The sequence below is a fragment of the Gadus morhua genome, chromosome 18 (genome assembly GCF_902167405.1).
Source record: "Gadus morhua chromosome 18, gadMor3.0, whole genome shotgun sequence".
Taxonomy (NCBI): domain Eukaryota; kingdom Metazoa; phylum Chordata; class Actinopteri; order Gadiformes; family Gadidae; genus Gadus; species Gadus morhua.
Window position 1 is genome coordinate 635,520 of NC_044065.1, and position 69,138 is coordinate 704,657.

Here is a 69,138-nt window from a genome sequence, read left to right on the forward strand (position 1 = left end):
TAGCATCTCCCGCTTCCCGCTGGCGTCTCTCTGCTCCTCCTGCGCCTCCTCATCCTCCTCCTCAGCCACTAACTCCTCCGAGCTTCTTCTAACCTCCTAACCCGCGAATCGATCACCCATCCCCTGTGGGCAGAAGACCTCCTCCCCTCCCTTCATCCGCTAACTCAGGCTAACCTCTTTATGCTAGCTCAGGCGCTCGCGCGCGCGGCTACCTCCCACAGTCATGTGCAGCCTCCTGGGAGCAGCCTGAAGACGCTCCCAGCTACCGCCCACCTCTCTGACTGCGGCTAACGCGCGGGGCTACAGGTTAATTATCGGGAGCTCTGATTGGGTCCAGCTGTTGTTTCCCTTTAGCAGAGAAACAAAGAGTCAGCGCTGCTGAACGCTCCAGGCCCGTCCAGGCCGGCTGTCCCTGTAGTGCGCTAAGCTAACCCTAAGCTAACCCTAAGCTAGCCCCAAGCTAACCCAAAGCTAGTCCTAAGCTAACTCTTTGCTCTCTGCAGTCCCTGATTCTGTTCCGCCTCCATCTTTAACCATCTCACCGTGCCTCCATCTGTCCGTTGGTAGCGTCTGTCCCTCTGTCCACATCTTGTCTGAGAGTGGCTGTTCATCTGTCCTGTTTGTATCTCATGACCTGTGCTGGTTGTGCGCTCCAACACCCCCCCCCCCCCCCCCTCCTGGTGTCCTCCCGGAGCCCCCCCCCCACCCATGCGGTCTCAGATGCATGCTGGTTAAGATAGCTCTCCTGGGCTTCTGGTTTCCGAGCTTAACACGTTTAACAAACCTGGAACTGGCTTCGTTTAGCTCAACCTCACGCAGCACGGGCCCCCCCAGAAACATGAACCATGGTCTATGTTCAGACTCAGCTATGGGGGCCGTTATCCAAACCTATTTTGCATATTTCCGTGACGCTTTTATCCAAAGCAACTTCCAATAATCACAGAAGAACAGTAGACCGCTCGGATGAGATGCCACACAATGCAATGTACTCGCGTTGTACACATATATGCGCTTGCCACTTAATATATATATACTATTAAATACATATATATATATATGTAGCATATGCTATGCTGGAAAGCTTCACACATAGGGAGCTTCATGCTACATGCTCAGAGAGGTTCTCCGTTCCTCCTCCTGCAGACTCCTCCGTCACATCCTCGCTGTTTCCCCTTCCTCTGTCTCCATCTGGTGGTCGTAGCCTGCTTGTACCCAGTGTGTATCCAGTGTGTAACCTGTGTGTACCCAGTGTGTATCCAGTGTGTAACCTGTGTGTACCCAGTGTGTATCCAGTGTGTATCCAGTGTGTATCCTGTGTGTGTGTGCATCCTGTGTGTCCAGTGTGAGTCCAGTGTGTACCCAGTGTTTATCCAGTTTGTACCCAGTGTGTATCCAGTGTGTACCCAGTGTGTATCCAGTGTGTACCCAGTGTGTATGCAGTGTGTGTATCCAGTGTGTATCCTGTGTGTGTATCCAGTGTGTGTACCCAGTGTGTATCCAGTGTGTATCCTGTGTGTGTATCCAGTGTGTATCCAGTGTGTGTATCCAGTGTGTATCCAGTGTGTATCCAGTGTGTATCCTGTGTGTATCCTGTGTGTACCCAGTGTGTATCCAGTGTGTATCCTGTGTGTATTCTGTGTGTGTGTGTGCATCCTGTGTGTCCATTGTGAGTCCAGTGTGTACCCTGTGTGTATCCTGTGTGTCCAGCAGCACTTCAGTCACCCTGGGACCCAAACCCCGGTCTCACACCTCGCCACACACTGCCATTCAGCCAGGGACCTCTGGGCCCTCCCCGCCGGCCTGGCAGCACCTGTGTGTCTGTGTCTGTGTCTGTGTGTTCTCGGTGTCTGGCCAAGGGTCTCATCTCATCCACCTGGACCCTCTGCCCCCCCCCCCCCCTCCATCCTCATCCAGGTTATCAGAGCGTAGATCAGGAGCTGCAGACTCCCGCGGCGTTGAGCTACCAGCCCCCCACCCCGCTGACCAACGACTACTTCTTCGGCGAGGGCGACCCTAGCGTAGACTCGGAGCCCGGCTGGTTCGCCCCCGCCCGGCCCAGCGACCTCTCCCTCCCCGAGACCACCCGGGACCCCCCCGCCGCGGGCCCCCCCCCCACCGTGCTCCCCGAGGACACCTCCCTCAGCAGGGGGAGTCAGGGGGAGGGCCCGGGGGTCCGCTGCGAGGGGCCGGATAACGAGAGGCGGGGCTTTAGGGAGGAGCCCCCCCAGGTCTTCCAGGAGACCCCCGAGTCGGCCCCAGCCCCCCTAGAGGAGCAGGCAGGGGGGGCCCGGCCCGGGGGCGCGGCCGTAGACACCGGCGCTGACAGGAGAGAGGAGCTGGCTAGCGGAGGGAGGGTGGAGGAGGAGGAGGAGGAGGAGGAGGAGGAGGAGGGGGAGATGACCCAGGAGAAGATCAGGAGTCTGCTGGAGGACATCAGGCTGGAGGGGGGGGGCTCGGGGGACGAGGAGATGACGGAGGAGAGGGTGAACGCCATCCTGGACCAAGTGCGCCAGGCAGAGACAGACGTGTGTTCAGTTCCAGGCTGGCAGAGCGACGCCCCGGCCGCGCCCGCCCCCGTGGCCACGCCCGGCCCTGAGGCCACGCCCCCAGCAAAGGACGGAAGGTAGGGACCCCCTGAGGGGCTGCATCGGGGTACCCCCCCATAGAAATACTGATAACACTGCAGTTTGAAACGAGAGATAAACGTAATGATTGAATAGCTGTTATTTCCGGCGTTGCTGCTGAACTGCGGATCAATACGGCGATCCCACTGCCATCAATATACTGCAGATAGAAACACGTCATATCACACAATGCCACACCGTCACTGGTTATATAACCCCCCCTCCCCCCCTCTCTCCTCCCCCCTCCCTCCCTCCCTCCCCCCTCCCTCCCTCTCTCCTCCCTCCCTCCTCTCTCCTCCCCCCTCCCTCCCTCCCCTCTCCTCCCCCCTCCCCCCCTCCCCCCCCTCTCTCCTCCCCCCTCCCTCCCTCCCTCCTCTCTCCTCCCCCCTCCCTCCCTCCCCCCCCTCTCGCCTCCCCCCTCCCTCCCTCCCTCCCTCTCTCCTCCCCCCTCCTCTCTCCTCCCCCCTCCCTCCCTCCCCCCCCTCCCTCCATCCCCAGCAGTCCTGAGTGTGGGCCCGCCTCCTCGGGGTCCAAGGCTCAGAGGAAGGGCCGTGATGAAGAGGAGGAGAGCAGGAAGAAGAGCGCGCCCTCTCAGCACACCCCCCAGGTAAGCTGCTCTGCTCAGCCAATCACAGCCAGCTCCCTCAGAACCTACCCGATCTGACACGCCCCCTTTCTGACAGTAAAGGTTGAAGGAAAACCGAAGCGAGAAGCCACTGGTTAGGATCAGAGTCCAATGAGGGGGGGGGGGTCCTGTGTTCCTGATGTCCCGGGGGTTGGGGGGGGGTTCTGGTCCAGGGATGTGTTCCTGGTGTCCCGGGGGGATGGGGGGGGGGGTTCTGGTCCAGGGATGTGTTCCTGACCGAGGGGGGGGGGGGTTCTGGTCCAGGGATGTGTTCCTGACCGAGGGGGGGGGGTTCTGGTCCAGGGATGTGTTCCTGACCGAGGGGGGGGGGGTTGCCTTCAGGGAGGAGCTAGCGCGTCCAGCTCTGAGGAGGAGACCATCACCACCAGGGTGTACCGCAGGAGGGTGGTCCTCAAGGTACCAACACCAGGGGCCCGGGGGGGGGGGGGGGGGCAGAGTGTGTGTGGGGGGGGAAACGGCCCCCTCTACGTGTGTGTGTTTGTTTGAGGGGGGCGTTTGTTTGGGTTCATATGTCCGCCTCTTGGGTTGGTGTGTGAACGCAGCCTTGCTGTAGCTAACGTGGAGCTAACGCTGCGCAGTGTGATTAGCGTGAGCTATGCTAAACCTCTGCTCCGCTCTGTTGCTTGTTGTGAGCCAGAATGGCTAGCTGCTGCTCAGCTAACTGGCTAACCTGTGTTGTTTCGTCATCGATTAAAAAGGCTTTGTTATCACAGATATTAAAACAGGGATATCATATCCTTAAATAGTTATGCAATGTCTGTATGTGTGTGTTTGTAGATAGTTTAAAAACATTCCAGGCATGAAAATCCAAGGTTATGTGTTCCTGCAGGGAAGTGGTTCATCGTTCTTTGTGTGAGTTTGCGTTGCCTCCTTCCCGTCCTGAATGCACAGAGAGACGGGGCGTTGGTTCAAGGCTTGTTTGGTGCAGGGGGGGGGTCTAGGAGGAGGGTCTAGGGGGGGGGTCTAGGAGGAGGGTCTAGGGGGGGGGTCTAGGAGGAGGGTCTAGGGGGGGGGTCTAGGAGGAGGGTCTAGGGGGGGGGTCTAGGAGGAGGGTCTAGGAGGAGGGTCTAGGGGGAGGGTCTAGGGGGAGGGTCTAGGGGGAGGAGGGTCTAGGAGGAGGGTCTAGGGGAGGGTCTAGGAGGAGGGTCTAGGAGGAGGGTCTAGGGGGAGGGTCTGGGGGAGGGTCTAGGAGGAGGGTCTAGGGGGAGGGTCTAGGGGGAGGGTCTGGGGGAGGGTCTGGGGGAGGGTCTAGGAGGAGGGTCTGGGGGAGGGTCTAGGAGGAGGGTCTGGGGGGAGGGTCTGGGGGAGGGTCTGGGGGAGGGTCTAGGAGGAGGGTCTGGGGGAGGGTCTGGGGGAGGGTCTGGGGGAGGGTCTGGGGGGAGGGTCTAGGGGGAGGGGTTTAGCACCAATGCTCACATTCTAGTATCAGTTGGGCATCGCCGTAGCAACCCCATCCTGGTCCCGTCACGCAGGCCGCCCCCACATCACCGATTATGATTTGGTTTGATTTGGTTTGATTTGGTTTGTTTTATTTGATCTGGTTTGATCTGGTTTGATTTGGTTTGGTTTGATTTGGTTCCATCCCTCCCCTGCTGACCAGGGGGAACAGGCCCGCAACGTTCCTGGGGAGAGTGTGACCGAGGAACAGTTCATAGACGAGGACGGGACCCTGGTCACCAGAAAAGTAACCTCCCCCCCTCCTCCCCCCCCCCCCCTCCCCTTCCTCCTCCCCCCTCCCCTCCCCTTCCTCCCCCTCCCCCTCCTCCCCCTCCTCCCCCTCCTCCCCTTCCTCCTCCCCCCCTGCTCACCCTCCTCCCCTTCCTCCCTCCCCTTCCTCCCCTTCCCCCCCTCCCCCCCTGCTCCCCCTTCCTCCCCTTCCCCCTCTCCTCCCCCTCCTCCCCCTCCTCCCCCTCCCCTCACCCTCCTCCCCTTCCCCCTCCCCTCCCCCTCCTCCCCCTCCTCCCCCTCCTCCTCCCCCTCCTTGTGTTTTCATTTGAGCCATTCTGTCCGTTAACCCGTCCTTACCCCCCTCCCCCGCTGACACCGCCTCCAGGTGATCAGGAAGGTGGTGCGGCGCCAGGAGAGGACGGGGGAGGGCGGAGCTGCTGGGGACGGTGACGGGGCTGCTGCTAGTGGTGCTGGTGGTGGTGCTGGTGGAGGAGGAGGTGGAGGAGGAGGTGGAGGAGGAGGGAAGGGCAGGAAGAGAGGCAAGCGGTCCCGGGGGGGGCCCCGGGCAGACGGCCCCGAGGAGGAGCCCGGCAGAGACGGCCCTGCAGGCAGCGAGGGCCAGAGGGCCCCCAAGGGAAAGGTTGGCGAGAGCCCCCGCCAATAGAGCCCGTCCGGCCCCCGCGCTCCGGGAGGGACGCTGGAGACAGCTCCCCTAGTGGCCGGGGGCTGAAGCTCACCTGAGCCTGCTCCCCTGAAATGAAATCCTGACTAGAGCAACCATGAGACCCCCCACAGAGTCACCATGACCCCCCCACAGAGTCACCATGAGACCCCCCGCAGAGTCACCATGAGACCCCCCACAGAGTCACCATGACCCCCCCACAGAGTCACCATGAGACCCCCCGCAGAGTCACCATGACCCCCCCACAGAGTCACCATGAGACCCCCCGCAGAGTCACCATGACCCCCCCACAGAGTCACCATGACCCCCCCACAGAGTCACCATGAGACCCCCCACAGAGTCACCATGAGACCCCCCACAGAGTCACCATGACCCCCCCACAGAGTCACCATGACCCCCCCCACTGAGTCACCATGACCCCCCCACAGAGTCACCATGACCCCCCACAGAGTCACCATGAGACCCCCCACAGAGTCACCATGACCCCCCCACTGAGTCACCATGACCCCCCCACAGAGTCACCATGAGAGCCCACAGAGTCACCATGACCCCCCCCCACTGAGTCACCATGTCCCCCCCACAGAGTCACCATGACCCCCCCACTGAGTCACTATCACCACTGAGTCACCATGACCCCCCCACAGAGTCACCATGACCCCCCACAGAGTCACCATGACCCCCCACAGAGACTAGAGTCACCATGAGGTCCCCTAGCGACGGACCCCTAGCGACGGACCCCTAGAGACGGACCCCTAGCGACGGACCCCTAGCGACGGACCCCTAGAGACGGACCCCTAGCGACGGACCCCTAGAGACGGACCCCTGTCGAGGGTCGGTTCCTGATCTTACATTAAGATTGAGATTTCATTTTGGGGCAGCAGGTGTGGGTCTGTTGGATCGGCCGATAGAGAGACAGTGTGTGTGGACTGCTGGGGCGTGCGCTGGGCTCACAGTGAGGTTCTGTCCTTAGTGTTACTGCCTGTTCTGTCTTCAGTGTTACTGCCTGTTCTTTAGTGTTACTGCCTGTTCTCGCCGACGGTCCAGCTCTACACTGGGCTGACCTCTTGCACTGCCATGGATAACGTAGAGAACCCAGTACCTAACCTTCCTCCTCTTCACTAACTCTTCTTCTCTCCAGCATGTCTTTACTGGTTTGCAACAGCAAAATGAAATACTTAAAAAAATCACTCCACTGTTTTCTGCATGTATCCGGTTGATTCCTGGAGCAGCGGAAAATGTATCGTTTAATTTCTATATATATATTTTTTCAAAAACAAGTAGACCTATGTTAACTGTATTCCATCCTTTCCATCTTTTCCTCCCACCCCCTCTCTCTCTCTCTCTCTCTCTCTCTCTCTCTCTCTCTCTCTCTCTCTCTCTCTCTCTCTCTCTCTCTCTCTCTCTCTAGCAGGGGCGTAGGAAGGAGAAGGCTCAGTCCTAATGGTGGCGGCGGATCCTCCCGGTACGTAGAGTCAGACGGTGAGATGCTGGTGAGGTCACGTCTCAGGATGGACTCGTGTTGATACTGAACCCCACCTCTACCTTCCAGGTCCACGGACCCCTGGACGGCCCAGACCCCTGAACCCCTGAACCCCTGAACCCCTGAACCCAGAGAACCAGGGAAAATTTGACTTAATACGCATGGTGTTCAGCGAGACTAAAACACACACAAGAATGAAAACAAGAGAAAGAATCCATTTTCTGAGTTCGCATGAGCATGTCACCAAACTCACTTCCTGTCCAAACTGTTAATGAAACAAGATGGAGGCGACCCGCACCGGGCCTCACACACACACACACACACACACACACACACACACACACACACACACACACACACACACACACACACACGCACACACACACACACACACACACACACACACACACACACACACACACACGCACACACACACACAAACACACACACACACACACACGCACACACACACACACACACACACAAACTCACACGCGCGCGCGCACACACACGCACACGCACTGACACACACACACACACACACACACATACACACACACACACACACACAAACATGCACACACACAAGCACACACACACGCACAAAACACACACACACACACACATACAAAACATTGAGGAAGGAGAGCGTCCCCGGCCAACGAAGCTCCAAGAGGCTCCTGGAGACTCCTGGGGTCCCTGGGTGGCCCCTCCTTGGAGGTTCTGCCTGGAGGCTCCTGGAGGGTCCTGGAGGCCCCTGGAGGCCCCTGGAGGCTCCTGGAGGCTCCTGCAACCAAAGACAGCACAAAGAGGGGACTGTACATTGTTGACAGATTAAAGAGGAGCCTCTCTCAGACACTCGCCTTATATATTTTTTCTCGGGCCCCCGGTTCTCGGCCCTCCAGCGTGTGGATCTTTCTAGAAAAAAAAAGAAAAAGAAAATAGAAGATGAAAGGGGTGTTTTGTTGTAAATATAAATGACACTGTTAAAGAAAAGAATAGTGGGGAGAATAACGTCTGTACGACTCAGATGGTTTATGCACTGGTCCCCAGGAGCTCTGCTCCGGAGACCAACACTGTGTTCAGCTCTGGCAAGGAGCTCACGTGCACTAGCACCACGAGGCCTCCTTAAGGAGGCCTCCTCAAGGAGACCTCCTTAAGGAGTCTCCTTGAGAAGGCCTCCTAGGAGGAGGGCAGGAGGCATGGCCGCGTGCAGGTGAGATCAGGCATAAAAAAAAACAGCTTGAATTTAAGCGAGGACTTGATTTCTGTTCCTCGCTACTCTTTAAACTATTTGTGAAACATTCTGTTTCTTCACAGTACTAACAGTTTGCTGCATGGCATTTCACCCTTTCTGTTGGTTCTCTTCTGATGCAAAGCACTCAACTACGCCCCCTGGTGGTACCTTGTACTACACGCAGACCTGGTGGTACTGCAGTGTTGAGCGCTCAGAACTCGAAGCATTTGTCTTTATGACTCGTTTTTATCTTTGGTTTAATAAAATTGTACCACAACAAAACACACCGCACACACACTTGCTCAACGATTGAGTGGCCAGTTTCCAAGCTTCAATGTTCTGCTTTAGAGAGGAACCTTCAGGTCATCGGCTCTCCCACTAAGAAACTAAGAAAAGGAAATGTTTTACTGCGTTTTGTAGCTCAGCTGGTGGTTAGCAACGGCTACCCTCCCCATGCGTGTAACTGGCCGTTTAAGAAGTCAACCATCACGTGTACTAGGATGTAAGTTTAGGCTTATATGGGTATGCTGTGGTTTTACAATGGGACTGTTTTAGGTGACTTACTTTACATTTTTATTTAATCAGCTGCTGTTTGCACAAGAAATGAGAATCGGTTGATTAGTTGTTTTATTTTCACCCCTGGCCAAGCTCGCATATGTTTTATTGACAGATTAAAATGGCTAAAGTTGATCTTGGTCACCAAGTGGGATTCTCTGGTCCTGTGTAAATCAGTGTCTGTTTTCATATAAAGTCACTCTAACAAGGACCAATTGTTGATGACTGGTTCCACCGTGTATGAAGAACCAACATAACCTACACTGGATGACCCAAGTAATTATTTAAACAGAAAATAAATTGTGTTTACTTGAATACAAGTCCATGTCTCTTTTGTTTGCACAAACATGATGCATTACAAGTGTGAAGGTGTGAAATACACAAAACAATGACCTCATCACTTAAACATATACATATTACTCTTAAGAACTCCAGGCTGTTGGATTGTATTCTTGGTGGCGGAAGGAGAATTGGTGTGTTGTGATTGCGCCGCATTAGCGACATCAGGTGGCCTGGCTGGGTTGTGAACAGGTCACAGGTTACGTGCTGTACCGTTTTAGGAGGCGACGTCGTATGGGATTATCATAACACACATTTCTAAGAATCGGCCACCTGGAGAGAATGGATAAAGGTTCCCGAGAGAGGGCAGCGTTAAGGTATGTTCTAATATGGTTAATGCAGAGGTACAACTATTCACTTATCCCATAATATATGCATACTTCAGCTCTCTGTAGGGCTATTTGGCAGCTCGCAATTAGATTTCGGAGTAGCTTGTTCTATGTGCGCGTTCTTTCCAAGGTTGCGTTCACAATGCAGAACAACTCCAGTCAAACGTTACCTGAGTGAAGCTGGGACAGCGTTCGAAACATGCAGATTTCATGAATCTAAACATGCGGACGTCATGTGTGCCTTGAATCTAAACATGCAGCTGAGCTGTCATGAATCTAAACCTGCGGACGACATGAATCTAAACATTCAGCTGTCATTTGGGCCGTGAATCTACGTCCTCATTGTATGCGATGCGAATGCGAAAGGCTGCAGCTCTGAGTTAATCATTAGTTTTCGTCCACAGTATATGCTTATCTTGAAAAACATCAGTTCTCTTCATGTTAATGTCTGTTGTTGTGTGGGTTCATCTCTATGATCGGAGATGAGGATGCTGATGACAATACAGTGAGTGGCTAGCATGACCACGACATTTTAAAGATGTTTATTTAAAAAAAAATCAAAGTTAAAAAGTTACTTCGGATGAAACAAACAATACTTAAAAACACGACAATGAATCGGAGATAAATCATAAAAGTCAAACGGATTTCCCTGACGGCTCTTAGTACAACGTGCTCCAAGAATAGTGCCACGTTATTCACATCCTCTTGCAGAGCTCCTGAACCCTCCATCCCGACGTCGTTTCCCCAGTGTGTGTGCTCACAGCTGCCCCTGGGTTCTGAGTATCTGAGCTTTCACTTGCCACCGCGTTTGAGCTTTAAAAGAAACCCCATTTCTGCAAGCCCTCTGTCCACGGCTGGCATTCCCAGACCGGGCAGACGGCAGCGGCGCCCTGAGTCATGAATCACCGGGCAGCGAGTGTGTGGTGCTGCGTCCTGGGGCAGCTGTCCCCCCCCCCGCCCCTTAGTCTCCTGTGGGAGCCGGCTCACAAGCCCTTCTTGCCCTGCAGGCTGAGAGCGCTGTTGACGCAGTACGGGACGATGCTGCCGGCCACCAGCGGCACGGTGGCGCTCTTACAGAAGGAGAGCAGGTAGTAGAGCGCGGCGGTGTGCGTGGGTGGCTTGAAGGAGTCGAAGAGGTGCAGCAGCAGCAGCGAGCTGACGATGCAGCCCGCCTTGGCCACGGCGCCGGAGCTCCGCTTGCTCTCGGTGTAGAGGGGCGAGTGCAGCGCCAGGCCCAGCCCGAACAGGGTGCCCATGTTCCTCAGCAGGCTGGCGAAGGGCGTGGAGTCCATGTGGACCCACTCGGCCTTCACGCACCACCGCTGGGCCTTCTCCAGGGTCCACAGCAGGTCCACGCCCAGGGCCCGGAGCAGCAGGTAGAAGCCCACGGCGAAGGAGGTGAGGAACAGCGTGGTGAGCAGGTAGCTCCTCATGCTCGCGCTGTAGATCCACTGGACCCGGTCGAAGATCTCCGCCACGATCATGCCTGAAGGACGGAGGGTACACGTTACGGTTCTGGATGAGGCGATTCACACAATAAGGCAAACGAGATGTTCAGTTGTGTGGTCCAACCTGAGATGACTCCAGCGATGACCTGGTGGGGGAAGTGTGCAGCGATGAAGACCCTGGAGAGACAGACGCACACCTGGACGGCCCAGAAGCCCGTCCACAGCAGGGCCCTCACATACCTGTCAGGAGGAAGGGGTTCAGGTCCCGCACGTCGTTGAACCTGTTCAATATGTTTCTTCTAAAGTTATACGTAATAATGTTAAAGCTCAAAGGTGGACACAGGACGGAGCTCATGGAGGATCCCAATCCGTCTGACCTTTGCATTCAGTAACCAGAAGGACCAAGAAAAACAAAAAACAAAATAACGGTATGCCGACTTGTTTTTCTCGTCGTATCAATTGACGTCAACACAAGTCGTACCTCAACCCCTCGCACCGACCCCCTCAAAGGGCAGCGCTTCAGTCGTCAATCATCAACCAGACAGAGATACGCTCACGCTGATAAGCAATGGAGAGTGAAATGGAAAATCAACAGAATACGGAGAACTGGGAGTAGGAGAACTGGGAGTAGGAGAACTGGGATTAGGAGAACTGGGATTAGGAGAACTGGGAGTAGGAGAACTGGGAGTAGGAGAACTGGGAGTAGGAGAACTGGGAGAGGGAGAACTGGGAGTAGGAGAACTGGGAGTAGGAGAACTGGGAGTGGGAGAACTGGGAGTAGGAGAACTGGGAGTAGGAGAACTGGGAGAGGGAGAACTAGGAGTGGGAGAACTGGGAGAGGGAGAACTGGGAGAGGGAGAACTGGGAGCATGAACTGGGAGAAGGAGAACTGGGAGTATGAACTGGGAGTATGAACTGGGAGTCCTCACCAGCCGGGTTGGGGGGGCTTCCTGCCGCCCCTCCTCCTGCGGGCCAGGACGCTGAGGATGGAGGTGACCAGGGTGTAGTAGATCCCGGCGGCCCCCATAGCGTGGCCGGAGGGGCTCCCTGGGGGTCAGAACACATGGTCAGCGGCGTACCAGCACGGCACCGGCCCCCCAGGACCAGCACGGCCCCCCAGGACCAGCACGGGCCCCCAGGACCAGCACCGGCCCCCCAGGACCAGCACGGGCCCCCAGGACCAGCACGGTCTGCCACCGGGCACGTGTCCACCACGTACGACTCCAGTAGGATAGAGTTAAGGAAATGCTTTTCTCGGTGCACCCTTCCTACCCACGTGGGAGTGTGGACTAGGGCTGGGCGATATGGACAAAATCTTATATCACGATATGAGTGATTTTATATCACGATATGGATATATATCACGATAGGGTATTTTTGAAGTAAATTAAAATAATAAATGGCTTAAAATAACCATACTTCACATTTGATCAGTTTTGTCTTTTATTTTGAACTTGAATTTCCATGCTTACAAAGGAGTAAGTAGCGAACAATCTGTCATGAACTGCAGTGTCATATAGTGCAAACATCTTGTAAACATTGAACTGTTTTTTCAATACAAATAACTTTTTTTTAAAGGTGTGCTTCACACCTGCCTGGCTGTCAGTCAGTGCAGTGTAATATAAAATAAAAATCACAGCATCACACAAATATTTTAAATACTAATTATACACTTATAAAATAAACTTACGTGCTGTGCAAATAGCTGGTGGTAAAAATAGAACTGTTTCTTCAATACAAATGAGATTTTTTTTCAAGTTAACAGGTGAGTCTCACACCTGCCTTGCTTCAGTCAGTGCAGTGCAATATCATTTATTTATTTTTTTCTCTCTCGGTATAAACGATATGGCCAAATCTCTCCAGGTAGACACTTTCATATCGTCCACGGTATGATATCGTCATATCGCCCAGCCCTAGTGTGGACCCGAGGTGCTGCTGCACCAGTCCAGCCTCGGTAGAACATTAATCTGGTTCCAAAACTGGAGAACAATTCTTGACTCCTCTATTTTAAAGGTACAATTTGTAGGGTTTAGTGGCCTCAGGTGTGGAGGTTCCAGATTGCACCTAACTGAATAGCGCTCAGCTCTATACACTTTTACGTTTACAAAACTCCTATAACTTCGGTCATCAAGATGAATGGTACAATGACCTCATGTAATTGATTGTTACTCAAGTATTGCCAGGGTTTGGGGACAGACTGGTATAGGGTATAGAATATAGATTCTAGAATCAAAGAAGGAGAGGCAGATTTTACCTGGTCCGGTCTCGCAGGTCATGGGGTACTGCTGGATGTGGGGGGCCACCTTGTCGTGGTAGTACGCTGCCTCATGGACCCACCAGTACGGTCGCTCCCCAAACAGAATCCTTATGATGACAACAGAGACGTGTTTAGAGGCCAAGCAGCTCTCCCCTCGCTCCTGGTGCAACAGGACAGCTGTCCAAGTTTCTTAGGAATCGATCAAACAGTTTGAAACCAATGTTCCACAATTCCATATTATTTCATCACTGCATTCAAATTCTCACAAGACAATCCGGGTTCTCCCTCCGGGTTCAGCGTGAAGCGCTGAAGGCCCGGTGCGGACGGGTCCACTCACCACTTGAACACCAGGTTCAGCCAGTCTCCGATCACCGCCACCCAGATGAGCTTGATGCCCACGTTGGGCCGCAGGTGGAACCAGAGGGGGAAGAAGATGAAGAAGGTGTTGCGGAGGTCCGCAGCCCAGGACACCCAGAGGAACCAGCCCTGGGCCTCAGCGTAGTGCGTCTGCAGGTAGTGGGTGCTGCTCACCCCCCAGCCCTGCAGGGCGTCCATGGCGGCGAGAGAGAGGAGGGGGAGACGAGAGAGAGGAGGGGGAGACGAGAGAGAGGAGGGGGAGGAGGTCTGTCGTGTGTCGTCGGCGGGAGATAGCTTCAGGAATGCCGTGTGTCGGGGGCCGGCTGTTTATATACGGCCGGCGGCAGCTCTCGGACGCGTGCCGGTCGCTGATCTTCGGACCTTGCTCAGGTGTTCTGAAAGCCTGCAGGTTAGCGCTGGGGGGCGGGGGGGGGGGAGGTGTTCAGTCTGACCTGTGTCAGAGCACCAGGAGGGGGAGGGGGGAGGAGGAGGAATACACAATGTGAACTAATTGATCTCATTGATCAACTTGATGAGTCAACGCCCCACGTTGACTCATCAAGGGGGGTTTCACTGTAGGTGATATCGCAAAGAAGCTTTTTAGAACACGTTTAAGATGCCGTTTGAAAAGACTTTATCGGTGACTTTGATCTAACAAACTCTTACATAACTCATTTGAATGATAAAAACTGAGAATGCAACAGGAAGTTAAACCCCATGTGTTTGGGGATCAGTCTGTCTAGGTGGTGTTGCATAAGGGGTGAATGATTGGCTATTGGCTGAGCAGAGGGCCGGCCCGGTTATAAAACAGGCTCTGACGACGACGGGGGGGGGGAGAGGTGGAGGAAGCTGCTCGTTACTCGATAAGACGCTGTGGTCTCTCCGGGCCCGCTGGGTCAGAGAGGAACAACAAGCAGTCCCTTCTGGAGCAGGCCTTTGGAGGATTGTTGTCGTCGAAATAAATTCGGACAAAGAAATGTTCCAGCCTTGAGTAAAGTCCACTGGGCGTTACAGACCCACCGGCAAATACGCACGCATAGACAAACAATAACATGAACACACACACAGACACACACCAAACCGACTCACACAAACTGGGGCTTATCTGAGAGCCTGTTTGTTGTTGGTCCTTTAATCAGGAATAAACCACGACCCCCCCCGGCAGCCGACCCCCCCGGCAGCCGACCCCCCCCCCAGCAACCGACCCTCCAGCTCTGCAAAGGACCCCCACAGGGGGTCCTTTGAGGGGGGCGTGTTATTAAGACATGTTAGTGTAAAGGGGGCCTTACATTGAAGGGGGGGGCGTGTTATTAAGACATGTTAGTGTAAAGGGGGCCTTACATTGAAGGGGGGGGCGTGTTATTAAGACATGTTAGTGTAAAGGGGGCCTTACATTGAAGGGGGGGGCGTGTTATTAAGACATGTTAGTGTAAGGTGAACCTCACATTGAAGGGTCGTGTTATTAAGACATGTTAGTGTAAGGTGAACCTCACATTGAAGGGTCGTGTTATTAAGACATGTTAGTGTAAGGTGAACCTCACATTGAAGGGTCGTGTTATTAAGACATGTTAGTGTAAGGTGAACCTCACATTGAAGGGTCGTGTTATTAAGACATGTTAGTGTAAGGTGAACCTCACATTGAAGGGGCGTGTTATTAAGACATGTTAGTGTAAGGTGAACCTCACATTGAAGGGGCGTGTTATTAAGACATGTTAGTGTAAGGTGAACCTCACATTGAAGGGGCGTGTTATTAAGACATGTTAGTGTAAGGTGAACCTCACATTGAAGGGTCGTGTTATTAAGACATGTTAGTGTAAGGTGAACCTCACATTGAAGGGGCGTGTTATTAAGACATGTTAGTGTAAGGTGAACCTCACATTGAAGGGGGGGGCGTGTTATTATTAACTGAGATGTTTGGTTTATTATTCCCATGATGCATTAGAAATCAGAGGGATTTCTGATTTCTTGTGGTTTTAGGATTACGGTTTCATTATGATTTTACGAATGGGTTATCAAGCTCTGGGACCTTGGACCTTCTATGGAGAAGTCAATGAGCACATCTTCGGTTTTCTTATCTTTACCCAGGAATTTATTGTTGATGATAGTCTTTTATCTGTTTTACGAGGATTGGGACCACGACTAAAGTGTGTGCTCACTGCCCCACAGACAGAGCAGGGGGCCGGTGGGCCACGCCCCTTGTTGTTGTGTAGGCTGTTCAATAAAGTTTGACTGTTTATTTGGTGAATCCCGATCCGTGTGATCAGGGATCAGGAGGCGTTCAGGCTGCAGACATCAGCTCTCAGCCTGCTGCCTCCAGTAGGGGGCGCTGACCGCCAGGTGAGTCAAAGACACGGGGTCCACAATCACTATCGTATACTATTATACACTAATACATTCACTATCATTATCATATACTATTATACACTCTAATACATTCACTATCCCTATCTATACTATTATACCCTCTAATACATTCACTACCCCTATCATATACTATTATACACTCAAATACTCAGAGAAATAGTCCGCCCAAGACGTTGACGTCGTCGCTTAGCAACCGACAGCGCTTGGGTTGATACATATCCCGCTTATTACATTGACAAGTTACCAGACTACGTGCGGAGTGATACCAAAGGCAAAAAGTCATTTTGTTTACCTTGACAGTGGTCATTATTCATCCGTTGCCAATGAATTATCCAAAAATAATTGACCGCCGGAAGTTGTGAAGCGCCCATGCAAGTGAACGGAACGTTGAAAAGACCCGTGTAATACCACTATCTATACTATTATACCCTCTCATACATTCACTATCCCTATAGATACTATTATACACTCTAGGCCTAATACATTCACTATCCCTATAGATACTAATCATACACTAATACATGCACTATCATATACCATTATACCCCCTAATACATTCACTATCACTATCTATACTATGATACACTCTAATACATTCACTATCCCTATCATATACTATTATACACTCTACTACATTCACTATCCCTATCATATACTATCATACCCTCTAATACATTCACTATCACTATCATATACTATTATACACTCTAATACATTCACTATCACCATCATATACTATCATACACTAATACATTCACTATCCCTATACTATTATACACTCTAATACATTCCCTATCCCTATCTATACTATCATACCCTCTAATACATTCACTATCACCATCATATACTATCATACACTAATACATTCACTATCATATACTATTATACACTCTAATACATTCCCTATCCCTATCTATACTATCATACCCTCTAATACATTCACTGCTTCTCTCCTTTTGGAATCCACTCAAGTGTTCCTCCTGGGGAATACAGACATGGAGGTTCCAACCTAGTACCTTCCAGCTGTTCTTCAAACATCTGCAGCAGTACATGTGTAGTCGATGAGAAGTTGGATAGTGTATCAGTTGTTAATTGAATAGAACGGGCTGTGTGTTTCACTGTTACTGCCTCAGGAGAGGAGATCTTTGTATTCTTAAACGCTGATCGATTCATTAGATTTGATCTCTTTTGTTTCTTTGTCTCTTCCATTTGTTTTGTCTGTTGGAGGTAGTTATGGTTGCGTTTCAATGTCTCTAGATATCACTGTGGAACTTGGAGGTAGTTATGGTTGCGTTTCAATGTCTCTAGATATCACTGTGGAACTTGGAGGTAGTTATGGTTGCGTTTCAATGTCTCTAGATATCACTGTGGAACTTGGAGGTAGTTATGGTTGCGTTTCAATGTCTCTAGATATCACTGTGGAACTTGTTTTTCAGAACACTTCATAGCCACAGTGATGGATTGCTTGGCAGGGACATCTGTCAATGATTGACGGGCCGTTCCCTGCTCCACGCCGCTGACTGACATAACCACTCGCCTCCCATGTGGGCTGCGGGCGGGTCGGGGTCAAGGGTCAGGCCGTGGTGTCGGCGCCACGTGCGTCAGAGCGCTCACAGAGTACAGTACGACAGTCCGGTCTCAACACTCAGGCTGAGGTTCAATGCTGTGCAATTAAATATCCAAAATTAGAGCAAGCTTAAAGTTTAACTTAAAGTTAAAGGTAAACAGAACAATAGAAATGTAGAGATTGATTCATGTCGATTGGATATAGGGACAGACAGACAGACCCCTAAACCGGTCATGTGACCATCAGAGACTAGACCAGTGGGGCAGATCACCATGTGTCGCTCATCACACTGATTATGTGTCAGCGGCTGCAATGCACCATGGGTAGTTGACTGAAGTGGTGAAGTGAGCACACAGTCACACACTGAACTCTCCGTGAGCTCTGACACACATGAACCACCTGCCGACCTGTTGGGGCCGCACCTGTCTGCAGTGGAGGGTCCAGGCTGCTGAGCTACCGGCTCTGCTTCAGTCTACCGCACGCCTCGGACGTGAAGGAGCAAACCCTTAACCAGTGGTACTATCGCTCATAGTCGTCTTACAAAGAGGGTTGGTGCGCACATCCAAAGGTAATCCACAGGTGCTAGACAATAGTGTTGGATTTAAGAGAAACTGTTTTAATGCCCCAGAAGTAGATTTATATACAAGCAGGCAACGTTTTGATGGGTAGGGATCTCCCTCAGGCACCATCACTCATCGCTCCACTGAGATATCATCTCTCTGCTTCTGCCAAATCACCTTCCTCTCTTTGAACCGGTCTGTGTTGGAAGTGGGCGTGGTAAATAGTAACAAGGAGAGAATGTGATTGGAGGATGCCAGAGAGGGACTCTACTCCTCCACCAGTCAGAGCAGAGCTCTCCGCTCATGGATCATCGAACCCCCGTAAGTAACGTTTTTTATTTATCAATAGGGTCAATGTGTCCCGTTTATTAGATGCTTAAAGTACAACAAAAACAGCATGTAGGCCTCCTAAATGTGCTTTATTTATTATAGTGTAATGACAATTAACTATTATATTGGATAAATGAACTGGCTTACAAAGTGCCTGCCCATACATTTCTTGGATCATTCTCCAAATGTGTTAAAAATAATGCTTTGACAGGGGAGCGTTCCCTGCTTCCAATGCTTTGTGATTATTTCAAGACGGCTAGCTAGTGATTCGGACACTGATACGTATTGTGTGTGTTTGTATAGCAGCTAATAGGCTGCGTTCCATAAAACGCACTAAAGAATGGACGTCTAACATGTGAACCACAGCTTCATTAACCAGGTTACAGAACCACTGAGCTAGACCATGGTAATCAAATATACTTTAAAACTACGATGGCCGTATGCATTGCTCGTACAAGTAATGACGCCACAATCATAAAAATAAATCTTGGATCGGGTACCTTTTTTAAAAAGAAAATGAAATAGCTTTCTACGCCCAAAGGTGATTTATTGCTGCCGCCACACACGGCCCTGCGAGTGGACCCGATCGGCTACTGCAAGAATAGGCTGGTTCATTATGGGGAAAGAGTGACATCTACCGGTCAAAACGGAAAGTACGTCCCTACTTGGTATTGAACATCAAATATGTAAGAATGTATGTAATGTGTATAATGATGAATCCGTTTGGCCCTGAAAAACTGTCGGCCTGCCTTTTTAAAATACAGGATTCACTTTACAATACGACTCGCCACCATCAGAAGGTCCTGTTCAGGGCCCTCCCTACCTCTCCCCTACCAGGCCTCTCCAGCCGCCCCACCCAGGGGCGATTCTAGGGAGTGTGGGGGCCCTAGGCAGAGGATTGTTGACGGGGGGGGGGGGGTATGGAGCGATTGTTGACGGGCGGGGGGGGGGTATGGAGCGATTGTTGACGGGCGGGGGGGGGGTATGGAGCGATTTTTTTTTTTTTTTGGCTCTAGTAGTGGCCCGGGGCCCCAAGCAATTGCCTGGTATGCCTAATGGGATGCAGCGCCTCTGGCCCACGTGCAGCAGGAACCACCTGACTCCTCTCAGACCCACCCCTTCAAGTTCATCTGTTCACCTCCCTCCACCCCCCCCCCCCCCCCATGGTTCAAGAAAAACACCTTCTCTCCCCTCCCTCCCCCTCCTGGTTCTAGAGAACCTCGTTCTCTACCCTCCCTCGGTTCTAGAGAACCTCGTTCCCTACCCTCCGTCGGGTCTAGAGAACCTCGTTCTCTACCCTCCCTCGGGTCTAGATAACGTCCTCCCCCCGTGGTTCCAGATTGACCCACTAGTCTTATAGCTGTATCTGTTCAACTAGCTTACAAGTGTCTTCGTTTTTAGAAAAGAGCTTTACAAGTATTGTTTTAAGAAATAAATGTCATTGACATTTTTTTATCAGATACTAAACGACTCCTTCAAAAAGTTTTATTCATTAAATTCAACCACTTTAAAACATGAGATTGATGAATGCATGTTCGTCGACAACTTGAACGTCAATAATTTAATATTACTGTTAAGTAAGTCAAAGTCTTCCTCATCCTAGCACTACATGAAATGATATTCAGCGTGACACTGAATACCCAAACCCAATGCGTTCACGCCCAGGTGATCCAGATCAGTGTCTACGAAAACAGGACGCGCTCACTGAGGCGGAGCAAACCAAGTCCCAAACGATGGCGGGGGTCACGCCACAAACAAGGCGGAGCAAACCAAGTCTAACAACGTCGGGTCGCGCCATAAACGAGGCAGTTTGACAGGAACCTGGACAAACTTTTGATAATATAAAAAAAAACTATTTAACGGATGCATCATATTTAAAGGGATTAAAAAAGAACAATACTTACAATTTAAAAACAAACTAAACATACCAGAAAAAGAACAACACTGTACACTGATTCAACGACTGAAGCTAAGGTTTGGATTGGGCTGTATTGATTGTGAGTGGGTGAATGTCTAGCACTAATCCTTCTATCTAGCTAGCTACAACATGTAACGGTATGGGGTTGAATAGAGGTGGTTGATGGTTGAGCAGCATCAGTATAATGCGTCCGTGTTACTGCTTCGAGGCCTCTTGATCTTCTCAATGTTCTTCAGGATCATGTCGTGTAACGTCACCTGTGGACAATTAGAGATTACAATAAACTACCGTGCTCTGTACAGAGATTACAATAAACTACCGTGCTCTGTACAGAGATTACAATAAACTACTGTGCTCTGTACAGAGATTACAATAAACTACGATATTCTGTCAGGAGTTGCAGTATCTTTGGTCCAATACCAGATGTATTCAATTAAGCATTGATTACAGATTAAGTTTCACTTACATATTGATTTCTTAGTTCAGACACTATGATCTTCAAACTGATGTATTCCTTCTCATCGATCTCTGTAACGGTGCGCCGATAGTCCTCCTGAAATCAACAACAATATGAGGGCAGTCCTCAGAGGCAGCCGTCACTCAAACCACACACGCCAATCATTCAGTGAGGATTGAGGGGACACTTCTTACCACATGGGGGTACTTTGCTATTTTGGACACCAGCTTGGCTCTTGTGATGTAGTACCTGGAAGGAACCCCAAACAGTAGTCAGAGGAGGTACTCTGCCCTACAGCTCTCCTAACCTGAGGTGTAACACTGGGCAGGGAGCAGCGCCCCTCACCTGGAGATCTGGTCCAGGTACGACGCCGCCTCCCCCTCCACCGTCCGGAGCTCGGCCACCGTCTCCTCCTGGATGGAAACCCCAAAGTTGTTCCCGTCCTCGATCCTGGGGATGAGGAGCTGGACCCACATCTTCACCTGCAGAACCAGAGCGAGACCTTCAGAACGCCCCAGAGATCTGCGTCTCTGGTGAGGGGTCCCAGCAGCCTCCCCCCCCCTCCCACACACCTAGAGGGGCGGTCTCTGTGGTGAGGTGTCCCAGCAGCCTCCCCCCCCCTCCCACACGCCTAGAGGGGCGGTCTCTGTGGTGAGGTGTCCCAGCAGCCCCCCCCCCTCCCACACACCTAGAGGGGCGGTCTCTGTGGTGAGGTGTCCCAGCAGCCCCCCCCCCCTCCCACGTCTCACCGTGTTACACTTCTCAATGAGTGTCCGGATCTCTGGTTTGACCTTCTCAATGAGGTCGACCAGCTTTGCGTTGCTCTTCATCATCCCCCCCGGCATGACGAACACCTTGGTGCCAGGGACTGCGGGCACGCAAGACAAGGTCAGGGACAGATCAACCCACATGACAGATGTGGTTGGGTTATGTGTCAAGTTGCTAGAACTGTCAAGGTGTGTAAAGTACCATTCAGCTCCACATTGATTGTTAGGATATTCATTTATATGACGAAAGACCACAAAATATACGGTAATAGAATATCCTAACCTATTTTGTGGAGCTTAATCGCAGGGCAGCCAACACATGCAGTGCTGCTTAGTTAGGATGATTATCCTGAATATGAAATGAAATGCTGGATTTCACCATCTCGCCTGTCCTTCTACTCACTCTTATCCTCGCCAGCTCCATCCTCAAGTTTCCTCTTTTTCGCATTTTGCTATAAACCAAATAAGTATTAGGTATTTATTTATTTCCTATCCACACGTCATGATTAAGAAAACAATGTATTCCATCTTCATATGAAAGCTCACTGCTTCAAGTCCGTCGTGCAGATCCGATATGAGAATGGGATCAGGCACAGTGAGGTTGATCTCGGAGTGAATCTCCTTCAGGTCACAGATGTTTATAATGGGGTCCTGAAAGACAAACGGGTTGTTAACAAGACCAATGCACAACACTGTTATACATGAAGGTAAAATATGTATTGCATAACCTTATGCCCCGAGATGGAACAATGCGTACCTTAAGGAAGTGATCAAGTTCCAATAGCTTCTTTGGGAAGAAGTTTGCTACTAGGTCCTCTGCCTGAAAGCCAAGCAAGCGTTTAATGAACCGGTGCGAATGTGTACGTACGTCTTCATACAAAGTGTTATGACAGCTGCGAGGTGGTCATTGGTATACGTTTCTTATTCAGGCAACACTTACTTCTGATGTGATCCGTTCCCTAAAAGCATCAACCTGCAATAAACAAACCAATACGTGCAACAGTTAATATGGGCCCATGGCTCATTATGAATACATGTCCACAGGAAACCTAATTAGAAAGACAGCCAATTAACTTAGAGACAGACAATTAACGTGTGTCGACCTGAAGAGGCCCAGGTCTCTTCCATCCTCCCCGGCGACATTAGAGCATTAAGGGCGGTGCTCAATTATCCGCGTTTAACCCTTCCCGCTGGTATCTCAGTGGCCTGGAGACCAGACACTGACTAGAATGAGTGATACCGGCTTGAATGGACGGGAGCCCGTTTGGGAGCTACCGTTAGCATGTAGCTCGGCCCTGGACCTCACATCATGCTAGAATGTGGCTACAACATGTTGTACAACATGACATGCTCCAGATGGTTCTTCTTTACCTTGGTTTTGATTTCATTATCCACCTTAAGAAGAGAAGACATCTTATGCATACGAATAGGCAATTAAAGATATTCCCTAATATAATCAATATCACTTCTAAAAGTGTGGCTTTTGACTTCTGTCAGCCACACTTGTGAGCTTAAAAATGACGTCATCGGCGCGCGACCAAAAGAAAGAACAAGCCACTACGCATGCGCGGGAGCAAGACTGCCTTCGCGTCACGGTATTTTTCTCGACGCAGCTGACGATGTAAACAAGGGGAGCTCGTCGAGGGCAAGGGACCGAGGTATTATTGACATCGCTGATGCTAACCGCTGCTCCGTCCTACAGCGCTGGCATGGGGCTCCCGGTGACCATAAAAGTCAACTTCAGGGGGAACGTGAAGCGGCTGCTGGCCCCGGATCTGGACAAGTCGGAGTGGGAGTCTGTTGACGCCTGGGTAAGCGGCTCTGCTGAGCGCCGAGCGCTCCGCACCGCGCCGCTGAGCGCTGCGCACCGCGGCGCTGAGCACTGCGCAGTTCAGAGAGGAGGCCCGAGGCCCGCACATAGTTCAGAAAGGAGGCCCGTACATAGTTTAGAATGGAGACTCGAACATAGTTCAGAGAGGAGGCCCCCTCCGAGGCCCGCGCATAGTTCAGAGAGGAGGCCCGCAAATAGTTCAGTAAGGAGGCCCCTCGAGGCCCGCGTCAACAGGGACCTGAAAGATTGACAGTTCCGGATCCCTCCCCCCCCCCCCTCTATACATTAGCCAAAGTTTATATTACCATATTTTCCATTTGTAGATTTAAGAAGATTTTTCTGGCGTTAAACTGTTATTATCTCTGAAGTACAGTTTGAAGGAGGTCATGACATGTTTGCGTTTCAGATCAAAGCGTCGTTCGGCATCAGCCACTTCCAAGTGAAATACTTCGACGAGGACAACGAAGAGGTAAGATTAAGTGTTCGTTGTTATTTGTAGTGTTCCTGTATCCTCAGCTCCATTATGGGACTTATTCAAATGTTTCTGCTGAAACTCATTGAGTTGTTATTTTTCTGACAGATTTGCATAAACAGCCAAGGTAAGCGATTCACCGCCTACAGTGTAGAAATGACAACATCACGATGATGTTATTGTTCGATTTGAACTCAGAGCTGTAATGAGAGATGATCTTTGGTTTCTGTTGAACAGACTATTGACCTGAGACTTATTGTTTGTTCTTTGTTTTTACCCCACAGAGGAATATGAAGAAGCGATCAAGGTATTGATACATCATGATTAATCTTTTTTATAAGCGATTATACAAACAATAATCTGTAAGATTGTACAGGTGGCAAATTTTTACATGAACAGACTTAGACATTATTTCTCTACAAACCATTAGATTTTTAAGCCATGTAATGACAAAGTAAAAATAAATAAATATATATGTATGCATAATATATTTGCAAACCAACTATAAATATCCAGAGTTCTATCTCAGCCAGATGTCCGGTTAGAGCTGGTCACGTGAACGCCGCGCCTGTGACTGTTCCCTGATCCCGCGGTATGTGGCCGTGTCTACAGAGCGCCGAGAAGCAGGGGAACCAGTTACACATCAACGTCTACAAGATGAAGGGCCAGGCCTGTGGGGCCCCGCTGAAGGGAGAGGTGAAGGAGCTGAAGGGGGACCTGAGGCCGGCCCCCCCCTACCCCTCCAGGGTGAAGACGGTGGACAAAGGAACGCAGGTCACCCCCGACCGAGAGCCCGTAAGGACCCCCTGATCTGCTTCTGTCCGTCTGCCTCCTCTCCTAACACGTGTTTCCCACACGTAGACCACGTGTGGCGCAGCACCACAGAGTCAACAACGAGCACCACAAATTGATCCTGCTTCCTTTTTCTTTTCTTTTTTATTTTTTTAAATATAAATATCGTTCCGTTCAGTCATCTCCTCATAGCACTCATTCTCTCTGACATTCTCGTTCACACACGAACACGAACACACAGAGACAAGCGCGCATTCGTGCCAGTGGTGCACGGGTACACTGATAAACAGCTGATTCGCCCGCTCCTCCTCTCAAAGCGCCTATCAAAGGGAAACCCGAAGCAGCGGGATATTTGGCACAGAGAAGACGGTCGGCGATCGTTTTACCAAAGTCTACTATGATATACTGTGCTCAAAAACACCTGCCCAAATCATTGTTAACTCAGAAAAGATAATGTTAGCCTTATGAGCTCAACGTTACTGATATTGAACTTCCCGCACCCTGAGTCAGCACAGACAACGTTGGTAACGCAGCAAGCGATGCGATTAATATGAAATGTGGTTAAAGTTGAGATGGGCTACGGTGTTGGCCCCCACCCACAGAGGGTACTGACCCCGGTGTTGGCCCCCCAGCCCCTTCTGCCGCGATTTGAACCCGCTCTGCAGCAGGGCCTGGAGAGCGCTACATTTCTTTCTGTTTCCGCTCTGGAGCCAAGCTGGTTAGATTATATTCATTATTACATTTTTATTGTTACATTATGCTATTGATTTAGCATCGGCCACTGCTGCCCCACGGCTGGGGGGGGGGGTCAGTCACTGCTGCCCCACGGCTGGGGTGTGGGGGGTCTGTCAGTCACTGCTGCCCCACGGCTGGGGGGGGTCTGTCGGCCACTGCTGCCCCCGGCTGGGGGGGGTCTGTCAGTCACTGCTGCCCCACGGCTGGGGGGGGTCTGTCGGCCACTGCTGCCCCCGGCTGGGGGGGGTCTGTCAGTCACTGCTGCCCCACGGCTGGGGGGGGTCTGTCGGCCACTGCTGCCCCACGGCTGGGGGGGGGGGTCTGTCAGTCACTGCTGCCCCACGGCTGGGGGGGGTCTGTCAGTCACTGCTGCCCCCGGCTGGGGGGGGTCTGTCAGTCACTGCTGCCCCACGGCTGGGGGGGGTCTGTCGGCCACTGCTGCCCCACGGCTGGGGGGGGTCTGTCAGTCACTGCTGCCCCACGGCTGGGGGGGGTCTGTCGGCCACTGCTGCCCCACGGCTGGGGGGTGGGGGGTCTGTCAGTCACTGCTGCCCCACGGCTGGGGGGGTGGGGGATCTGTCAGTCACTGCTGTGTTTGTTTGTCTCCTATCAGGTGACCCCCAAAGACCCCAAGGGCAGCAAACCAGAAGACGAGCCCCCGCCGGTCTGGTTCCGGTCCTACATGGAGAAGGTGAGGCCCTCCTTCATCTGGCCCGACCCCTGACCCCCCCGGGGCCCGCCTGCGCCCCCCTAACCCCCGCTCTGCCCCCCAGTTCAAGGACGAGGTGGTGAAGGAGGTGGTGGAGAGGATGTGCAACGACTTCTCGGGCCAGTGCTGCACCCACAAAGCGGAGGACGAGGCGGGGGGGCAGGGGGCCAGCGGGGGGGCCAGCGGGGGCCCCCCGGCGGTGGTCCCCAGAGCGGCCCCGCCCTCCACCTCCAACACCTCCTTGGGGTACACGCCCAACTGCAGCAGCTGCAACAAGCTCACCTCTGAAGGGGCCTACAAATGCAGGTAGCCCCCCCCACAGCCCGGCGGGGGCCCTGGTCCCTGTGGGGGTCTCGTTTGCTACTTAAGGGTCTGCTGTCATCAGTACCCTCTGTGCGTCCTGGTGGATAGTCATGCCTGTATCGCTGTAAACATTAGTTGAATCAACCTGATTGCTTTAGTTGATAATCGTCTGTACCTTCTGCTGGTGTTCATCTGCTTCCTTCTCCTGTCGGGCGGCTGTAACCTCTGAGGTTCCCTCCCCGGGTTAACGCGGCCGTATCTTGTGTGTGTTAGCGTGTGTCCGTCCTGCATCCTGTGCGAGCTGTGCCGCCACAGCCACGACCCGAGCCACAGCCTGGTGAGGACCAAGACGCCGCTGTCCATCCCAGAGCACGGGACGTCTGGGGAGCTGAGGTACCACCACCAGAGGCTCCTTCTGTCTGAGGGGCGTCTCTGAAGGGCTGGGGTGGTCCCACGTTCACGCAACGCAAGGACCGCCGCCAGAGGCTCCTTCTGTCTGAGGGGCGTCTCTGAAGGGCTGGGGTGGTCCCACGTTCACGCAACGCAAGGACCGCGCAGACGCCTCCGCGCAGCCCTGAACCTTTATGGTTCTGCGTCGGGTTTTAGTGAGCCAATCACAGCCCTCGCTGCTGCGTCGCCTCGACGGAAGGTTACTATTTTTTGTGAGGCGCACGTCCGGCCCTCGCGTGGACGCCAGGGGGGTCCGCGGGCCGTCAGGGGGCCGTAACCCCCTTGCGCTGCGGGAACGTGGGACCATAATCAGTCCTTTAGAAACGCCAGTGGTGTTGGTATTATGGGATGTTACGATGCAGTGCCAGGCTTCCCCCCGTCACCACGGTTACCCTCTGGGCCGCAGGTTCCCGAGGCGCGGGGACCGAACGGTGCGCAAGGCGGAGCGCCAGCGGCTGAAGGCGGAGCGGCGGCAGCTCAGAGCCGAGGTGAAGGAGATCAAGAAGAAGCTGCGGGTGGAGAAGAGGTCTCTTCAGTGGAGCGGCCCCGCGGCCCCCGCCCGGCCCGCCCTGCCCCACATGGCCTCCGCCTCCACCCAGGCCCCGCCCCCGCCCCCGCCCCCTGCCTCAGAAGCAGCCTCAGGTTCAGCCCCCGCGGGCCCGGAGCCCCCCGCCTCCAGCCCAGAGTAAGCCCCCGGAGCGTGCCCCCCGGAGGCTCTAGCCTCCAGCCTCCGCACGGATGCAAACCAAAAATCTTTTCCTTTTTTTTTCTCCAAGAAAACTAAATCAAACGATGGCATCTTTGTAAAGCGAGTGTTAATGAGTGTACTGCTGGCTGCTCTGGTGGTGGAGGGCCGGACCCCCCCCCCCCCCCCCCCCCACCCTGCTGCTGCTGCTTCATAGATTTTCTAAGAAAGAATGAAAATAGCTCTTGAGCTGCAAACACACAAAACAAAGCACACACATCTCTGTGGGCCCCTGAGGGGTCCTTGCTCAGACGCCAGAGCTGTTTTCACCCCTGCTCTGTACACTTAAACCAGGGGTCCCGGGCTCTCGGTCTCGTCCTTGGTGCCCACTATGGCCGCCTTGTTTCTGGATGAGAATCTCCCGGACGGCACCCGGCTGGAGCCCGGCGCCAAGTTCATCAAGTACTGGAAGATGAGGAACTCTGGCACTATCGGCTGGACCTCGGAGACCAAGGTACCCGAGCCTCGCTCTCCCCTCAGCCCATTGCTCCCCTGACATGGCTTACTGTAACCGCATCGACTAACTCCAGACGTGACCTTCCACCTGCTTAACCCCGCCCCTCTGAGCTGCTCCACCTGTCGACGACGTGCTCTGCCTCCTCTAACGATGTCTGTGCTCTGCTGTATGTTGACGTCTGCTACACCCGTCTGTAGGCCCGGCTCCCACGCTACCTTGGGTGTAGGACGTGTTTCCATGGTTACATTTCTTCTTCGTCCCCTGGGCACGCGTATGCCTATTGTGTGTGTGTGTGTGTGTGTGTGTGTGTGTGTGTGTGTGTGTGTCCGTCCAGCTGAAGTTCATGTGGGGGAACCTGGGCCTGGCGTCGGAGGAGCGTCGGGAGCTCCCCGTGCCACCGCTGCAGCCCGGCCAGGTGGGCGTGGTCAGCGTGGCCTTCGTGGCCCCGGTGATGGACGGGACGTACACGTCCCACTGGCGGCTGGCCCACTGCGGGACGCAGTTCGGCCCGCGCGTCTGGTGCAGCATCGTGGTCGACCCCGGCAACACGGGACACACCTTCTGCCCTCAGAGCAACAGACTGGTGGGTCCTCCTCCACCCGCTGACCCCTAACCTCCACCCGCTGACCCCCTAACCTCCACCCGCTGACCCCGAACCTCCACCTGCTGACCCCCTAACCTCCACCCACTGACCCCGAACCTCCACCCACTGACCCCCTAACCTCCACCCGCTGACCCCCTAACCTCCACCCGCTGACCCTGAACCTCCACCTGCTGACCCCCTAACCACCCACTGACCCCTGAACCTCCACCCGCTGACCCCTAACCTCCACCCGCTGACCCCTAACCTCCACCCGCTGACCCCCAAACCTCCACCCCCTAACCTCCACCCGCTGACCCCCTAACCTCCACCCACTGACCCCCTAACCTCCACCCGCTGACCCCTGAACCTCCGTCCCCGAACCTCCACCCGCTGACCCCCTAACCTCCACACGCTGACCCCTAACCTCCACCCGCTGACCCCCTAACCTCCACCCGCTGACCCCTAACCTCCACCCGCTGACCCCCTAACCTCCACCTGCTGACCCCCTAACCACCCACTGACCCCTAACCTCCACCCGCTGACCCCCTAACCTCCACCCGCTCACCCCTAACCTCCACCCGCTGACCCCTGAACCTGGACCGGCAGTGAACGCAGCAACACTGCAGTGTTTGATGTTCTTTGTAGTAAATGTGTCACGTGATGATATCAGATCGGCACATAGACTGGTATCGCTACTGATACCAATAACGATACTGGTATCGGTATCGCAACTGCTCTTAACTCACACACTAGAGAAAGATGTCAAATGCACTGCTTTAACAATTCCGATTGATATACTATCTATACCCTATATACTATATACTAGTGATGGATAGTACCAGACATTAACTCACCCTGTCCACACGTCCTTCCTTCAGAAGGAGGACAGGAAGGAGGACAGCGCTCTGGACAGTGAGACGGAGATGTCTGTGGACCTCAGCAACAGAGACTACTACTTCCCCTCTGTGGACCTGCTGACTGCTCAGGTACCAGAACCCAGCTGGCTGTCGCCCCGCGTGGCTGACCCCCCCATCGGGGTGTGAATGGTGAATGGGAGGCAGTATTGTAGAGCCCTTTGGGTGGTCAAGGGTTAGAAAAGCGCTGTATAAATGCAGTCCATTTACATTTATGTACTGGAGGGCTGCTGACTAAAGCATGGTAATAAGAGTATTGATGGCATGGACGGTGATCCCTGCTGTCCTTTGACCTGCTGGACATCAACACTGCACTGGAGGGCAGCTGAATGAAGCACGGTCATAACGGTGTTAATGGACGTGTTCCCTAGGACCTGCTGTCCTTCGAGCTGCTGGACATCAACATCGTGCAGGAGCTGGAGACGGTCCCCAACAACACGCCCGTCGGTGAGCCCCCCCGCCCCCCCGGACAGCGACGCCATGCCCCCCGCGTGCTCCTGGCCGTGGCCTCACCTCTGCTTCTGTCCCCTGTGGTAGACCTCACCCCCTGCATGTCCCCGCTGCCCCGGGACACGCCCGTGATGGAGCGGGCGGCGCCGGTGGCGGAGGGCCCGGGCGCGGACCTGAAGAGCTGCTTCTGTGAGTACCAGACAAGTCCGAGCATCCAGGGTTCTCCCACTTGGAAGCTGATATGCATGTGGGTCGGACATGGCACGTTTCCCATTCCGCCTTCCCCCCTGGGGCCGTTGGGGAACGCAGCGTAACGCCGCAGTGTTGACCTTCTCTGGGTACTAACCGAGTCACGGGAGGGGATCGGATCGGAACTGCTCGCCGTTATCCGATACTGCATATTAGGCAGTACCGAGGGGGTTTCTGATAGTGGTATCGCTATGGTAACAACTAGGGTCTGCTGTCATCAGTACCGAGGGGGTTTCTGATAGTGGTATCGCTATGGTAACAACTAGGGGGCGGCCGATGTGGACCTTTAGGGCCCATACCGATTTCTTTTCATCAGCCTTAGCCGATGTCCTATACGCCGATACCGATTTTCTAGAGCCGATATTTGGAGCCGATGCTGATTTAGCTCCCTCAATTTACACCATAAAAACATCACAATGATGGGGGGAAAAAATGAAAATAATCTGGGCCGTCCGATATATGGGTCGGTCCCGGTCTGCTCTACAGGGCCCTAAAGCGCTCCCCGTCTGCTCTACCGGGCCCTAAAGCGCTCCCCGTCTGCTCTACGGGGCCCTAAAGCGCTCCCCGTCTGCTCTACGGGGCCCTAAAGCGTTCCCCGTCTGCTCTACGGGGCCCTAAAGCGCTCCCCGTCTGCTCTACGGGGCCCTAAAGCGTTCCCCGTCTGCTCTACGGGGCCCTAAAGCGCTCCCCGTCTGCTCTACGGGGCCCTAAAGCGTTCCCCGTCTGCTCTACGGGGCCCTAAAGCGTTCCCCGTCTGCTCCCGAGCAGTGAAGCCCGGGGCGCGGGCCGAGGCCCCGGGCCCCGAGGACGAGCGGGAGCAGGAGATCAGCGGGGCCCAGTTCCTCTGCGAGACCCTGATCCGCTCCCTCACCCTGGAGGAGGCCCCCGACCAGAAGCCCCCGCGCCGGGGGCCCCAGGCGCCCCGCAGACCCCTGGGTAAGACTCGGGGCCCTGCCCTCTTCACCTCCATCCCAAAGCGAGCCAGGTGCCTCAGTGTCTCCTCCCGCTGTCTTCCCGGCGCTCCAGTGCTCCGGGCCGTCTCCCGGGACTCCGGGCTCCGCCCTGAGAGGACGACGGAGGCGGCGGAGAGGCTCCCCGGAGCCAGCCTGGACCCGGACGCCATCAGGGTGGAGGTCCTGGCGCCGCCCCCCTACCCGGGACGGCCCCCGGGGAGGCCGAAGGAGGAGTCAGGAGGAGGTCAGTAGGGATCTGCGTTCCTCACCGGTGGTTCCGCTCTGCGATCCATTCCGTCTGATCCGGTCCGTGTGTTGTGACCCTCAGAGGGGCCCCCCCAGACGACAGAGGGGGAGTTGGGGGTCCTGACGGAGGAGAGGACGGACGCGGAGGAGAAGAGCGAGGAGGACGAGGAGGAGGAGGAGGAGGAGGAGCGGGGGGAGGACGAGGACTGGGACGAGGTAGGTGTGGTTAACCTGAACCAGTACCACTAACTACTGTAGGTGGTTAACCTGAACCAGTACCACTAACTACTGTAGGTGGTTAACCTGAACCAGTACCACTAACTACTGTAGGTGGTTAATCTGAACCAGTACCACTAACTACTGTAGGTGGTTAATCTGAACCAGTACCACTAACTACTGTAGGTGGTTAATCTGAACCAGTCCCACTAACTACTGTAGGTGGTTAATCTGAACCAGTACCACTAACTACTGTAGGTGGTTAACCTGAACCAGTACCACTAACTACTGTAGGTGGTCAATCTGAACCAGTCCCACTAACTACTGTAGGTGGTCAATCTGAACCAGTCCCACTAACTACTGTAGGTGGTTAATCTGAACCAGTACCACTAACTACTGTAGATAGTGGTTAGTTAGAGGTTGATCTGACCCAGTACCACTAACTAGTGTAGACAGTGGTTAGTTAGTGGTTGATCTGACCCAGTTCCACTAACTAGTGTAGACTGGTTGGTCAGTGGTTGGTTAGTCAGTGGTTGGTTAGTCAGTGGTTGGTTAGTCAGTGGTTGGTTGGTCAGTGGTTGATGCGGACCCAGTTCCACTAACTAGTGTAGACTGGTTGGTCAGTGGTTGGTTAGACAGTGGTTGGTTAGTCAGTGGTTCATGTGGACCCAGTTCCACTAACTAGTGTAGACTGGTTGGTCAGTGGTTGGTTAGTCAGTGGTTGGTTAGTCAGTGGTTGGTTAGTCAGTGGTTGGTTAGTCAGTGGTTGGTCAGTGGTTGGTTGGTTAGTCAGTGGTTGGTTAGTCAGTGGTTGGTTAGTCACTGGTTGGTTAGTCAGTGGTTGGTTGGTCATTGGTTGATGCGGACCCTGTCGTCTCCAGGTGAGCAGCCAGACGTCCTCCTGTGACGACTACATCATCGTGCTCCCGGACTGCTTCGACACCACCCGGCCGCTGGGAGACTCCACCTACACCCCCACCCAGGAGGACCAGGGACCCCCGCAGGAGGGGCCGGAGGGGGGGCAGGAGGGGGGGCAGGAGGGGCAGGAGGAGGAGGAGGAGCAGCAGGAGGAGGACGAAGAGGACGAAGACGACGAGGAGGAAGATGAGGAGGAGGAGGAGGAGGAGGAGGAGGAGGAGGTCACCCCGGAGGAGAGCGTGCTGTTCCCCCCCCCGCCGCCCTCCCCCCCCCTGGCCCGCCCCCCCGTCCTTGTGGTCAACCCGCTGCTAAGTGCCTCCAAGACCCTGAAGACCCCCCCCCTAACGCCCCCGCTGGTGACCACGCCCTCTCCGCCTCCCCCGACGCCGGCCCCGCCTCCGCAGCTCCCGGCCACCGCCCCGGTGCCTGTGGCCCCTCCCACCCTCTACTCCCCCAGGTGGGTCCCCCCCCCGCTGGTTGAGGGGGTCTGACCTGATTGGAGGGTTCTCTTAGGATGACAGCACTCAGTGTCGACTGCTTCCATATCATCTATTATTATAAACATGCTTTAGTATTCTTGGTAGCTCGAGCGCACCCGCAGACGCTGGTGACGCTGGTGCTCCTCAGAGCCACTGGAGGGAGCGCTGGACCACCATCAGCTGTAATCGTGTGTGTGTGTGTGTGTGTGTGTGTGTGTGTGTGTGTGTGTGTGTGTGTGTGTGTGTGTGTGTGTGTGTGTGTGTGTGTGTGTGTGTGTGTGTGTGTGTGTGTGTGTGTGTGTGTGTGTGTGTTTGTGTGTGTCAGGTCCGAGGCCTTGTACCTGGCGGAGGAGTGCACCCCCCCGGACTGCGACCCCTACGAGCCTCGCCAGCCTGGCATCACCCTCAACGGTGAGTGGTCACATGACCCCCCCCCCCCCCACATAGGACCAGTAGGGGTGGACCAGTATCAGGGGTGGACCAGTATCCAGGGTGGACAAGTAGGGGTGGACCAGTATTCAGGGTGGACCAGTATCCAGGGTGGACCAGTAGGGGTAGACCAGTATAAATAGATATCCTGGTCCTTGTTTACGTTGGTTTTGAGGAACCGGTCCTTTTCGATTTGACCACAGAGGAAGGAGGAGGAGGAGGAGGAGGAGGAGGAGGAGGAGGAGGAGGCTGGAAACAGATGGTTATCATGAGGTTAAATAAAGACGCTTTATTTCAGAATCAGGTCTAGGATCATGTGGTTTTCTTGATCACATTATTGAAATCCAAATCCCCCAGCATGTGTGTCCAGATAGGCGGAGGTTAGGACCCATCGACCCATCCCTCAGGTTGTGTTCCCCAACCTGAGGGAGCACCTGGAGCCGGCCCCCCTGACCGCTCTGACCAGCTGGCTGTCGCCCACCCGGGCTGACTCCGCCGTCGGGATGGGAGTCTTTAAGGCCCAGTCCCATTGCTACCCCTTACCCCTTCCCCTTACCCCTCCCCCTTGTTTTGAAGGGGTAAGGGGTAGCAATGGGATTGGGCCCAAGGGCTGAATGTTAGGCAGCATTGTGAAGCGCTCTGAGTGGCCACTGGTTAGAAAAGCTGTATCAATGCAGTCCACAGATGGTACCCTTTACCATCTGTGTGTCGATAGATTCATAGATTGATAGATACAACAAAAATCTTTCTAATGATAAGTAGCTCTGTTCCCTGTTTCCATCGCCACTACCTCCTTCCTCTTTGATCAAAACGAAAGGATCAGTTCCTGAAATCCACAGCAAACAAGGTCACTCGTGGTTATCAGTTCAACAGGAACACCATAACTGAACTAGCTAAACTTACTAAACTGATGGTTAATGCTTGTTACTGCATTTACTAATGTTGCTAAATGGTTAATTAATGTACTTTTATGCTAAAGGCTGAGGTGTGTGTGTGTGTGTGTGTGTGTGTGTGTGTGTGTGTGTGTGTGTGTGTGTGTGTGTGTGTGTGTGTGTGTGTGTGTGTGTGTGTGTGTGTGTGTGATATTGTCCCTCTCCGTGTTGCAGTATCATCTGGTTTATCCAGATCAGCAGGCTCCGCCTCCAGTGCCTTTGAGACCTACAACCCGCGACCGGGTAACGCTCTGCAGCCCAGGTGACCCCCCTCCCCCTCTGTCTGTAGCCCCTCCCCCTCTGTCTGTAGCCCCTCCCCTGTGTCTGTAGCCCCTCTCCTCTGTCTGTAGCCCCTCCTCCCCTGTGTCTGTAGCCCCTCCTCCTCTGTCTGTAGCCCCTCCTCCTCTGTGTCTGTAGCCCCTCCTCCTCTGTGTCTGTAGCCCCCCCTCCTGTGTCTGTAGCCCCTCCTCCTGTGTCTGTAGCCCCTCCTCCTCGGTCTGTAGCCCCTCCTCCTCGGTCTGTAGCCCCTCCTGTGTCTGTAGCTTCTCCGCGGTTCTCCGTGAGCTAACGGCGGCGTGGTGTTCCCCCCAGCAGGGCCCAGGGCGGCATCACGGAGGGGCTGGTGAAGGGAGCGCTGTCTGTGGCCGCCTCGGCCTACAAGGCCCTGTTCACCGGACCCAACTGCAGCGTGCAGGTACTGAGACACTGATGAACCTGCTGCCTCTAGAACCTCCCCAGGTACTGAGACACTGATGAACCTGCTGCCTCTAGAACCTCCCCAGGTACTGAGACACTGATGAACCTGCTACCTCTAGAACCTCCCCAGGTACTGAGACACTGATGAACCTGCTGCCTCTAGAACCTCCCCAGGTACTGAGACACTGATGAACCTGCTGCCTCTAGAACCTCCCCAGGTACTGAGACACTGAGGAACATGCTGCCTCTAGAACCTCCCCAGGTACTGAGACACTGAGGAACCTGCTGCCTCTAGAGCCTCCCCAGGTACTGAGACACTGAGGAACCTGCTGCCTCTAGAACCTCCCCAGGCACTGAGACACTGAGGAACCCGCTGCCTCTAGAGCCTCCCCAGGTACTGAGACACTGAGGAACCTGCTGCCTCTAGAACCTCCCAAGGTACTGAGACACTGAGGAACACCCTGCCTCCAGACAGGCTCTAGAACCCCCTCAGGTACTGAGACACTGAGGAACACCCTGCCTCCAGACAGGCTCTAGAACCTCCTCAGGTACTGAGACACTGAGGAACCTGCTGCCTCCAGACAGGCTCTAGAACCTCCTCAGGTACTGAGACACTGAGAAACCTCCTACCTCTAGAACCTCCTCAGGTACTGAGACACTGAGGAACCTGCTGCCTCTAGAACCTCCCCAGGTACTGAGACACTGAGGAACACCCTGCCTCTAGAACCTCCCCAGGTACTGAGACACTGAGGAACCTCCTGCCTCCAGACAGGCTCTAGAACCTCCTCAGGTACTGAGACACTGAGGAACACCCTGCCTCTAGAACCTCCCCAGGTACTGAGACACTGAGGAACCTCCTGCCTCCAGACAGGCTCTAGAACCTCCTCAGGTACTGAGACACTGAGGAACACCCTGCCTCTAGAACCTCCCCAGGTACTGAGACACTGAGGAACACCCTGCCTCTAGAACCTCCTCAGGTACTGAGACACTGAGGAACACCCTGCCTCTAGAACCTCCTCAGGTACTGAGACACTGAGGAACACCCTGCCTCTAGAACCTCCCCAGGTACCGAGACACTGAGGAACACCCTGCCTCTAGAACCTCCCCAGGTACTGAGACACTGAAGAACCTCCTGCCTCCAGACAGGCTCTAGAACCTCCTCAGGTACTGAGACACTGAGGAACCTCCTGCCTCTAGAACCTCCTCAGGTACTGAGACACTGAGGAACCTCCTGCCTCTAGAACCTCCCCAGGTACTGAGACACTGAGGAACACCCTGCCTCTAGAACCTCCCCAGGTACTGAGACACTGAGGAACCTCCTGCCTCTAGAACCTCCTCAGGTACTGAGACACTGAGGAACCTCCTGCCTCTAGAACCTCCTCAGTTACTGAGACACTGAGGAACCTCCTGCCTCTAGAACCTCCCCAGGTACTGAGACACTGAGGAACACCCTGCCTCTAGAATCTCCTCAGGTACTGAGACACTGAGGAACCTCCTGCCTCTAGAACCTCCCCAGGTACTGAGACACTGAGGAACACCCTGCCTCTAGAACCTCCCCAGGTACTGAGACACTGAGGAACCTCCTGCCTCTAGAACCTCCTCAGGTACTGAGACACTGAGGAACCTCCTGCCTCTAGAACCTCCTCAGTTACTGAGACACTGAGGAACCTCCTGCCTCTAGAACCTCCTCAGGTACTGAGACACTGAGGAACACCCTGCCTCTAGAACCTCCCCAGGTACTGAGACACTGAGGAACACCCTGCCTCTAGAACCTCCTCAGGTACTGAGACACTGAGGAACACCCTGCCTCTAGAACCTCCTCAGGTACTGAGACACTGAGGAACCTCCTGCCTCTAGAACCTCCTCAGGTACTGAGACACTGAGGAACCTCCTGCCTCTAGAACCTCCCCAGGTACTGAGACACTGAGGAACACCCTGCCTCTAGAACCTGACTCTACAGGGAGAACCTCCTCAGCTGGGGGGGGTCTGAGGACCCCTGGGCCCTTAGTGATGCTGGCCCTAAAGCGGTAGGAGGAGGTGTCACCAACCCCGAGCAGGGATCAGGCAGATGCTAACATCGTCTCTCTGTCAGCTATGACTGGGCCTTGTGCCGACTGAGGGCTAACGTTGGGCTGGTGGGTTCTCCCTCTCCTCATGGTCTCTAACCCCTGCCCCCCCCAGCGTGGCGTGGACCCGGCGGCCCGCCAGGACCCCTCCCTGATGGCCATGCTGCTGGAGATGGGCTTCAGAGACCTGCAGCTCAACCAGCGGCTGCTGAGGAAGCACGGCTACAGCCTGCTGCACACCGTCAACGAGCTGGTGCAGATAGCCGAGGAGGGGCCCCCCCCCCGCCCCGCGCTGGGGTACCCGGCCCCCAGCCCGGGGCCCTAGGGGCCACGGGGGGGGCGGGGGGGGGGGGAGTGACTTGTGTGCCCTTTGACCTTCAGGGTTCCTGGAGAGGGCCTCTGGTGGGTTCCAGAAGAAGAACATGTTGCATTTTAATTAAAGTTTAGAAAACGCGTAACTAATAACGGAACTGATGATTTAAGATTAAGTATTCGTGACTCCATGTAAACTGTAAACAGAAGCAATATTTTTCCAGTACACTGTCGAGATAAATATAGAGGGTTCAAAATACTATTCAAGCCAAGCTTCACAGTGGTTGACGGCGACGAGCACTACTAATTATACGCTGATAGAGTGATGGGGCAGAGGTGTATATTCTGTAATCTCATTCTCCCACTGATTGACCCAAGAGTCCACACCCACTCTCGGAGAGAGCGACGGTAGTTTGGACCGGTGTAGGACAACAGTAAAGATCTATATATTTAAAAGTCTGTGCTATTTTAAGGCGAGATGAATCTTATTTTGGCGCAGAGAGCCGCTGTGTGGAGCTCCCTGCTTTAGGAGCAGAGGTGCTGCTCCTGGCTGGAGCTGTTAGTTGGATGTTGACGTGTGGAATGTACCCCGCGGCCCAGAGCCGTCTGACCGCCTGTTTTCTACGGCTTTAGAGACCGCCTGCATGTCAGGTAGAGCTTAGAGGTGAGTAGTGGTCTTAGCACAGTCCAGCGTGGACTAATGTCTCTCCGCTTTCTGCCTCATTGTTTACCTAATGCCTACCTGCATCTCCATCCCCACGGCAACCTGTTACTGTCGTTTCCTCAGAACCCACCTGACCTATTCTCAGTCATGGCACATTCCTGATTCTCCGAAGAGACACTGTTGAATTTTTTTTGGTTTTAGGATTCATGATTTTTAAGTGATTTATTGTGTGTGTGTGTGTGTGTGTGTGTGTGTGTGTGTGTGTGTGTGTGTGTGTGTGTGTGTGTGTGTGTGTGTGTGTGTGTGTGTGTGTGTGTGTGTGTGTGTGTGTGTGTGTGTGTGTCCATGCTCTGAGGTAAATGCTGATATTCCTGCTGTGCTTGTGAAGTTCAAGTGGCCCCATCCTATCATAAAGTTTAAGCATACTCAGCTACTACCAATCTGCCAATAAACTATTTGCACAACACGCTTCTAGATCTTTGTTTTTCCACTCTCTCGTTGTCCACTAGCGGAGAACACTCAAAGTTAAAGCCCTTCGAGTAGCATCACTGCGCAGGTCCACTTCTTAAGGTGTGAAGATCCGAGGAACCGCAGCGGCTGATAAACGTGATGCTACACCTCCTCGGGCAGCTGACCCTACGCCAGTCTGCTGAACTGAGGTGTGGCGATCTGACTCAGGTCTAACTGATCAGGGATCGGTCTGGTGAACTGAAGCGTGCCGGTCTGAAGTAGGAAGTGGATGTTTCTCTTGATAGGGGCGGGGACGGTCTATGATCAGCGATCACCCCCCATGAGTCCAAACGTCATATCGTCGAGACGTCTCTGCGAGGCGTTTAGCAGCTGGAAGGTAAGAAACCCGCCGAGATGTGGACTGAATCCCTTCTGACACATATGACATGTTTCACTGTTGTGCTTTGGTTTAGTTCCACTCAAAGTGAAATGGGATTTCCATAAGACTCCTTTAGCGACTGAAGAATCCTGGTTTGTTGTTTTGGGCCGAAGGTGTAAAACTTGTACAGTGGTGGTTCTGGATGGTTGGCCCTTTAGTCATGTAATCATACCGTTTGTTAAACTCTTAAGGCCCCCTAATATCATGTCTTCACCACTTTAAACTAAAGGCGAACCGAGACGTGGAGGGAGAAAGAGCATTTGATGGGTTGATTTGGTTTATAGTTTGTTTTAAAAGCTGTGAGATGTTCAGTCGCAGTTTGTCAACTAGCCTATCATTTGAAGAGGAAACGATAACAGATGCGCATTTGTGAATTGAATCTCAAAGTGGTTATCTCCATAAAATCCTCTCGGCCCTCTTAGCGCCCCCTCTGGCGGTGAGCGGTACAGCCGTTCGACATCAGCAACACAATCAGAATACTGCAAGGGGCGGGCCTACAAACAACAACATATTCAACGTATTCGTGACTCTGAGTCCCTCACCATCTTCCAGTCCCGCCTCAAGACTCATCTCTTCTCCTCTGCCTACCCCTAGATCACTCACTATCCCTAGCCCCATCAACTCAACTCTTCTTGTTTATCTATTTTTGTGCCCCTATGTAAAGCGCTTTGAGTGTGTGAAAAGCGCTATATAAATTGAATCTATTATTATTATTATTATTACAAGCTCCACGCTTTGTGTGTCAATAAATCAACTCTTTAGATGCTTATGTTTATGATATTGATGCTGTTGTTATATGGAGGTAGATTTGTGTCTTTATTATGCAATCAAAAATAATAGGTTTGAGAGCAAAACTTTCCACACTGTAATCAAAAAATAGATTTGATGGGCAAAACTATCGACACTGCAATCAAAAAATGTTTTATTGCAAGTTAAATTAATGTGATAAAAAAAATATTAATGGGAATCCAAAAGTTTTGTTTGCAAACCCAAAAGTTTTGTTTGCAAAGCCAAAAGTTTTGTTTGCGAATCCAAAAGTTTTGTTTGCGAATCAAAAAGCTTTGCTTGCGAATCCTAAAGTTTTGCTTGCGAATCCAAAAGCTTTGCTTGCTGTTGAGCTGAATCTCGTGGGCGGGACCTACGCCAAAAGATGTAAGACACGTCTCTATTGGCCAGTTTCGATCGGAGTGACAGCTTGGCAACATCCACAGTTAGTAACGAGAGAGGGAGTTCTATTTCATGTAGGCTACGCCGTCTAGGCTTCGCCTTATGGGCTTGTCCCGTGCGCGCGCTTGCGTGCCCTGAAAATCCCGTAGGCCTCCCTGTCAGCCGACAAGGAGACCATGGCAGAGGAGAGCAGGGCGATGGTCCCGCCCACGAGATTCAGCTCAACAGCAAGCAAAGCTTTTGGATTCGCAAGCAAAACTTTAGGATTCGCAAACAAAGCTTTTTGATTCGCAAACAAAACTTTTGGATTCGCAAACAAAACTTTTGGATTTGCAAACAAAACTTTTGGGTTTGCAAACAAAACTTTTCGATTCCCATTAATATTTTTTTTATCACATTAATTTATCTTGCAATAAAACATTTTTTGATTGCAGTGTCGATAGTTTTGCTCTCAAATCTATTTTTTGATTGCAGTGTGGAAAGTTTTGCTCTCAAACCTATTATTTTTGATTGCATAATAAAGACACAAATCTACCTCCATATTGTTAGCCCTGATGGTTCTTCCAGGTCACCCCGGCGGCGGCATCTACGCCCCGCTAAAGTGGAAGGAGCCCAAGGGACCCATGGAGAACAGCCTTCTGTCCACGCCGTCCGCACGGCAGTACGGCAGCACGGCCGCACGGCAGTACGGCAGCGGCGGCTGCACCGGCGACACCTGCCCCACCTGCCGCGGCACCGGCCGCATCCCCAGAGGTGAGGAGACGACATGCATCTAGAACAGTGGTTCTCAAACTATGGTACGCGTAGCACCGGTGGTACGTGTACCACTGGTGGTCTCCGATGCGCCATCCAGTGGTACGCAGAGGAATTAGAAAAAAAACATAACGTTAGATTGTAAACATTGCTATCAAAATACTAGTATGAATGGAAATACATTCACCATGAGATCATGCTCTCACTTACTGCGTGTGTATGTGTATGCGTTTCCGTGTCCCTGTTCTAGTGCTACAACTTTGTACAGCTGACAACAGCTAACAGTAAATAATATTATTTTTAAGACTAAATGTGCCTCCTGCATGCGATGTGCGTAGCTGAATAGGGCCACAGGCCTACGCTACTGTATGTTGATATATTTTATAACATCTGTCATAATGGTGGTACTTGAGGAGACAAATATTTTCTGTTGGGTTACGAGGTACCAAGAGTTTGAGAACCACTGATCTAGAATGAGGAAGAGAGAACCAGTGAGGCCTACAGCGGGGTGTTGTTCATCAGAGAAGGCTTTCACTTTATTCTGTACATGTTGCACAATAGAGTACAATCATAGATAACTTATAATTCTACAAATCACTGTTCTTCAAATACCAAATATAGGGTTATTATGACACAGATTCTAAAGTCGTTCACCGAAACAGCCAAGGATGGTTTGAGACCGGAAGGCCGGTCTGACATGTGGGTTGAAGGTTTGAGTGATCCCAGCTGGTCTTGTGTGAGGAGGAAGTGATCCTACTGTAGGGAGAGTACGAGTTCCCTGTAGCCTCCTGTGTTCTGCAGCCCTGAGGTCGCCAGAGCCTCGGGTCTGTGGGCCTAACCCAGGGCCTGGCGCTCTTCTCCTTCACAGGCCAGGAGGACATGTTGGTGGCAGTGATACCGTGTAACGATGTCAGGCTGAAGCCCCAACGCACGTGAGCTCATCTCCCTCCAGTCTCTCCAGGGACTTTGTTAAAGAGTTATTATGGGTTCTTTGAACGCCTGCAGGGGGGGTGTTTGTGTGTGGGCGGGGCGTCTCATGTGTGTGGTTGGGGCGTCTCATGTGTGTGGGCGGGGCGTCTCATGTGTGTGGGCGGGGCGTCTCATGTGTGTGGGCGGGGCGTCTCATGTGTGTGGGCGGGGCGTCTCATGTGTCCCTCTGTGTTTGGGGACATTTCACATCCCATCAGTGGATCAGAGTCTTGTGATCATATTGAATGCATAGTTTTAAATTTAGTTTAGGGCTCTCTCTCTCGCGTGCGCTATCCCTCTCTCTCATATTTATATATTCATGCAGCACCACTGTGGTTACGGAAGGAGTTCTGCAGGTATTGGGACACAATTTCAACGCACACCAATTTTCTTTTGTCTATATAATTTTTGTTTACGCGTTGAAATGTGTCACAAATTTGCCGAACTGCTGTATATATACACACACACACACACACACACACACACACACACACACACACACACACACACACACACACACACACACACACACACACACACACACACACACTATATATATAACTCTATATATATATATATATATAGACTGGGGGGGATATATATAACCAACTGGGGGGGAGATGGTCATATCTAGGGCCATATGAAATCCGTTTTATTTTTTTCCAAATTCCGTTTTATTTTTTTCCAAATTCCGTTTTTTCCGTTTTAATTTTCATTAATTCCGTTTTTACACTTAAAATCATCAGAACGAGTGTCAATTAAGTGCGAACGAATACAATTTAATCAGATAGAAGACTACATTTATTAAAACATCACAACATTGCACTGTTTTTAGTGCTTCAAATAAAAACATGACATAAATATTAAAGTGCTTATAAACTATTTTTTTATAAACTCAAATTGTTGTTTGAAGGGGCGTGCCCTGGCTACGGCGTTCATTGTTTTTCATATGGATTTTGGACTTCAAGTGGTCATCGCACGTATCTTTGCGTTTCCAATCGATAGTATGTTGACATATTCTACAAAACACCTGAGTGATAGAAGTGTTTTGGATATTGTTCGGCTCTGAATTTGGGGTTAGAACCGAATTACGGGCGCTTCAACTTCTTCTTCGGCTTCTTGTTTCCCTGAGCGGGACCTATTGTTTGCGTGGAGGACCGGGGATTTTTTTTTAACATGTTTAACTGTTGCATGTTATATGTGCTGAAGAACAGGAACCTGCTGGAAATCAGTTATTTTACTAAGGGTTAGGGTTAGGGTTAGAAGAAGAAGAACGAGAGAGAGAGAGAGAGAGAGAGAGAGAGAGAGAGAGAGAGAGAGAGAGAGAGAGAGAGAGAGAGAGAGAGAGAGAGAGAGAGAGAGAGAGAGAGAGAGAGAGAGAGAGAGAGAGAGAGAGAGAGAGAGAGAGAGAGAGAGAGAGAGAGAGAGAGAGAGAGAGAGAGAGAGAGAGGGGGGGGGGGCCCTGGGGAGGGCCCAGCGGTCTGTTGACGTCCCCCTCTGGTACCTTGTGCTCCGGGTTCAGGAAGCTGTACGTGTGCCTCTCCATGGGGCTGTGCCTGGTGATCTCCTGCCTCATCCTCTACTTCCTGTTCCCGCGGGCCGTGGTCCTGGTCCCCGTGTACGTCCAGTCGGTCACCGTCTACTTCACCCCCGAGGCCGTCAGCCTGGAGGTCACGGTCAGTACCTCCTAATGCACAGACCATCAGGTCGGAGGTCACGGTCAGTACCTCCTAATGTACAGACCGTCAGGTCGGAGGTCACGGTCAGTACCCCCTAATGTACAGACTGTCAGGGTGCTACTAGGATGCTATGCTAACAGTACAGACCGTCAGGGTGCTACTAGGATGCTATGCTAACAGTACAGACCGTCAGGGTGCTACTAGGATGCTATGCTAACAGTACAGACCGTCAGGGTGCTACTAGGATGCTATGCTAACAGTACAGACTGTCAGCGTGCTACTAGGATGCTATGCTAACAGTACAGACTGTCAGGGTGCTACTAGGATTCTATGCTAACAGTACAGACCGTCAGGGTGCTACTAGGATGCTATGCTAACAGTACAGAGTGTCAGGGTGCTACTAGGATGCTATGCTAACAGTACAGACCGTCAGGGTGCTACTAGGATGCTATGCTAACAGTACAGTCCGTCAGGGTGCTACTAGGATGCTATGCTAACAGTACAGACCGTCAGGGTGCTACTAGGGTGCTATGCTAACAGTACAGACTGTCAGGGTGCTACTAGGATGCTATGCTAACAGTACAGACTGTCAGGGTGCTACTAGGATGCTATGCTAACAGTACAGTCTGTCAGGGTGCTACTAGGATGCTATGCTAACAGTACAGACCGTCAGGGTGCTACTATGATGCTATGCTAACAGTACAGACGGTTAGTCCGGTGTTTTGGATTTGTCTGCTCTTGGAGAACGGCTGCCGACATCATCACAAGCAGTGTGAGATCAGATTCTGCAATACGGAAATGTGTGTGATAGCTGCAGAGTGGGTGATTAGGGTGTCAAAGGGACAGTCAGGAGGACCGGAAGCGAGTTCTCAAAGCTTGTATTCACAAGAACATGTAATTTCAAAGTAACTGAAGCAGAGAAAGATACAATTATTACTTCTACAAAAAAAGTTGTGTAGAATCATGTGATGGTTCCAGAAGCCACTTTAAGGACCCGGTTGACTCCTCCTCTTGCAGAACCTCATCAACATCTCCAATGAGAACTTTTTTCCCGTTCAAATCGTGGAGCTGGACATTCAGGGCCTGATCTCGAAGACCATCATGGGGAAGTCCAAGCAGTGCAACGTGACCCACCTGGACGCCCGCTCGCAGCTCTTGGTGAGTGGGGCTGGAGGCGATGGATTCCCGTCCGCCTGTCTGTCCTCGAGGGTAACTGGACTGTCTCTCTGTCCCTGCAGTACAACATGAAGCTGGTCCTGTCCATCAATGAAGAGGGCCTGAAGTAAGGACGGGTTAACACCCACTCCCATGTTAACAGAGCGCTTTAAAGGGACCAACACCCACTCCCATGTTAACAGAGCGCTTTAAAGGGACCAACACCCACTCCCATGTTAACAGAGCGCTCTAAAGGGACCAACACCCACTCCCATGTTAACAGAGCGCTTTAAAGGGACCAACACCCACTCCCATGTTAACAGAGCGCTTTAAAGGGACCAACACCCACTCCCATGTTAACAGAGCGCTTTAAAGGGACCAACACCCACTCCCATGTTAACACAGCGCTTTAAAGGGACCAACACCCACTCCCATGTTAACAGAGCGCTTTAAAGGGACCAACACCCACTCCCATGTTAACAGAGCGCTCTAAAGGGACCAACACCCACTCCCATGTTAACAGAGCGCTTTAAAGGGACCAACACCCACTCCCATGTTATCAGAGCGCTTTAAGAGGGACCAACACCCACTCCCATGTTAACACAGCGCTTTAAAGGGACCAACACCCACTCCCATGTTAACAGAGCGCTTTAAAGGGACCAACACCCACTCCCATGTTAACAGAGCGCTCTAAAGGGACCAACACCCACTCCCATGTTAACAGAGCGCTTTAAAGGGACCAACACCCACTCCCATGTTAACAGAGCGCTCTAAAGGGACCAACACCCACTCCCATGTTAACAGAGCGCTTTAAAGGGACCAACACCCACTCCCATGTTAACAGAGCGCTCTAAAGGGACCAACACCCACTCCCATGTTAACAGAGCGCTCTAAAGGGACCAACACCCACTCCCATGTTAACAGAGCGCTTTAAAGGGACCAACACCCACTCCCATGTTAACAGAGCGCTTTAAAGGGACCAACACCCACTCCCATGTTAACAGAGCGCTCTAAAGGGACCAACACCCACTCCCATGTTAACAGAGCGCTCTAAAGGGACCAACACCCATTCCCATGTTAACAGAGCGCTCTAAAGGGACCAACACCCACTCCCATGTTAACAGAGCGCTTTAAAGGGACCAACACCCACTCCCATGTTAACACAGCGCTTTAAAGGGACCAACACCCACTCCCATGTTAACAGAGCGCTTTAAAGGGACCAACACCCACTCCCATGTTAACAGAGCGCTTTAAAGGGACCAACACCCACTCCCATGTTAACAGAGCGCTCTAAAGGGACCAACACCCACTCCCATGTTAACAGAGCGCTCTAAAGGGACCAACACCCACTCCCATGTTAACAGAGCGCTCTAAAGGGACCAACACCCACTCCCATGTTAACAGAGCGCTTTAAAGGGACCAACACCCACTCCCATGTTAACAGAGCGCTTTAAAGGGACCAACACCCACTCCCATGTTAACAGAGCGCTCTAAAGGGACCAACACCCACTCCCATGTTAACAGAGCGCTCTAAAGGGACCAACACCCACTCCCATGTTAACAGAGCGCTTTAAAGGGACCAACACCCACTCCCATGTTAACAGAGCGCTTTAAAGGGACCAACACCCACTCCCATGTTAACAGAGCGCTTTAAAGGGACCAACACCCACTCCCATGTTAACAGAGCGCTTTAAAGGGACCAACACCCACTCCCATGTTAACAGAGCGCTTTAAAGGGACCAACACCCACTCCCATGTTAACAGAGCGCTCTAAAGGGACCAACACCCACTCCCATGTTAACAGAGCGCTTTAAAGGGACCAACACCCACTCCCATGTTAACAGAGCGCTTTAAAGGGACCAACACCCACTCCCATGTTAACAGAGCGCTTTAAAGGGACCAACACCCACTCCCATGTTAACAGAGCGCTTTAAGAGGGACCAACACCCACTCCCATGTTAACAGAGCGCTTTAAAGGGACCAACACCCACTCCCATGTTAACAGAGCGCTTTAAAGGGACCAACACCCACTCCCATGTTAACAGAGCGCTCTAAAGGGACCAACACCCACTCCCATGTTAACAGAGCGCTTTAAAGGGACCAACACCCACTCCCATGTTAACAGAGCGCTTTAAAGGGACCAACACCCACTCCCATGTTAACAGAGCGCTTTAAAGGGACCAACACCCACTCCCATGTTAACAGAGCGCTTTAAAGGGACCAACACCCACTCCCATGTTAACAGAGCGCTTTAAGAGGGACCAACACCCACTCCCATGTTATCAGAGCGCTTTAAGAGGGACCAACACCCACTCCCATGTTAACAGAGCGCTTTAAAGGGACCAACACCCACTCCCATGTTAACAGAGCGCTTTAAAGGGACCAACACCCACTCCCATGTTAACACAGCGCTTTAAAGGGACCAACACCCACTCCCATGTTAACAGAGCGCTCTAAAGGGACCAACACCCACTCCCATGTTAACAGAGCGCTCTAAAGGGACCAACACCCACTCCCATGTTAACAGAGCGCTTTAAAGGGACCAACACCCACTCCCATGTTAACACAGCGCTTTAAAGGGACCATCACCCACTCCCATGTTAACAGAGCGCTTTAAAGGGACCAACACCCACTCCCATGTTAACAGAGCGCTTTAAAGGGACCAACACCCACTCCCATGTTAACAGAGCGCTCTAAAGGGACCAACACCCACTCCCATGTTAACAGAGCGCTCTAAAGGGACCAACACCCACTCCCATGTTAACAGAGCGCTCTAAAGGGACCAACACCCACTCCCATGTTAACAGAGCGCTTTAAAGGGACCAACACCCACTCCCATGTTAACAGAGCGCTTTAAAGGGACCAACACCCACTCCCATGTTAACAGAGCGCTCTAAAGGGACCAACACCCACTCCCATGTTAACAGAGCGCTCTAAAGGGACCAACACCCACTCCCATGTTAACAGAGCGCTCTAAAGGGACCAACACCCACTCCCATGTTAACAGAGCGCTTTAAAGGGACCAACACCCACTCCCATGTTAACAGAGCGCTTTAAAGGGACCAACACCCACTCCCATGTTAACAGAGCGCTTTAAAGGGACCAACACCCACTCCCATGTTAACAGAGCGCTTTAAAGGGACCAACACCCACTCCCATGTTAACAGAGCGCTCTAAAGGGACCAACACCCACTCCCATGTTAACAGAGCGCTTTAAAGGGACCAACACCCACTCCCATGTTAACAGAGCGCTTTAAAGGGACCAACACCCACTCCCATGTTAACAGAGCGCTTTAAAGGGACCAACACCCACTCCCATGTTAACAGAGCGCTTTAAGAGGGACCAACACCCACTCCCATGTTAACAGAGCGCTTTAAAGGGACCAACACCCACTCCCATGTTAACAGAGCGCTTTAAAGGGACCAACACCCACTCCCATGTTAACAGAGCGCTCTAAAGGGACCAACACCCACTCCCATGTTAACAGAGCGCTTTAAAGGGACCAACACCCACTCCCATGTTAACAGAGCGCTTTAAAGGGACCAACACCCACTCCCATGTTAACAGAGCGCTTTAAAGGGACCAACACCCACTCCCATGTTAACAGAGCGCTTTAAAGGGACCAACACCCACTCCCATGTTAACAGAGCGCTTTAAGAGGGACCAACACCCACTCCCATGTTATCAGAGCGCTTTAAGAGGGACCAACACCCACTCCCATGTTAACAGAGCGCTTTAAAGGGACCAACACCCACTCCCATGTTAACAGAGCGCTTTAAAGGGACCAACACCCACTCCCATGTTAACAGAGCGCTTTAAAGGGACCAACACCCACTCCCATGTTAACAGAGCGCTTTAAAGGGACCAACACCCACTCCCATGTTAACAGAGCGCTTTAAAGGGACCAACACCCACTCCCATGTTAACAGAGCGCTCTAAAGGGACCAACACCCACTCCCATGTTAACAGAGCGCTTTAAAGGGACCAACACCCACTCCCATGTTAACAGAGCGCTTTAAAGGGACCAACACCCACTCCCATGTTAACAGAGCGCTTTAAAGGGACCAACACCCACTCCCATGTTAACAGAGCGCTTTAAAGGGACCAACACCCACTCCCATGTTAACAGAGCGCTTTAAAGGGACCAACACCCACTCCCATGTTAACAGAGCGCTTTAAAGGGACCAACACCCACTCCCATGTTAACAGAGCGCTTTAAAGGGACCAACACCCACTCCCATGTTAACAGAGCGCTTTAAAGGGACCAACACCCACTCCCATGTTAACAGAGCGCTTTAAAGGGACCAACACCCACTCCCATGTTAACAGAGCGCTTTAAAGGGACCAACACCCACTCCCATGTTAACAGAGCGCTTTAAAGGGACCAACACCCACTCCCATGTTAACAGAGCGCTTTAAAGGGACCAACACCCACTCCCATGTTATCAGAGCGCTTTAAGAGGGACCAACACCCACTCCCATGTTAACAGAGCGCTTTAAAGGGACCAACACCCACTCCCATGTTAACAGAGCGCTTTAAAGGGACCAACACCCACTCCCATGTTAACAGAGCGCTTTAAAGGGACCAACACCCACTCCCATGTTAACAGAGCGCTTTAAAGGGACCAACACCCACTCCCATGTTATCAGAGCGCTTTAAGAGGGACCAACACCCACTCCCATGTTAACAGAGCGCTTTAAAGGGACCAACACCCACTCCCATGTTAACAGAGCGCTTTAAAGGGACCAACACCCACTCCCATGTTAACAGAGCGCTTTAAAGGGACCAACACCCACTCCCATGTTAACACAGCGCTTTAAAGGGACCAACACCCACTCCCATGTTAACACAGCGCTTTAAAGGGACCAAGCTGGGTTTTGAAGCACTTGGTTCATGAACCGCAGGCTTCAAACACCAGCATGTGTGTCCCCCATTGTAAAGAATGTCTGTAGAGTGATTTTATCAGCCCTATTTGATGTCCTTAAAGAAAATGACAGATTTAATAAGTAATACGGTTGGATGCCATATGACGGTATGCCAGGTGAATGTAATGAAGGATCACGACATCCAAAGAAATCCATCCTGAATCTGAATGTGCAGACTCCATGTACTAACTCTGCCTTTGTTTGGCGTTTCCAGAACCTTCTGCCAGTCGAAAACCATCCCCATCCACACTCTGTTCCTGGAGCTGCAGTAGGTTTCTGTTTCTTCCCTCTCCACAACGTGTGCAGCTCATGCTTCATGTTGGAGTTCTTCTGAACTTTGCCCCTGGAGCCCAACGACTGGCCACAAAATAAGAATAATTGACGAGTCATCAAAGAGCTGAGATTTGAACGGCTCCAGATGCAGTTTACTGTCTCATTGAGTTCAGCTCGTTACAGTCTCCTAGAGTTCAGCTCGTTACAGTCTCATAGAGTTCAGCTCGTTACAGTATCATAGAGTTCAGCTCGTTACAGTCTCATAGTTCTGCGCTTTACAGTCTCATAGAGTTCAGCTCTTTACAGTCTCATAGAATTCAGCTTATACAGTCTCATAGTTCAGCTCTTTACAGTCTCATATTTCAGCTCTTTACAGTCTACTAGAGTTCAGCTCGTTACAGTCTCATAGAGTTCAGCTCGTTACAGTCTCATAGTTCTGCTCTTTACAGTCTCATAGTTCTGCTCTTTACAGTCTCCTAAAGTTCAGCTCTTTACAGTCTCATAGAGTTCAGCTCTTTACAGTCTCATAGTTCAGCTCTTTACAATCTCATAGTTCAGCTCTTTACAGTCTCATAGTTCAGCTCTTTACAGTCTCATAGTTCAGCTCTTTACAGTCTCATAGTTCAGCTCTTTACAGTCTCATAGTTCAGCTCTTTACAGTCTCATAGAGTTCAGCTCTTTACAGTCTCATAGTTCAGCTCTTTACAGTCTCATAGTTCAGCTCTTTACAGTCTCATAGTTCAGCTCTTTACAGTCTCATAGTTCAGCTCTTTACAGTCTCATAGTTCAGCTCTTTACAGTCTACTAGAGTTCAGCTCGTTACAGTCTCATAGAGTTCAGCTCGTTACAGTCTCATAGTTCTGCTCTTTACAGTCTCATAGTTCTGCTCTTTACAGTCTCCTAAAGTTCAGCTCTTTACAGTCTCATAGAGTTCAGCTCTTTACAGTCTCATAGTTCAGCTCTTTACAATCTCATAGTTCAGCTCTTTACAGTCTCATAGTTCAGCTCTTTACAGTCTCATAGTTCAGCTCTTTACAGTCTCATAGTTCAGCTCTTTACAGTCTCATAGTTCAGCTCTTTACAGTCTCATGGTTCAGCTCTTTACAGTCTCATAGTTCAGCTCTTTACAGTCTCATAGTTCAGCTCTTTACAGTCTCATAGTTCAGCTCTTTACAGTCTCATAGTTCAGCTCTTTACAGTCTCATAGTTCAGCTCTTTACAGTCTCATAGTTCAGCTCTTTACAGTCTCATAGTTCAGCTCTTTACAGTCTCATGGTTCAGCTCTTTACAGTCTCATGGTTCAGCTCTTTACAGTCTCATGGTTCAGCTCTTTACAGTCTCATAGTTCAGCTCTTTACAGTCTCATAGAGTTCAGCTCTTTACAGTCTCATAGTTCAGCTCTTTACAGTCTCATAGTTCAGCTCTTTACAGTCTCATAGTTCAGCTCTTTACAGTCTCATAGTTCAGCTCTTTACAGTCTCATAGTTCAGCTCTTTACAGTCTCATAGTTCAGCTCTTTACAGTCTCATAGTTCAGCTCTTTACAGTCTCATAGTTCAGCTCTTTACAGTCTCATAGTTCAGCTCTTAACAGTCTTATAGTTCAGCTCTTTACTGTCTCCTATAGTTCAGCTCTTAACAGTCTCATAGTTCAGCTCTTTACTGTCTCCTAGAGTTCAGCTCTTTACAGTCTCATAGTTCAGCTCTTTACAGTCTCATAGTTCAGCTCTTTACAGTCTCATAGTTCAGCTCTTAACAGTCTCATAGTTCAGCTCTTTACAGTCTCCTTGAGTTCAGCTCTGTACCCTTGAAGCTGAGGCGTTTGTTTCCTCCACAGGATTACGATGCAGGTGTCATACCTGTCTCACAACGAGCAGCTGTCCATGAACATCTACGAGTACATCGACTGTGGCAACAACTCCACCGTTCCACACCTGCCTGCCTGACTGCCCAGGAGTCGTTTCCCAAATGCGGTTTTGTTTGGACATCGGATCCAGCGGCAGAGATCTGCTCGATGAGTACGGATGGCGAGCGGTGGGCATGGTGAAGAGTGCCCCCTGCTCCTGTGTAGTGATGAGTTTGCACCCGTTTGCAGTGCACGTGAAGCCCCAAGGCTCCTAACAGCTTCGTTTTTAGGACTGTAATGTGATGTTTTGTCAACTAATTGCACTTTTATTTGAAATTGATTTTGTTAAATATATGCCATGATTGACATGTGCTATGTTTATGTCAGTCTTTCCTTTTTGTAAACTGAATCAGTGGCATAGTGTGTGCTTTGAAGGGAAATTATAATAAAGTCACCTTGGTCAAGCAACAAGCAAGTTCCTTCATCTCAGTATTTTAACTGTTGTGTGTTTCAGTCAGGATCACATGACGGGTGGGATCAGTCCCACCCAGAAGATCACATCCCCCTGGGGGGGGGGGGGGGGGGGGAAGAGGGTCACATCCCCCTGGGGGAGGGGGAGAGGGTCACATCCCCCTGGGGGAGGGGGAGAGGGTCACATCCCCGGGGGGGAGGGGAGAGGGTCACATCTCCCTGGGGGAGGGGAGAGGGTCACATCCCCCGGGGGGGAGAGAGGGTCACATCCCCCTGGGGGAGGGGGAGAGGGTCATATCCCCCTGGGGGGGAGGGAGGGTCTCACCCTCCTGGGGGGGAGAGGGTCACATAACACTAACCTCAGGAATCGTCTGAATGTGAATAAAAGAACAAAGAAATGAATCTCCCTTCAAGACATGGCGGCAGAGGTATGTTGATCTATATCTGGAACCCTTCCAGCGCCCAGAGGCCAGTCGCTTCGGTGTCTTTGGCTCCCCGACAGGCGGCCGGTGAAAGCGTTCCTATGTGCTGACGGTCGGTTAACCTAACCTACCTTAGGACCTTTAGACTCCCAGGGAACCCTTCCACTGCAGCCAGACACTTTATCCTCTGAAGTCACGAGCATTAGTGGGAGGTCTCCGGGTCTTTGGTTGGGGTGAACGCCCTCGCTGCCTCTACCTTCAGGCCACCACCTGCTGCTCTGGTTCTCCACAGACAGGGGGATCAGTAGTGAAGATATGGCTGGAGTTACTATTTGTTAATGGGTTTACCTAGTTATTTAGGATTCTGTGTGGCTGAGTGATGTCACAGCTACCCTGACCGAGGTGTGTTGTAAACAAATAGTTGTGAAATAATAATAATTCAAAATGGTCTTCTCGAACGCTTATTTTGTGGCCTCCGTTTGAGAAGAGAGGTTTTGCTTTCAACCACAAGGGAGCGCTAATGTTTCGTTTTTTCTAGCTAAACGTATATCTTTGATTAAAAAATGGAATGCTATGTATTTGCTAATGTTAATCATTTTGCTGATCAGTTGTATTCTTCTTGAAGTATCCCCCTCCCCCATCCACCCTACGGATTTTTTATTTAATTTTTTTTGCCAAATAAGCCTAAACGATACATTTTCACAGGTATTCGTTATCTGTTAATTACTATTAATTACATGAAAAATGACCATCTAAGTAACCATATAAATGTGTCCTTTTGTCTTGGCGTTGTGTAACGGTAGTTTCCAGGTTACTTTATCAGGACACCAGCAGGGGGCGCCGGGGGCCGTCCCACTGCCTGTGACGTCACAAGCGCCTGTATCGCTCGCGGTCCGCTTCACTCCTCTATTCCTTCACTAGGCTCACCCCGATGCTCTGTGGGCAGAAGGCTCCAGGGTCTGAGACGCCGTTGGAATAAGCGTTTGTTCTGAGGACAGTATGGACGTTGATGTGGTTTACGTCGCAATGTGCTGCTCTCACCTGCAGGAACGACTGTAAAGGTGAGGTCGTGCTCTAAATGCTTTTTGGGATTGAGATAATGTGTTATTGTATTAATAATAATAATAATAATAAATTTTATTTATAATGCACTTTATATTCAAGAATCTCAAAGTGCTTCAGAGAAAAAAATACCAAAAATAAATAATAAGGAGAAAATACTATTAAAAAGGGGGAACCTCAAAGAAAGTTTAGCTAAATGCTCTTTTAAAGAGATGGGTTTTGAGGTTCCGTTTAAAAAGAGCTGTAGTCTGTGGAGCCCTCAGGTGGTCAGGGAGGGCGTTCCATAGTCTAGGGGCAGCAGCAGAAAAGGCCCGATCACCCATGGTGCACAGCTTCGTATGTCGGGTTTGGAGGGTGTGAGTGGATCCTGAACGGAGTGTACGTGAGTTTGTCGGCGGGGTGAGGAGTTCCTGAAGGTAGAGGGGGGCAAGTCCGTGAAGGCACTGGTGGGTGAGGAGGGAGACCTTGTACTCAATTCTGAGTGAGACAGGGAGCCAGTGCAGTGATTTCAGGATGGGGGTGATGTGGTCATGCTTGCGCACCCTCATCAGGACCCTGGCAGCACTGTTTTGAATGTATTGGAGCCTCTGGATGCTCTTGCCAGGGATCCCAATGAGGAGTGCATTGCAGTAGTCCAACCTGGAGGAGACAAAGGCATGGACGAGCTTCTCTGCATCAGCCAGGGTGAGTGATTGGCGGAGTTTGGCGATGTTCCTGAGGTGGTATAAAGCTGTCTTACAGAGGTGTTTGATGTGGGTGTCAAAATTAAGTTGTGGGTCCATTTTAACACCGAGGTTGGTGACGGATGTGGAAAGGGGGATGTTTTTGCCAGAGAAGGTGATATTGGTGATGGTGGGGGAGCGGAGCTGATGTGGCGTGCCAACAAGGATGGCTTCCGTTTTATGGCTGTTAAGTTGTAGGAAGTTGAGCTTCATCCACGCCTCTATCTCCTCCAGGCAGGTGGTCAGTGTGGATGTTGGCAGAGGGGCAGAAGAAGTGGGGGTTGTCCTGATGTAGAGCTGTGTATCATCAGCATAGCAGTGGTAAGACAAGCCATGCCTGCTAATGACACTACCCAGGGGGAGCATGTACAGTGAGAACAGTGTGGGGCCCAACACCGAGCCCTGGGGGACACCGCAGGTGACGTTGTTGGTGTGTGATTTTGCTTTGCCCAGGGCAACGTGCTCAGTTCTGTCAGTGAGGTACGAGGTGAACCAGTTCTTTACATTTCCTGATAGTCCAATGGTGTATTGCAGGCGGTGAAGGAGAATATTGTGGTCAACCGTATCAAAAGCAGCTGTTAAGTCCAGGAGGATGAGGAGAGATGGGGAGCCGGTGTCTGCTGCCATCAGGAGGTCATTTGTGACCCTGACCAAGGCTGTTTCTGTACTGTGGCCATAGCGGAAACCAGACTGGAATTTTTCAAACAAGTGATGTTGTATGAGGTGATCCTGGAGTTGTGCTGCAACTGTTTTTTCCAGAACTTTTGACAGAAATGGGAGATTTGAGATGGGCCTGTAGTTGGAGAGGACTTCTGGATCAAGGGTAGGTTTTTTTAATGTTGGTCTGATGACAGCAGTTTTTAATGCAGATGGGATATGGCCGGCCAGGAGGGAGTGGTTAATGATATTGGTGATGAGTGGAGAGACAGCAGAGATGTTGGCCTTCAGCAGAGCTGTAGGGAAGGGGTCTAGTGCACAGGTGGATGGCTTCATTTTCCTGATGACGTCCTCCACCTCTTCCTTTGTGATGCTGGAGAAGGAGCAGAGGGTCTGGACAGAGTCAATCGGTGGGTCAGCAGTTTGAAGGGGCAGGGCAGTAGTGATGGAGAGGTGTGAGCGGATGTTATTCACTTTTTGTTTAAAAAAGTTGATGTGCATGTTGCACCTCTCCGTGGTGACATCAGATTGGGATGGTAAAGGGGGTTTGAGAAGGTGATGGACAGTTGAAAAGAGCTGTTTGGAGTTACCAGGGCTATTGTTGATTATTGCGGAATAGAACCTGGACCGTGCATTATTCAGGGCTTCAGCATATGCCCTCCTGTGTTCCCTGTATGCCTGTTTGTGAACGGTCAGACCAGAGGCCTTGAGTCGCCGCTCAAGGACACGCCCAGCAGCCTTCATTGTACGTAGTTCACTGGTGTACCAGGGTGCAGAGCGCGAGAAGGAGACTGACCTCGATGTTAAGGGGGCGTGGAGATCCAGGAGACTGCTCAGGGACTGGTTGTATAAGTCCACTGAGTCAGCAACAGAGAGGGAGTCAGTTGAGCCAGAGGAGAGATGTTGAAGGTCCAGGGCCAGGGCATCCATGTTGATATTTTTCACATTCCTGAAGTGGATCTGCCGCTTTGGTTTGGTGTGGGAGGAAGGAAAAGGGAGCTCCATTGACACAACTCTGTGATCCGAGACGCCAAGATCATAGACCTGTAGGTTGCTGATGGGGGCGGAGTTTGAGATGACCAGGTCAATTGTGTGTCCTCTGGAGTGTGTGGGGGCATCAACATGTTGTTGTAGGTTGAGGGAGTCTAGCAGCTGAAGAAAATCAGCAGCGGGCTGGCATGAGGGGGTGTCAACATGAATATTTAAATCACCCAGAATGATGGTATTGGCAGAGGTAGTACAGAGTGTTGTGAGGAGATCAGACATTTCCGGGATGAAAGCAGAGTTGGGTTTAGGGGGCCTGTATATGAGTAGAACAGTCATGGGATGGGGGGGCTTGCATGTGAATGCAAGACATTCAAAGGAGGAAGTTGTAGGCAGCACCATGGGGGACAACTCCAGGTCCTGTTTGTGGATGACAGCTAGGCCACCACCGCGTCCAGTTCTGCGGGCTGCCTCCAAGTAACTGTAGCCTGGGGGACAGGCTTCGTTAAGGGCAGAGTAAACCTCTGGCTGGTGCCAGGTTTCTGTTAGACACATGAAGTCAAGTCCTTTTTCCCTGATATGCTCTTCAATCAAGCTGGATTTATTATTCAAGGATTGAGTGTTGAAAAGTTCAAATTTAACCAGTGACTTTGGTAGGACTCAGATAAAGATTTATCTTCTGTAGTTTTTGGCTTCATCACATTTCCTGTAAATGATCTAAATAATCTTCAGAAAATGCTCACCTTTAGGTTTATATGTTATATCTTTATTTCATAAAGTATTATGCAAAGTCTACCCGTCTTACTCTGTGTGACGGTCCGGGTCCCAAAACAACAGGATCAGCAGCGGCCCCTAGACCGGCCGAGGGGCCCCTAGACCGGGAAGAGGGGCCCCTAGACCGGCCGAGGGGCCCGTCATCACTCTGTCTATTATTATTTTTATTTTCTTCCCTTATTTTCTTAATGTTATGTGTATTTTGGTTTTTAAGGTAAAACAAGAAAAACAAAAAAAATATCTATGGAGTTTGTGATGTGAGTCTATGGTCTTGTATTTATATGCATGTTTCATGTATTTATATGTTTTTTACATGTTGTCACTGTCTGAGTTTGTGATGTGAGTTTTTTTTGTGTTGATAGGATAGATTCTGAACAAGCCGGTGGTCGTTATGATGACGTGGAATAAGGCAACAGGGACATCTAGTGGTTACTTTCTTCTTAGCGAAGCGAGGAGAGGGAAAGCTTTTATCCACGGGGTGCTACGAGCTGTCATCCTACATTTACAAGCAGCGGACAACAGACAAACCTGTATGACTGTCTCCATCTTGTGGTTCTTTTGAGCTTTACATAACACATTCTTATAAAACACACGCACGTTGTGTTTCATTTTGTGATTACAAAAATGACACGAAAAATAAAACATATTACGCCAGGTAAAACTTTTAAAACTAGTAAAGGAAGGCAGGTGATGATGATGAGCAGTGGCGGCTCGCGATCAAACATGTTGGTGGGGCACAGTAATAGACAATTTAATAGATTTGATTTCCTGTATTCTGGTGCATTTTGGGTATGGCCACTACCTATTTACATACTTTTCATTCAGATTCATAGCCTATCCTGACTTGCAGGGCCTGGACAAGCTTACATTGCATATAGGCCTACAGACCTACTTCATGGCCATTCCAGTTATTCTGATATTGAGACAAATCATGATCACTGTCCTATAGCGTCCATTTTTTGTGAGTCTCAATGTCTACTTCAAATGCAGTTAGAAATATGGGACAGTTGCTTCATTTTGTTTATATGCTACAGGCCGAAAGACTAAATTAATATGTAACTTACTTGCTCCTTTTAAGTATAACATTGCTTGGGGAGTCAAATTCCTCTACTGAAAAGGGTGGAAAGTGCTTACAACTCTCTGCTAGTTAGCGATCTATCTCCTCTCTACAAGTTGTGGTGCGCGAATGCTGCTGAGTGAGTTAGCCTATTTGATTGATTCACTGAATTGTCCAATCATGTGGTGATAACAAAAAAGAAAAGCGATACCATTGGCGAATTTTCTTGCGCCAATGAAAAGCTGTCTCTGCTTGAGGTTAGCGAGCTTACTGACTTCAACGTGGCCGGCGCTCCTGACTTGGAGGAGGGCTTTATTTCGAATGACCAATAACTAGCCTAGCCCAAATCATTGACGTTTAGACGCATTTAAATGGTGTTGATTTATTTCGTAATGATAATAGTTTATTAATAGTTGGCAGATATATTCAAGTGAATATTTCACGACCACCGCCGCTGGTCATGAGAGTTGCTGGTGTTGTATTTCCTCGGACGGATGCAAAATTGTTTGCAATGAGTTTCGGCTTTGGATATGGATAAACGGGGATTGAAAGAAGACACGCTGTTGATGGACGGAGGGGTCGAGGAGGACGGAACTCAATAATGAAGTCCTTTAGGTGGGAAGGGGCTCATCCGGGCGGGATCTTTGGCCGTTCAATGACTCAGCTCCCAGTTCCTCTAACGGTCTTCGATTCAAGGAAACAGGATTTATTTTTAATAAGAATACAGAAAAGTTAGGAAAAAATGTTGTTGTTGAAATCATTGTACACTGAACAAAGTGAAATCATGAAATTAATCCAACGTGTGTTTAACAAACACTCTAGGCCTATGTAGCTTATACACCAAAGGGTTGGCGTGTGTTGGAGAAATTAATGCTTTATTTTCGTACAAAGTTCGCTAAATTGCGAAAGAATAAATAAGAGACAGACCACATTTTGGTGTTTCAGGACTCGCTTTCTTTCTCAAGGATTCTCCTTGTTTCCTGGTTTACGTTTCAAACACTGGTCCTTTCTCTCAATTTTCTATGATCAGAATTCAAACTTGCTCAGGGTGAAAAAAAAAAGAATTATGAAGATGAGACGTAGACGTAAGCTGTATTGTGCTTTTTATTCAGTGAACCCCCAAACTTAAAGTGTAAATTGATCCGATGCTGAACACAGAGAACATTCAGTGAACCCGCTGAGTCGTTATTAACCAAACAGAAAAACAGTCCCTCACATGTAAACAATAAACTCAAGGACTCAAACACTGTTGTTTTTTATTGGTCGTCATGAAAAAAACATAAGGGGTAACACTGTTGTTTTTTATTGGTCGTCATGAAAAAAAACATTAGGGGTAACACTGTTGTTTTTTATCGGTCGTCATGAAAAAAAACATAAGGGGTACCACTGTTGTTTTTTATTGGTCGTCATGAAAAAAAACATTAAGGGTAACACTGTTGTCTTTGTCAAATAACATATAAGGGGTAACACTGTCGTTTTTTATTGGTCGTCATGAAAAAAAACATAAGGGAAATAATAGAAATATACAAATAAATGTTAATGTCATGTATATCCTCTTTATTGATGATTGATTATTGCGTATTGTCATCGCCTCAGTGGTGCAGTGGAGTGCACTCTGCATAACCCACTGGAGACCGGGGTTCAAGTCCGGTTGATGTCTTCTGTTGGATGACTCTTATCTCTAAGAGTCATCAAAGTATAACCTTTGTGATGACTTTATCCGGTGTCTTGATGGTGCATTGTTAAGTTCGGAGGTTAACACTCTAAACAGCTCATGTTCGGATCCCCGCAAGAACGTCGACAGGGGTGCCACTGTCGTTATTTATTGGTCAACATGGAAAAAACATGAGGGGTAACTGTCGTGTTTTATCGGTCGTCATGAAATGAATATAAGGGGTAACACTGTCGATATTTATCAAATAAAACATAAGGGGTAACACTGTTGTTTTTTATTGGTCGTCATGAAGACAAACATAAGGGGTAACACTGTCGATATTTATCAATTAAAACATAGGGGGTAACACTGTCGTTTTTATCAAATGAAACATGAGGGGTGACACTGTCGTTTTTCTTTGGTAGTCATGAAAAAAACCATAAGGGGTAACACAGTGTTTTTTTATTGGTCGTCATGAAAAAAAACATAAGGGGTAACACTGTTGTTTTTTTATTGGTCGTCATGAAAAAAAACATAAGGGAAATAATAGAAATACATTTTAATGTCATGTATATCCTCTTTATTGATGATTGATTATTGCGTATTGTCATCGCCTCAGTGGTGCAGTGGAGTGCACTCTGCCTAACCCACTGGAGACCGCTGCTCAATTTCTGTGGAAAACACAATTTCTTTAATTTTAAACATAATGCTATCATGTCTATTGCGCTGTCATATATAACCTCAGACATAATTATTTTACAAATCTTAGTGGTAAGTGGAGAGAGCTTTGAGCTAACCCCCTGAAGACCTGGGTTCAATTCCGGTTGACGTCATCTGTTGGAAGACTCTTATTTCTATTTCATGCGAATTATAAAGTCAACGATCGCGAAAAAAAACCATAAGGGGTAACACTGTTGTTTTTTATTGGTCGTCATGAAAAAAAACATGAGGGGTAACACTGTTGTTTTTTATTGGTCATCATGAAAAAAACATTAGGGGTAACACTGTTGTCTTTGTCAAATAAAATATAAGGGGTAACACTGTCGTTTTTAATTGGTCGTCATGAAAAGAAACGTAAGGGAAATAATAGAAATACACAAATACATTTTAATGTCATGTATATCCTCTTTATTGATGATTGAATATTGTGTATTGTCATCGCCTCAGTGGTGCAGTGGAGTGCACTCTGCCTAACCCACTGGTGACCGCTGCTCAATTTCTGTGGAAAACACAATTTCTTTAATTTTAAACATAATGCTATCATGTCTATTGCATTGTCATATATAACCTCAGACATAATTAATTTCCAAATCTTAGTCGTAAGTGGAGAGAGCTGTGAGCTAACCCCCTGGAGACCGGGGTTCAAGTCCGGTTGACGTCATCTGTTGGAAGACTCTTATTTCTATTTCATGTGAATTATAAAGTCAACGATCACGAAAAAAAACATAACAACACTGTTGTTTTATTTTGGTCGTCATGAAAGAAAACATAAGGGGTAACACTGTTGTTTTTCTTTGGTCGTCATGAAAAAAACCATAAGGGGTAACACAGTGGTTTTTTATTGGTCGTCATGAAAAAAAACATAAGGGGTAACACTGTTGTTTTTTTATTGGTCGTCATGAAAAAAAACATAAGGGGTAACACTGTTGTTTTTTATTTGTCGTCATGGAAAAACATAAGGGGTAACACTGTCGATTTTATCAAATGCAACATTAGGGGTGACATTGCTGTTTTTTTTTGGTAGTCATGAAAAAAACCATAAGGGGTAACAGTTGTTTTTTATTGGTCGTCATGAAAAAAAACATAAGGGGTAACACTGTTGTTTTTTTATTGGTCGTCATGAAAAAAAACATAAGGGGTAACACTGTTGTTTTTTATTTGTCGTCATGGAAAACATAAGGGGTAACACTGTTGTTTTTTATTGGTCGTCATGAAAAGAAACATAAGGGGTAACACTGTTGTTTTTCTTTGTTCCTCATGAAAGAAACATAAGGGGTAACGCTGTCGTTTTTTATTGGTTGCCATGAAAAAAAACATAAGGGGTAACACTGTCGATTTTATCAAATGAAACATGAGGGGTGACACTGTTGTTTTTCTTTGGTAGTCATGAAAAAAAACCATAAGGGGTAACACAGTGTTTTTTTATTGGTCGTCATGAAAAAAAACATAAGGGGTAACACTGTTGTTTTTTTATTGGTCGTCATGAAAAAAAACATAAGGGGTAACACTGTTGTTTTTTATTTGTCGTCATGGAAAAACATAAGGGGTAACACTGTTGTTTTTTATTGATCGTCATGAAAAAAAACATAAGGGGTAACACTGTTGTTTTTCTTTGGTCGTCATGAAAAAAACATAAGGGGTAACGCTGTCATTTTTATTGGTTGTCATGAAAAAAAACATAAGGGGTAACACTGTCGATATTTATCCATCAAAACATAGGGGGTAACACTGTCGTTTTTATCAAATGAAACATGAGGGGTGACACTGTCGTTTTTTATTGGTCGTCATGAAAAAAAACATAAGGGAAATAATAGAAATACACAAATACATTTTTAAGTCATGTATATCCTCTTTGTTGATGATTGATTATGGTGTATTGTCATCACCTCAGTGGTGCAGTGGAGTGCACTCTGCCTAACCCACTGGAGACCGCTGCTCAATTTCTATGGAAAACACAATATCTTTAATTTTAAACGTAATGCTATCTTGTCTATTGCGCTGTCATATATAACCTCAGACATAATTTTTTTCCCAATCTCTGTGGTAAGTGGAGAGAGCTGTGAGCTAACCCCCTGAATACCGGGGTTCAAGTCCGGTTGAAGTCATCTGCAGGAAGACTCTTATTTCTATTTCATGCGAATTATAAAGTCAACGATCACGAAAAAAACCATAAGGGGTAACACTGTTGTTTTTTATTGGTTGTCATGAAAAAAAACATAAGGGGTAACACTGTCGTTTTTTATTGGTTGTCATGAAAAAAAAACATAAGGGGTAACACTGTCGATATTTATCAATTACAACATAGGGGGTAACACTGTCGTTTTTATCAAATGAAACATGAGGGGTGACACTGAGGTTTTTTATTTGTCGTCATGAAAAAAAACATAAGGGGTAACACTGTTGTTTTTTTATTGGTCATCATGAAAAAAAACATAAGGGGTAACACTGTTGTTTTTTATTTGTCGTCATGAAAAAACATAAGGGGTAACACTGTTGTTTTTTATTGGTTGTCATGAAAAAAACATAAGAGGTAACACTGTCGTTTTTATCAAATGAAACATGAGGGGTGACACTGTCGTTTTTCTTTGGTCGTCATGAAAAAAACCAGCACTGTTGTTTTTTATTGGTCGTCATGAAAAAAAACATAAGGGCTAACACTGTTGTTTTCTATTTGTCGTCATGAAAAAAAACATAAGGGGTAACACTGTGGTTTTTTATTGGTCGTCATGAAAAAAACATAAGGGGTAACACTGTTGTTTTTTTTTGGTCGTCATGAAAAAAAACACAAGGGGTAACACTGTTGTTTTTTATTGGTCGTCATGAAAAAAAACATAAGGGGTAACACTGTCATATTTATCCATTAAAACCTAGGGGGTAACACTGTCGTTCTTATCAAATGAAACATGAGGGGTGACACTGTTGTTTTTCTTTGGTCGTCATGAAAAAAACCATAAGGGGTAACACCGTTGTTTTTTATTGGTCGTCATGAAAAAAACATAAGGGGTAACACTGTTGTTTTTTATTGGTCGTCATGAAAAAAACAAAACACTGTCGATATTTATCCATTAAAACATAAGGGGTAACACTGTGGTTTTTTATTGGTCGTCATGAAAAAAAACATAAGGGGTAACACTGTTGTTTTTTTTTGGTCGTCATGAAAAAAAACATAAGGGGAAACACTGTTTTTTTTTATTTGTCGTCATGAAAAAACATAAGGGGTAACACTGTTGTTTTTTATTGGTCGTCATGAAAAAATACATAAGGGGTAACACTGTTGTTTTTTTATTGGTCGTCATGAAAAAAAACATAAGGGGTAACACTGTTGTTTTTTTATTGGTCGTGATGAAAAAAAACATAAGGGGTAACACTGTTGTGTTTTTATTGGTCGTCATGAAAAAAAACACAAGGGGTAACACTGTTGTTTTTTATTGGACGTCATGAAAAAAAACACAAGGGGTAACACTGTTGTTTTTTATTGGTCGTCATGAAAAAAAACATAAGGGGTAACACTGTCATATTTATCCATTAAAACCTAGGGGGTAACACTGTCGTTCTTATCAAATGAAACATGAGGGGTGACACTGTTGTTTTTCTTTGGTCGTCATGAAAAAAACCATAAGGGGTAACACCGTTGTTTTTTATTGGTCGTCATGAAAAAAACATAAGGGGTAACACTGTTGTTTTTTATTGGTCGTCATGAAAAAAACAAAACACTGTCGATATTTATCCATTAAAACATAAGGGGTAACACTGTGGTTTTTTATTGGTCGTCATGAAAAAAAACATAAGGGGTAACACTGTTGTTTTTTTTTGGTCGTCATGAAAAAAAACATAAGGGGAAACACTGTTTTTTTTTATTTGTCGTCATGAAAAAACATAAGGGGTAACACTGTTGTTTTTTATTGGTCGTCATGAAAAAATACATAAGGGGTAACACTGTTGTTTTTTTATTGGTCGTCATGAAAAAAAACATAAGGGGCAACACTGTTGTTTTTTTATTGGTCGTCATGAAAAAAAACATAAGGGGTAACACTGTTGTGTTTTTATTGGTCGTCATGAAAAAAAACATAAGGGGTAACACTGTTGTTTTTTATTTGTCGTCATGAAAAAACATAAGGGGTAACACTGTTGTTTTTTATTGGACGTCATGAAAAAAACATAAGGGGTAACACTGTCATATTTATCCTTTAAACATAGGGGGTATCACTGTCGTTTTTATCAAATGAAACATGAGGTGTGACACTGTCGTTTTTCTTTGGTCGTCATGAAAAAAACCAGCACTGTTGTTTTTCATTGGTCGTCATGAAAAAAAACATAAGGGGTAACACTGTTGTTTTTTATTTGTCGTCATGAAAAAAAACATAAGGGGTTACACTGTCGATATTTATCCATTAAAACATAGGGGGTAACACTGTCGTTCTTATCAAATGAAACATGAGGGGTGACACTGTTGTTTTTCTTTGGTCGCCATGAAAAAAACCGTAAGGGGTAACACTGTTGTTTTTTATTGGTCGTCATGAAAAAAACATAAGGGGTAACACTGTTGTTTTTCTTTGGTCGCCATGAAAAAAACCATAAGGGGTAACACTGTCGTTTTTTATTGGTTGTCATGAAAAAAAACATAAGGGGTAACACTGTCGATATTTATTAATTAAAACATAAGGGGTAACACTGTCGTTTTTTATTGGTTGTCATGAAAAAAAACATAAGGGGTAACACTGTCGATATTTATTAATGAAAACATAGAGGGTAACACTGTCGTTTTTATCAAATGAAACATGAGGGGTGACACTGAGGTTTTTTATTTGTCGTCATGAAAAAAAAACATCGGGGGTAACACTGTTGTTGTTTTATTGGTCGTCATGAAAAAAAACATAAGGGGTAACACTGTTGTTTTTTATTTGTCGTCATGAAAAAACATAAGGGGTAACACTGTTGTTTTTTATTGGTCGTCATGAAAAAAACATAAGGGGTAACACTGTCATATTTATCCATTAAAACATAAGGGGTAACACTGTCATATTGATCCATTAAAACATAGGGGGTAACACTGTCGTTTTTATCAAATGAAACATGAGGGGTGACACTGAGGTTTTTTATTTGTCGTCATGAAAAAAAAACATCAGGGGTAACACTGTTGTTTTTTTATTGGTCGTCATGAAAAAAAACATAGGGGGTAACACTGTTGTTTTCTATTGGTCGTCATGAAAAAAAACATAAGGGGTAACACTGTCATATTTATCCATTAAAACATAAGGGGTAACACTGTCATATTTATCCATTAAAACATAGGGGGTAACACTGTCGTTTTTATCACATGAAACATGAGGGGTGACACTGTCGTTTTTCTTTGGTCGTCATGAAAAAAACCAGCACTGTTGTTTTTTATTGGTCGTCATGAAAAAAAACATAAGGGGTAACACTGTCGATATTTATCCATCAAAACATAGGGGGTAACACTGTCGTTTTTATCAAATGAAACATGAGGGGTGACACTGTCGTTTTTTATTGGTCGTCATGAAAAAAAACATAAGGGAAATAATAGAAATACACAAATACATTTTTAAGTCATGTATATCCTCTTTGTTGATGATTGATTATGGTGTATTGTCATCACCTCAGTGGTGCAGTTGAGTGCACTCTGCCTAACCCACTGGAGACCGCTGCTCAATTTCTATGGAAAACACAATATCTTTAATTTTAAACGTAATGCTATCTTGTCTATTGCGCTGTCATATATAACCTTAGACATAATTATTTTCCCAATCTCTGTGGTAAGTGGAGAGAGCTGTGAGCTAACCCCCTGAAGACAGGTGTTCAAGTCCGGTTGACGTCATCTGCAGGAAGACTCATATTTCTATTTCATGCGAATTATAAAGTCAACGATCACGAAAAAAACCATAAGGGGTAACACTGTTGTTTTTTATTTGTCGTCATGAAAAAAAACATAAGGGGTAACACTGTCGTTTTTTATTGGTTGTCATGAAAAAAAAACATAAGGGGTAACACTGTCGATATTTATCAATCACAACATAGGGGGTAACACTGTCGTTTTTATCAAATGAAACATGAGGGGTGACACTGAGGATTTTTATTTGTCGTCATGAAAAAAAACATAAGGGGTAACACTGTTGTTTTTTTATTGGTCATCATGAAAAAAAGCATAAGGGGTAACACTGTTGTTTTTTATTTGTCGTCATGAAAAAACATAAGGGGTAACACTGTTGTTTTTTATTGGTCGTCATGAAAAAAACATAAGAGGTAACACTGTCGTTTTTATCAAATGAAACATGAGGGGTGACACTGTCGTTTTTCTTTGGTCGTCATGAAAAAAACCAGCACTGTTGTTTTTTATTGGTCGTCATGAAAAAAAACATAAGGGGTAACACTGTTGTTTTCTATTTGTCGTCATGAAAAAAAACATAAGGGGTAACACTGTGGTTTTTTATTGGTCGTCATGAAAAAAACATAAGGGGTTACACTGTCGATATTTATCCATTAAAACATAGGGGGTAACACTGTGGTTTTTTATTGGTCGTCATGAAAAAAAACATAAGGGGTAACACTGTTGTTTTTTTTTGGTCGTCATGAAAAAAAACATAAGGGGAAACACTCTTGTTTTTTATTTGTCGTCATGAAAAAACATAAGGGGTAACACTGTTGTTTTTTATTGGTCTTCATGAAAAAAACATAAGGGGTAACACTATCATATTTATCCTTTAAACATAGGGGGTATCACTGTCCTTTTTATCAAATGAAACATGAGGTGTGACACTGTCGTTTTTCTTAGGTCGTCATGAAAAAAACCAGCACTGTTGTTTTTCATTGGTCGTCATGAAAAAAAACATAAGCGGTAACACTGTTGTTTTTTACTTGTCGTCATGAAAAAAAACATAAGGGGTTACACTGTCGATATTTATCCATTAAAACATAGGGGGTAACACTGTCGTTTTTATCCAATGAAACTTGAGTGGTGACACTGAGGTTTTTTATTGGTCGTCATGAAAAAAGCATAAGGGGTAACACTGTTGTTTTTCTTTGGTCGCCATGAAAAAAACCATAAGGGGTAACACTGTTGTTTTTTATTGGTCGTCATGAAAAAAAACAAAAGGGGTAAGACTGTTGTTTTTTATTGGTCGTCATGAAAAAAAACATAAGGGGAAACACTGTTGTTTTTTATTTGTCGTCATGAAAAAACTTAAGGGGTAACACTGTTGTTTTTTATTGGTCGTCATGAAAAAAACATAAGGGGTAACACTATCATATTTATCCTTTAAACATAGGGGGTATCACTGTCGTTTTTATCAAATGAAACATGAGGTGTGACACCGTCGTTTTTCTTTGGTCGTCATGAAAAAAACCAGCACTGTTGTTTTTCATTGGTCGTCATGAAAAAAAACATAAGGGGTAACACTGTTGTTTTTTATTTGTCGTCATGAAAAAAAACATAAGGGGTTACACTGTCGATATTTATCCATTAAAACATAGGGGGTAACACTGTCGTTCTTATCAAATGAAACATGAGGGGTGACACTGTTGTTTTTCTTTGGTCGCCATGAAAAAAAACGTAAGGGGTAACACTGTTGTTTTTTATTGGTCGACATGAAAAAAGCAGAAGGGGTAACACTGTTGTTTTTCTTTGGTCGTCATGAAAAAAACATAAGGGGTAACACTCTTGTTTTTTATTGGTCGTCATGAAAAAAAACATAAGGGGTAACACTGTCGTTTTTTATTGGTTGTCATGAAAAAAACATAAGGGGTAACACTTTCGATATTTATTAATTAAAACATAGAGGGTAACACTGTCGTTTTTATAAAAATGAAACATGAGGGGTGACACTGAGGTTTTTTATTTGTCGTCATATAAAAAAACATAAGGGGTAACACTGTCATATTTATCCATTAAAACATAAGGGGTAACACTGTCGTTTTTATCAAATGAAACATGAGGGGTGACACTGTCATATTTATCCATTAAAACATTGGGGGTAACACTGTCGTTTTTATCAAATGAAACATGAGGGGTGACACTGTCGTTTTTCTTTGGTCGTCATGAAAAAAAACATAAGGGGTAACACTTCGGTTTTTTATTGGTCGTCATGAAAAAAAACATAAGGGGTAACCCTGTTTTTTTTTTATTGGTCGTCATGAAAAAAAACATAAGGGGTAACACTGTTGTTTTTTATTTGTCGTCATGAAAAAAACATAGGGGGTAACACTGTTGTTTTTTATTGGTCGTCATGAAAAAATACATAAGGATATTTATCGTCGATATTTATCCATTAAAACATAGGGGGTAACACTGTCGTTCTTATCAAATGAAACATGAGGGGTGACACTGTTGTTTTTCTTTGGTCGTCATGAAAAAAAACATAAGGGGTAACAGTGTGTTTTTTTATTGGTCGTCATGAAAAAAAACATAAGGGGTAACCCTGTTGTTTTTTTATTGGTCGTCATGAAAAAAAACATAAGGGGTAAAACTGTTGTTTTTTATTTGTCGTCATGAAAAAACATAAGGGGTAACACTGTTGTTTTTTATTGGTCGTCATGAAAAAATACATAAGGGGTAACACTGTCGATATTTATCCATTACAACATAGGGGGTAACACTGTCGTTCTTATCAAATGAAACATTAGGGGTGACACTGTTGTTTTTCTTTGGTCGTCATGAAAAAAACCATCAGGGTTAACACTGTTGTTTTTTATTGGTTGTCATGAAAAAAAACATCAGGGGTAACACTGTCGATATTTATTAATTAAAACATAGAGGGTA

At 48.9% G+C, this 69,138-nt stretch overlaps 5 protein-coding genes and 1 long non-coding RNA gene across 10 annotated transcripts in view; 3 read left to right on the top strand and 3 right to left on the bottom strand.

Annotated features, from left to right (window-relative positions):
* LOC115531571 (ankyrin-3) overlaps nt 1-7,471 on the top strand; it is a 106,206-nt gene extending 98,735 nt beyond the window's left edge. The window contains exons 13-19 of the mRNA XM_030340923.1: nt 1,915-2,623; nt 3,123-3,231; nt 3,592-3,666; nt 4,871-4,954; nt 5,324-5,578; nt 7,029-7,082; nt 7,170-7,471. Coding sequence (XP_030196783.1) covers nt 1,915-2,623; nt 3,123-3,231; nt 3,592-3,666; nt 4,871-4,954; nt 5,324-5,578; nt 7,029-7,061 — 1,265 coding nt within the window. The 3' untranslated portion in view covers nt 7,062-7,082; nt 7,170-7,471. The remainder of the gene's footprint in view (nt 1-1,914; nt 2,624-3,122; nt 3,232-3,591; nt 3,667-4,870; nt 4,955-5,323; nt 5,579-7,028; nt 7,083-7,169) is intronic.
* A 2,615-nt stretch (nt 7,472-10,086) lies between these two features.
* On the bottom strand, nt 10,087-13,918 carry g6pc1a.2 (glucose-6-phosphatase catalytic subunit 1a, tandem duplicate 2). The gene is made up of 5 exons (XM_030339633.1): nt 13,603-13,918; nt 13,263-13,372; nt 11,938-12,055; nt 11,133-11,248; nt 10,087-11,046 (listed from the first exon to the last, which is right to left on the bottom strand). Exons 1-5 carry the CDS (start codon nt 13,818-13,820, stop codon nt 10,544-10,546), a joined length of 1,065 nt encoding a protein of 354 aa, XP_030195493.1. The 5' UTR covers nt 13,821-13,918; the 3' UTR covers nt 10,087-10,543.
* A 5,995-nt stretch (nt 13,919-19,913) lies between these two features.
* Nucleotides 19,914-23,130, bottom strand: psme3 (proteasome activator subunit 3). Its single transcript, XM_030339499.1, has 10 exons — nt 22,957-23,130; nt 22,526-22,558; nt 22,343-22,405; nt 22,132-22,236; nt 21,989-22,037; nt 21,568-21,686; nt 21,164-21,300; nt 21,013-21,067; nt 20,828-20,914; nt 19,914-20,618 (listed from the first exon to the last, which is right to left on the bottom strand). Exons 1-10 carry the CDS (start codon nt 23,005-23,007, stop codon nt 20,538-20,540), a joined length of 780 nt encoding a protein of 259 aa, XP_030195359.1. The 5' UTR covers nt 23,008-23,130; the 3' UTR covers nt 19,914-20,537.
* Nucleotides 23,131-23,142: 12 nt separating this feature from the next.
* On the top strand, nt 23,143-38,652 carry LOC115530765 (next to BRCA1 gene 1 protein). 2 transcript variants are annotated; one of them, XM_030339493.1, is made up of 22 exons: nt 23,143-23,396; nt 23,823-23,885; nt 23,997-24,015; nt 24,173-24,195; nt 24,501-24,683; nt 26,029-26,106; nt 26,189-26,430; nt 26,701-26,820; nt 27,284-27,562; nt 27,917-28,076; nt 28,414-28,662; nt 29,541-29,648; nt 29,948-30,023; nt 30,114-30,215; nt 31,044-31,211; nt 31,302-31,472; nt 31,557-31,690; nt 32,572-33,065; nt 33,413-33,498; nt 34,623-34,710; nt 35,040-35,142; nt 37,326-38,652. In XM_030339493.1, the coding sequence occupies exons 1-22, from the start codon at nt 23,262-23,264 to the stop codon at nt 37,533-37,535; spliced, it is 3,291 nt and encodes a 1,096-aa protein (XP_030195353.1). In that variant the 5' UTR covers nt 23,143-23,261; the 3' UTR covers nt 37,536-38,652. The 2 variants fall into 2 exon arrangements, with proteins under 2 accessions (XP_030195353.1, XP_030195354.1); XM_030339494.1 differs by having other exon boundaries at nt 35,043-35,142.
* On the bottom strand, nt 35,585-36,974 carry LOC115530769 (uncharacterized). 2 transcript variants are annotated; one of them, XR_003973786.1, is made up of 4 exons: nt 36,945-36,974; nt 35,927-35,998; nt 35,812-35,871; nt 35,585-35,712 (listed from the first exon to the last, which is right to left on the bottom strand). It is a non-coding gene; the product is annotated as an uncharacterized LOC115530769 (long non-coding RNA). The 2 variants fall into 2 exon arrangements; XR_003973785.1 differs by lacking the exon at nt 36,945-36,974 and having other exon boundaries at nt 35,927-36,059.
* A 274-nt stretch (nt 38,653-38,926) lies between the features above and the next one.
* Nucleotides 38,927-52,313, top strand: tmem106a (transmembrane protein 106A). Of its 3 annotated transcripts, XM_030339497.1 has the most exons (8): nt 38,928-39,033; nt 40,792-40,995; nt 41,864-41,927; nt 43,487-43,640; nt 44,661-44,801; nt 44,882-44,925; nt 49,940-49,993; nt 51,834-52,313. In XM_030339497.1, the coding sequence occupies exons 2-8, from the start codon at nt 40,797-40,799 to the stop codon at nt 51,940-51,942; spliced, it is 765 nt and encodes a 254-aa protein (XP_030195357.1). In that variant the 5' UTR covers nt 38,928-39,033; nt 40,792-40,796; the 3' UTR covers nt 51,943-52,313. The 3 variants fall into 3 exon arrangements, with proteins under 3 accessions (XP_030195356.1, XP_030195357.1, XP_030195358.1); XM_030339496.1 differs by lacking the exon at nt 44,882-44,925 and having other exon boundaries at nt 38,927-39,033; XM_030339498.1 differs by lacking the exon at nt 44,882-44,925 and having other exon boundaries at nt 38,929-39,033; nt 40,810-40,995.
* The last annotated feature ends 16,825 nt before the right edge of the window (nt 52,314-69,138 follow it).

Excerpts from the sequence above, each read along its gene's own strand:
- g6pc1a.2 (XM_030339633.1), bottom strand. The coding sequence starts at position 13,820 with ATGGACGCCCTGCAGGGCTGGGGGGTGAGCAGCACCCACTACCTGCAG. Across the intron at positions 11,249-11,937 it reads AAGCCCCCCCAACCCGGCTG|GTATGTGAGGGCCCTGCTGT; the intron begins GTGAGGACTCCC and ends TCCTCCTGACAG. Across the intron at positions 11,047-11,132 it reads CATCGCTGGAGTCATCTCAG|GCATGATCGTGGCGGAGATC; the intron begins GTTGGACCACAC and ends TCCGTCCTTCAG.
- psme3 (XM_030339499.1), bottom strand. The coding sequence starts at position 23,007 with ATGCATAAGATGTCTTCTCTTCTTAAGGTGGATAATGAAATCAAAACC. Across the intron at positions 22,559-22,956 it reads ATAATGAAATCAAAACCAAG|GTTGATGCTTTTAGGGAACG; the intron begins GTAAAGAAGAAC and ends TGTTTATTGCAG. Across the intron at positions 21,687-21,988 it reads TGGAGCTGGCGAGGATAAGA|TCCCTGGCACCAAGGTGTTC; the intron begins GTGAGTAGAAGG and ends GCGTGCCCGCAG.
- LOC115530765 (XM_030339493.1), top strand. The coding sequence starts at position 23,262 with ATGCTAACCGCTGCTCCGTCCTACAGCGCTGGCATGGGGCTCCCGGTG. Across the intron at positions 29,649-29,947 it reads TGGACCTGCTGACTGCTCAG|GACCTGCTGTCCTTCGAGCT; the intron begins GTACCAGAACCC and ends CGTGTTCCCTAG. Across the intron at positions 31,212-31,301 it reads GGCGCCCCGCAGACCCCTGG|TGCTCCGGGCCGTCTCCCGG; the intron begins GTAAGACTCGGG and ends CCGGCGCTCCAG.
- tmem106a (XM_030339496.1), top strand. The coding sequence starts at position 40,797 with ATGGTTCTTCCAGGTCACCCCGGCGGCGGCATCTACGCCCCGCTAAAG. Across the intron at positions 41,928-43,486 it reads AGGCTGAAGCCCCAACGCAC|GAAGCTGTACGTGTGCCTCT; the intron begins GTGAGCTCATCT and ends CTCCGGGTTCAG. Across the intron at positions 43,641-44,660 it reads CCGTCAGCCTGGAGGTCACG|AACCTCATCAACATCTCCAA; the intron begins GTCAGTACCTCC and ends CTCCTCTTGCAG.